This window comes from Oryza sativa, chromosome 8 (genome assembly GCF_034140825.1).
Source record: "Oryza sativa Japonica Group chromosome 8, ASM3414082v1".
NCBI classification, from domain to species: Eukaryota; Viridiplantae; Streptophyta; class Magnoliopsida; order Poales; family Poaceae; genus Oryza; species Oryza sativa.
The window spans coordinates 1,541,007-1,601,954 of record NC_089042.1 but is presented as its reverse complement, the minus strand read 5'-3'; the positions used below and the strand labels follow the sequence as shown (position 1 = coordinate 1,601,954).

Here is a 60,948-nt window from a genome sequence, read left to right as displayed (position 1 = left end):
ACCGAGGAAAAGAATACCATTTAAGGCGAAAAAAAAAGAGAAGCAGCCAGCCAGACAGGTTGGAGCTAGGCAGCTGCTAGCCAACTGCCATTCCCACACCAACCAACCAAAGAAGGAATGCGCAGTCAACCACATAGCGTGAGTCTTACCCGCCAAAACCGCCGAAAGCCATCCCCCGCCTCCTCCTCACGCCACCCCCTCTCGCCATCGCCGCTATAAAGCTCCTCTCCTCCCATGGCGGCGTCTCCTACTTCGATCTACACGCTGCTTTCAACTCTCTGAGAGCTAGCTAGCATGTCTTGCTTTGGCATGGCGAGCGGGAGCAGCGCCGGGTGGCCGCTGTCGCCGTCGCCGTCGTCGACGAGGGGGAGGAGGAGGGTGAGTGTGAAGCCGTGGCGGTTGTGGTGGCGGAGGTGCGCTGGAGTTGCGGCGGTGATCCAGTCCAAGATCCATCGCCGCGCCGTGCGGTGGCCGGGCGGGCATGGTGGTGGGCGCCGGCGCCGCGAGGCCGCCACGGCGTCGACGCGGGAGCGGGAGGGGTGGTGCCATCACCGGAGCTTCGCGCCGGTCTACGTCGACGAGCTCTACAGCCATCCCAAGACCCACCACGTCGCCGTCCACGAGGCGCAGGCGCAGCAGCCGAACACCACCGCTGCCAAGACCAACGCCGGCGCCGCCAGCGGCAAGGCGCGCGCCGTCGCCGCCGCCGCCGCCAACAACAACAACAACGCTGTAGCCGCGACCAACGCTAGCGCCATGTTCGCCGCCAAGAACGCTGCCGCTGATGCTGCGACCAACGCCGCTGCCGGGGCCAGAGGCAAGGGGCGGGTGGGCGGCGGCAAGAAAGCTGCTGCCGCTGGCGCGGCGACCAACGGCGGCGGCGCCAAGGCGGCGCGCGGCGGCGTGAGGAGCTTGCTGATGAGCCCGCTGAGAGGAGGAGGAGCGTGTGGGATGGGGGAGGTGGATGTGAGGGCGGAGGTGTTCATCAGAAAGTTCAGGGAGGAGATGAGGCTGCAGAACCAGAAATCCGCCGAGGAATTCCAAGCCATGCTCGCGAGAGGCCTATGACACATCATCATCTTAGTTTATTATTAGTCATTTGTATAATAATCATAATCTAAGCATGATTATTAAGAGTTATTGATAGGTAGCTATGGTTTGGAGTTTGGAAGATTTTTAGGGGCTTAGGTAGGAGGAGATTATGTCGTGTTCTTAAGATTGCTATAGTTTGAATTTGGAGTCTTTTCGTGTAAATATTAGTTTTATGTAGGATTGTTGCATTCATTGGTTGCATGGATGTATATTGCTGGGTGTTTATCACAATTCACAAGGAAAAAAAGAAACAGGGATTTCCGGCTTGTTTAGATCATCAGTTTGCATACTCTCCAGGGGAAAAAAAATCTTGCATGGGTAACGGTGATCATCCGTCGCAGGAGAAAGTATAAAAAGAGTCTGAATCATGGTAAATACAATCGAGTCACTTACACACAAAAATTAGCACTTCTCCATCCTGCTTTGTACATTACGTATCCATAACTTCGGCATCTCAAATAAGCATATGCAAGTATGCAACTCCTTTTTTCCATATCATTTATAGAAAGATCAGCAATACAAACACAACCATCCGGACAAGAGGATGGTAACATCTGGAAGAGAAGTAGAGAGCTCTTAGCTCTAAATTATCACTCCAGTTAGAGGAAGACATAGCCACAGCTAATACATTACACAAGTGACACTGCAAGGCAGAGTGTTGTGCTCATATATGAGCAACTATGGAGCATACAAGGCCTAATGGAGGAAATCCCTCATAGGATCATCATGGTGAATTCTCTTCATGCGGTAAGCCTCCATGTCTTCCGCGGTGACCTCATCATTCCATTTCACATTGTACTTCCTCTTCCTTTCATCCATCTCCTCTTTCCTCCTCGCACCCTCCTGCAAAAAAAATGGAACTCAGTGTCAGCATCTACATAAATAAATATATTGACAGAACGAAACAGATAATATAAGATGAAAGGTGCTAACCTTCTTTAGGGCTTCATCAAGCAGCTTCTTGTCAAGAACAATATCATTAGGCACATCAGTTCCCCAGGTGGCCAGTCGCTTTTCTTCATGTCGTACAGGCTCATCTGCATTGGCAATTTCAGGTTAACTGAAGTTCATCATCATGGACTAACAGTACTCACACATGGCTTAATGTAAAATAGACCACTTAAGCTAGTTTATATGGAAAGAATTTCAGCTGCACGTTTCCAATTATCCACACAAAACATCATTGAACAAGATAAGCATGAAGCAACTGACATCTGAGGCCTCCCGCTATCATAAATAAGACAACTTTGAGGGGAATACTTTTCTGAAAACACATTGATATGATAGCTATGCAACCCACGAAGACATGTTTTTATCCCACATAAACTAAACTGGCAATATGAATATTAAATCATGTGTAGTGTAAACTGACAAGACATACACAGAAAGCCAAAATATCTCTCAACAGCTTACCTTCTGCAGCTTCCTTGCGGGCCATATTTGCCTTCATCAAATCAGCCGATGCTTCAGCAGCCTCAATTCCAGCTAAGCCAGTGCAGTAGCTATTTCGGATAGTCTGCTTGCAGCATTTGTAGCCCCACTGATGATCTTTCCACCATGAGCCCCATACGGTTGTATGGTTATTAATGAAAACATCCTCTTCATATTTGCTCTTGGGAAGGGCTACATCCTGTATGAAATGAACTTTGAGAATCCATGAACTAATACATGCAAAAGACAATAGATAATGTGAACAACTGAAAAGTATTAAAGTAATGACCCAGAAATGGATAGAGCTAATAGGAAAAACTGGTATAAGAGCTCCACAAAACCTACACTCGTGTGGAGAGTTCTACATTCATGTGCTGTTCCACATTTCTTAAGTTTCTTGCAGTTGTAATGAATGGTCTCTATAACTTGCAACTGCCTAAGTGCTTAGAACAAACCTTAAGCTTCTTGTCATCTGATGCGATATGGAACTAGTTAGCTAAACAGCGTTCTCAGAAACAGATTATTATGTGTAGTTAGCTAAACAGCACATCTTATATGGTGTAGAGTTCTATAGTGACAGGTTACGGAAATAGACTATTAAAGGAAGAACTATGACAACATTACACTGGCAAAGAACAAAAAAAAAACACTTGAGATTTGAAGGATGACAGAAGATTAGGTTGAAACCACTACATCCTAGCATCCTAGGAAGAAATAACTATTGAGCAAGAAGCTATAGAAGTGTAATCGACAGTAACTAGTATTGTATACCAACCTGTCCTTTGATTATTCGACCAGTTCGGTCATATTCAATCTCTTTTTCACTTTGTCCAAGAAGAAGCTCCCGAGGGATTGGTTCTTCAGATGCAGCATTCCCATACTTCTCCATAATCTTATCTTTGTTTTCAGATTTCAATTTCTCCTTTTTGATCTTAAAACTCTTGAATAGAAGTTCAGCTTGAGATGGGGCAGCTTGCATGTGAATATCCTGTCCCTTATCAAAAGCTTCCCACGCATGTATGTTGAGTTGCTTGAACTCCAGAGCTTGTCCGCTAAGTCGATTTTGGTTATCACCCTGTGAAAAACAACACATCAGAATACTGAACCTAGTAGTCTTTGCAAGATAAGAAATCAATATGGGCCATAACACAGTGTAAAGCATTAAACTTGTAGGGTGTCTCATACTTACCACATAGAATTTATCATTGGGGTCTGCATCTGGCAATGGATCTTCACGCATGGAGCGGGTTTTTGGATCATAGTATGCAGAGTTCACATCAAGGTTCAGAAGATACTTTGCAGTGTCTTCCCTAATACGCAAATTCCTCACAGTTCCAGTGCTTCCACCACCTGTTGTACGTACACGCTTCTCTACCTTAGCAAAATCCATTTGAGCACTCTCATCAACTTTAGCCTCATCTATCTTCAAACCATCTTCTTCATCCTCCTCCTCACTAGCCACGTTCTCGTCACCCTCCTCACCATCCTTCTCCTCAAGTTTCTTGAGCTGTTGCTCTTTCAGATACTTTTTCCTAGCCTCTTCTCTAGCTTCATAATCTGCAATAACACGGGTGTACGTCGATGGGTCGTAACCGTTCCAGCGATCACGCTTTCCATCATAATCCAGTTCAAATGACTCCACTTTCTCATCTGGTGCTATATTGATGTTAGTCCATTTAGCTCCCACACTGCGAGGTCGTTCCATGCATGACTTCTTGTCATGAGTCATGGCTCCACAGCTGGAACATACAGATAATTCTCCGTTAGACAATCTGGGCTGGGAATAGAAGTAATAGAGGCCAAAAAAAACTTAAATATGGTAAGGCTATTTGGAATCAAAACAACATTCAAATATATTCTGAATAACAAGACAAATCAAATTCTACATATTGATGCATCCTGACTTAATAAATAGATTGTTAAAACTTTATGATTAAATGCTGATTAGGATTAATGGCATAATGAAATGAACACCGCACTTACTTCTCACAAGCTCCTTTCCTGTACTTGTTAGCCTGAAAAAGCTTAGCACCCCTATCGTACCATGACTTGGTGTAGTTCGGGTCCGATTTCCAATTCCGTTGATGCTTCAAACTCTGAACCCCATCAAAGCAACATGAAGTCAGAACTTCCACTAACCAAAAATCACCTGACTCGTACAGAGTAATTTTTTTTCGTTAGAGCAAGCGTCAACTTACCGGCTTATCAGCGTTAAGATACCATGGGGCTGAGGACATGTACTGGGGGATATGGGGATTGATCTCCTTTCCATCCTCGTCGACCTCGGCGGGCGCGAGCCCAGCCTTCCTCGCCTCCTCGAGCTCGAGCTGCTTCCGGTGATCCTCTCTAGACTTAAACGACACTGCAGCAACGGAGAAATCACCGTAATAAGAGAATCATCCGCGGAAATCTCCCCGCATCAACCAATCGCAACAGCCTCGATCCCCAATTCAGGCAACGCAGAGACCGTACGGATCCCCGCGAAACCCTATTTCCCGTCGAATCGAAGCGGAATCACCCGTTTATCAACGCCCCTAGATCCAAAACCAGCGAAATCTACACCAAATCCACGCGGTTTTTGCGCAGGATCGAGCTAGGGTTACGGAAACCGGTAAAAGGACGCTAGCAAAAAACTTACCCGAAGCGGTCGCCATGGCGCTGCTCTTCGCCTAGGCCCGCTTCTCCGGCAGGAGAGGAGTGGACCTCGGGGGAGCGCGACGCGGCGGCGAAAAGTCGGCGAACTGCGGCGAGGTGGGGATCGCTCGCGAGGAGGACGAAACGGATTGGGGGAGAGATTTCCCCACGCGTGCTGGGCCCCCTACTACGTATACCCCCTCGGCGGCGGCTACCGCCATTAACATGGGCCGAAAGCCCAGTAGGCCCATTATGATGTTGGGCCTAACTCGTTCGGGTCCATGAGGGGTCGCGTGGGGCCCAACCCCACCACCTTCCGCGAGACCTCCCAGAGAGATAGACCTTGCGCTTTGCTCTCCCATGGCGTCGCGTCCGAGGCTTTGAACCCTAGCGCACCAATGGCGACGGCGACGGCGACGGCGGCTGCGGCCGCCCCGGCGGCGGTGCCCGCGCTGGTGTCCCCCTTGTCCCGCCGCGCCTTCTTCCCGCTCCCTCGTCGCGCCGGCCCCAAATCGCTTCGGTAAATTCACCTTGCCGCTTTTCGGACCGGGGTTGTTTTGGTTTGTGGATAAGTTTGAGATTTTTTTTTTTTTGGCATGGAATGAAGGGTCTTCGCGTCGGCGGCGAGGCGACGTGGGTTGGTCGTGGTGGCGGCGGATGCGGCAGCGGCGGCAGGTGGCGCGGAGTTCAGCGACGAGGAGAACCCCTACGAGGTGGAAGCTGAAATGAGCAGTTTCCCCTAAACTTTTATTCGCTCGGTGGACTTGTGTTTTGATTTTTTGCGCTGTTGGATTGTTAGATTCTGGGTATTACCCCGCTTGATAGCTTCGACCACATGAAGCTGGCCTACAAGAGGAAGCACAAGGAAGCGGACGAGAATGGAGATCAGTACTACCTGTCAAAGGTTCTGTATTGTGCAGAGATTGTATTTTTGGGCTTGCAATGTTACTGTTATTTTGTTGCTCGGCGCTGATGATATACTTCTTGTGGTTTCAGTTGGAGAAGGCATACGACACTGTGATGATGCAGCAGCTGCAGTATAGGAAGAAAGGAGTAACATATGGTTCTGTTCAGGTCAGATTTCTATAAATGCAGAGGCACCCAAAACTGCAAGATTTTAGAGTGCTTTCCTACATATCCTATTTGCAAAAGAAACAAGTTTTGTGAGTATTCGGTTTACTAGTGCTTATCACAGGATTATAACACATAAGATGGAGGCAAGTAACTAAACACTAAAACACATGCTATGAATGGCACCATCTCGCACTGGTGTTTATGAAAATTAGGGGACCAGTTACCACTGCATTGAAAATATATAAAGAACTTTGGAAATGGATAGAGGATCAAACAAGGCAACAGTTGTTATTATATCCAGACATAAGTCACCTACTACAGTTAGTTTATCCACAAACATTTTTTGTTCTATTGATAAACTAGTAGCTCAAAAGTCGTCTACATCATTTCCTACAATTACAATTATATTATCCAGTTATGATTTTATTCACCGGTGCCCTGGTTTTTGTTTCCACTGTCAGGTGTCGAAGGATATCAAGTATGCTGATGACCAGCCAATTGTTCCTTGGGGACCTAGGTACCTTTTTAATCAAGTTTATTATTAGAATACTATATTTCATTAGTCCATCGATAATCTCTTTGGGTGTATGTCAATGATTGATGTGATGCATGTTTATGGAAAATAACAAGCTTCTATCTTTCATATAAACACAGCCATGAAGATTTGGTAGAGATCATAAGAAATTTGAATTGCCCTGTTTCTCTTGCGAAGTGGATGAGGCCGCTGAAAGGCAGGCCTGTCCTACAAGCTTTGCCCTATTCAGTTTTGCTTTCCTCAGCTGGTGTTTTGTTTTCATTTCCATCTTATAGGACAAGCATTGTACATGAGCAGTGAAATTTCCAGGCCCCCATCGGATGGCCTATTCAGCCAAAGAAAAAGCCAAAATTTAAATTTTCAAACTTAATTTTGACATTGATTTTGAGATATTTTCAACGTAGTTTCTTTTTCAGCATTGGCTTTTAAGTCACCGAGAACACATATATAAAAGTTTTACCTACAAATTCATTTTTATTCTCTAATAAGCCGTTTTGGCTTATTACGAAAAAAAGCCAAACGATGAGGCCCCCAATGTTCTAGTTCTGCATGGACAGCGAAATTGTTGAGAAGGATATGCACATAGAATGCTTGTTATTTAAATTAAACAGAAACATCCATTTGAATCCAATAACTAGTGGTTGATATATTCTTCTTGCAGATCCTCCAAATCAACAGTAAAGGACATGCGCATCAATTTAGGAATATCAGCAGCCATTGTATGCAGCTCTTCTCTTAATATTTAGCACATGCCTATATCAACTAGTGATATAATTCTGACCTTTTTTTTCCTTTTTTGCAATTTTGTGGCACTGTCTTCCATATCTGCAAGGGCTCTATATCATAATTGTTATAACAAAATCTATCTATTTTTAAAGATATTGATTCTTTGGGGTTTACTTATAAGTTGGGAGCATGCTTCTGTGTGGTATAATGTTCTTGTAATATGTTAGTTTGAATGCATGCACTATTATATAGTTCTATCGTTGTGCTCCAGTCCAAAATAGATGCTGTCATGCTGCTTTAGCCTAAACAAGTTTTTGTTCAGATACTTCTTGTTTTGATTTATCTAGGTAATGTTTCTGCTTGAATGCCCTTATTAAGAGCCCAAAGGTATATAAGTCCTATTGGATTATCTATAACCACGCGGCTAGGTTACTTTTGTTTAAAACCTTCATATGTTTCCGAGGTCAATTAATAAGAGTAAACATGTTGTTTCTTTTTGTAAAGCTAGAATTGGCACTATTTAGACAATGCGAGTAACACTCCTATGTTTTTGTTCTAGACAATAATGCTTTGAGGATACCTCTATCTCAATGGTTACGATTTTCTTGCAAAAGATTTTTATTTGTACTACCCTGCAGGTTGTTTGGATAGCTATCATGGGCAATGCGGACTGGAAGCCATTGCAGTTCCTATGTTTTGCTTTCTTCTACAGAATACTTCAAAAGCTAAGGGCTACTGAACCACCAATAACGCCAATATATAATGTGAGAAAATATTTCTTAGTCACCTCTATTTACCTTTTTATGAATCATGATACTGTAATTTGCACATTTTACTGTGGAGTGCCATGCTGTTGTTTGCTACTTCCATAATTATCAGTTTTTTTTGTCAAATATAATTAATGTATTTTTACTGAACCTGTTTCATCATTTGACTTCGCTTCCATTACCTGATTCTGTTGTAAACTGAAAGGCAATTAAACAAAAGAAGATGCGCAGAATTCCGTCCCCCAAAAGCTTTTGTAACTTTTCAAATGGGGGTGGTTCTTACTGATGATGGGTACCATCATGAATTTATTTTATATTAATCTTATGACCGTTATTTGAAATGATTAGACAATGGTCATATGATCGCATCCTGGTGTTTTCTGCAGGAGTATGGTGAGGTTGAAGGACGTGGAATACGAATGGCAAAACGAGTAGTCCGTGCTTTGGGTTTGATATTTGGATGTGTATTTGCCGCGTCATTGGTAAGCAATGCTGGAATTTTCTTGATCTGCTGCTGCCATGTTATCTACCTATCATAATATTTATCAGTTGCCTTTTGGTTTGGTTTTCTTTGTATGAATCTTTCCAGGGTTATACAGCAGCTGTTAACGTGATTGAGTTTTCATGGCAGTATACTCCACGCATTGTTTATTACTATCAGGTACAAAAGAATATGCACTTTCTTTTTATCAAATGCAAAGATTTGTAGATCTATCAACTCTGTTCAGAACCATTGCCTACTATTATATATAAAAAAGGGAAAAACTAACTACCTGGTGATTTCTTCCAGGAGTTGATTGTTACAGCAGCTACCGCTGCTCTGCTGTACATCACAGCCTCATACTACCGGTAAACAGACAGTGGAATTACAGTCTGGCTAAGAGAACCATGAGATGTTAGGATATGAGCTGAGATTCGGTGAGTGGCACACTTGTGGACTGGTGTTACCTCAGGCATTAATGGAGAGTCAAGAGTTCACAAATTTTGAAGTATAATTGGGCCGGCTTTTGAGTTAGATACTGTTGAATATGCGCTTGTATTGCACAGTTGTGAACCTCCTCACTGGGCGTAAGGCGTCGGCTGATGAAAAAAAAATAGTGTGCATATTTTAACAGAAATGTAATGTATGAGATTATATCAGATTCTGGTATTTTCCTTCCCTTTTTTTTTCCTTTTGAGGGTGAGAGATTCTGATTCTTGTTAAAAACTTGACGAGTAGCCCAACAAAATAACTTGACAAGTACTTTCAGGCTTCAGCGGTATGCTAAGCGTTAAGTTTTGCGCTTATCACACTTCTATGTTAGCTGCATCTGTGATTACCATGTGCCAGAAGCAAAATTCTTTCCATACAAGTACTATTAACTTTCTAAGAAAAATAATTTGATATTATCGAATACCATGTCATTTAGACAAACTTGTAGCATATAGAGATGGCAGCCCCATTGTTTGGCTGTTTGGTGGAATAAGCCAAACGGTATATTCGCAAACGAAAAGTAATTTGTGAAAGGCTAAAAAATAAATTTCGATAAAAAAAACCCTAAAATCAGCTCTAAATTTAAGAGTGAAAATTTAAATTTTGGTTGATAAGCATAAGCATTAGTAAAAAGATGAGGCCGTCTATATTGTCACTGTTCACCGGATCTTATCATTCCTTTCTTTCTTGTATACGCACGAAAGCTGCGTATCATTCCATTAAGAGAGAAGAAAAGGAAAAAAAAATCACGGCAAGGGGAGCTGAAACGCCACCACTCATATCAAACACAATAACACATACAAGCTTTCACCGAGTCTAGGGACTAACCTATCTAACGATTCAATTGGTTTCCACCATTGTCAGTTAAATTACGGAAATTTAGTTAGCAGAATATTAGTGCCTAATGGCTGACAGTACTGACCAGTGACCAAAGATCACCTGGTAATGGTCGATCACCATCAAATTTCACCTCAAGTAGGAGCACTTGTGATTTTGTGAATACAAATAAGCTGATTATTTCTTAGCTACAAAAGAATGACATGAGTTTTCTTTCTCACATGAGATTGGCTTACGAATTCCACAAAAGAAAAAAAAAACTTTACATACTCCTGTACGCGACCCGAAAACGCATAACCGATTTGGATTCTAACACTTCAACAAATTTGGCGTGAAGCTACAAATATCGCCAATCCGGCAGTCAGGGCAATGAACCAGTGTTACCAAGCCCAGCTATCATGCCTGTAAATGTGGCCACTGCAAATCCAAGCACCCCACCAGCAAAAACCTGAGAAATGCATCTTGAAATCATTAATGTGTTTCACATATGTGCTAGAAATCAGAATATCATCTTATGCAATAACATGCACAATTGACTTTCTAAATTGCTAACATATACATTCAAGCAACAGATCAAACCTGAGCTGGTGTGTGTCCAAGGAGTTCTCGGAGTGGTCTTGTTTCAGCCAGTGGATGCTCCGATGGGAGTTCATACACAATTTGATTCAAGACCTAACATGTTAAAGTAGTTAGAACTGGAATGCAATTTAAGCATCCATAGAATTAAAGAAATTATGGAGATATCCAACAGAAAAATCGACAACATCCTTCTCAACATATGATAAATACTAGGAATAACATGGGCTATTAATTCAGACTATCACAAACATAAGCATGTGCATATTTCAAATAGAACCACACCCTTCCTTCTCTCTCCAGCAAATGACTCGTGTCCTTTTGCTTTTAATTAAATGGTAATAGAAACGTGAAATATTCAGGTCATACCTCTGCTTGCTTCCCTGCATGTAGCCTGACACCAAAAGCATCATACATAACCTGCAAGTAATTGCCGAAAAGTTAGCAGCTTCCACCAAGTGAAAAGAACAATATAATCCATGATGAAAATGCAGCATACTGCATTTCTGAAGCAGATGACTGTAAAAATCCATAAGAATCACAATCAATTATGTGAGGATGCTACATTGCCAGGTGCGGGACAGGTAGGGTGAGAGCTAAATCACAGGACACTTGCAATCTTTAAGGAAGAGGCTAGCTGTCAGCTGTTTGTATTATTGCGATGTCCTCGACTGATTTTTGTAGTGCCAATATAAGTAGAACAATCATAGTGCTAACATGCTATTGTCCTTCCTTCCACTAGTTTAATCAACTAAACAAAGAAGGCCTGATCAATTATAATCTCAGGATACATCTTCTCTTCCATATTGCAATAAAGCGAGAAAAAAAAATGCAACCTTGCTGCCATGATTATCAGAGAAAATTGATTGAACCAGTTGAATCGGATCAAGATTTAAAATGGATTGAACCAGTTAAGAGAACTGTAGAAAGAACATAGTAAATTTACTCGTTCCCGACCAATCAACTACTAGTAATATTCCAAAAACCAGTGATCAGATCCACACCCCATTAACAAAAGCCTGAACATTCGGATGAAGAACTAACCACGGACGCGAAGATGGCGGCGGTGGCGAAGAGCGAGCTGCCGAACCCTTCCTGGAGGCCGACGGCGACGGCGAGCGCGACGACGGTGGCCGAGTGCGACGACGGCATCCCGCCGGACCCCACCAGCTGCTTCGCGTCCCACCGATTCTCCTTGTACCTACACCACCCCCCACCCACGCCAAGGTCAGGTCAGGTCAGATCCCGCCACGGGGGGAGCTCGGATCCAGGTCAGTGTGACGTACCATGTGGTCAACACCTTGATGAACTGCGCGATGGCGCCGGCGAGGACGGCGGCGACGAGCGGGCAGTTGCCGAGCGCGGCGAGGTAGGAGAACGACGGCGCGTCACCCTCACCCGCTCCCACCGGCGGCGCCAGCACGGAGGCGGAGGCGGAGGCGTTGTCCCCCATTGGATGGAGCGGGCGGGTTCTAGAAGCTTCTGGAAGATCTGGCGCCCGGCGCGGTGCGGGGAGGGGAGGCGAGCGGCGGCCACTCGTCGGCGTCGTCTGCCGCGTGTGCAGGTGGAGGTGAGGGTTCGTGGGTGTGGCCGCGCGGAAGGTGGAGGCGAGGGCCGAGGGGAAGAGGAATTGGTCGGGTCCGAGCTGGCATGTGGGCCCGGCTAGTTGCTGACACTTTGTGGCTGGCATTTTCTTCTACTCTCAAGTCTGAACAGCTGCGTTTGAGAGCTGAACATGGTGGTTTTAGTTCGCGAAAAAAAAATTTAGGTGTTAAATCAGATGTTGATCGGATATCGGAAGAGGTTTTTGGATACGAATGAAAAAACTAATTTCATAACTCGTCTGGAAACCGCGAGACGAATCTTTTGAGCCTAATTAAGCCGTCATTAGTATATATGAGTTACTGTAGCACTTATGGCTAATCATGGACTAATGAGGATAAAAAGATTCGCCTCGTGATTTCCATGCAAACTGTCCAATTAGTTTTTGTTTTTATTTGATGTGATGTTTTTTTTGGGAAAAATGGGAACTAAACTAGGCCTCTGTATTTGGCTGCCTTTAAGAGTTGAAAGAAGAGTATATTTTCACGCACATATTTCCCGAAATGTTAAACGGCGCATTTTTTTATGAAACATTTTATAGAAAAATTGCTTTAAAAGAAAAATTAATACACTTTTTAAGTTTATTTTTTTTTGAGAAACACGATACAAACGCATGCGTCCACAATACACACCCACTCACCTGTACGGACATCTTCGAAGGACTAGGCCCACGGATGTCTCACTGTTGACGGGTACGTCATCTACCACTGAAAAAATAATTAGCTATAAATGCGAGCACCCGAGTCAAATCTACGGTTGGATTTGAACCTGGATGGACTGGTTTCACCACAAGAAACCTAACCAGTTGAGTTAGTTCACTTCGCAAGTTTAAAATAATTAATTATGCACTAATAGCTTACCTTGTTTTTTATATCTTCTTTATTCCTCTCTTTTCAAACACAGAAAGCTAACCAGATGAGTTAGCTCACTTCGCAAGTTTAAAATAATTAGTACTTAATTAATTACACAGTAATCTAGCTTACCTTGTTTTGTGTATCTTCTCTATTCCTCTCTTTTCAAACACAGCCAATCTTTGCAGTTACAAGGATACCTGATAGATATATGGTGGCATTTGAATTTGATGAAGAGGAAATACTAAGTTGGTGTATGTAAAACGAGAAAGTCATTAGCACATAATAATTAAGTTTAATTATTATAAACTTGGCAAATGGATATATATTTGATATTTTAAAGCAACTTGTATATAAAAGTTTTCGTATGGAACATACCTTTTAAGTAGTTTGAAAAGCGGGCTAAGTAAATAGAGGTAATTAAATCTGAATCTCAATCATAAAAAAACAGGGTAGTAGGTTGAAAAGCGTGCTAACACGGAACTAGTCTCTTTTTCTTTTTTGAAATGTTAAAAATTTCTCAATGAGTTGAAACTGATTACTGAAAAAATAATATGGAAGAAACTCATGTATTTCTCTACCTCTTTTTTTACACGGTATTTCTCCATCTCTAACGCTTTAACAACGCAGTTCCGTCCATATGTCCTCCCGCTCCTACTGAAGCATTCCAGTTCTTTGAAAGAACCATAGGCATGAGGAAACAAAAAAAAATAAACCGGCTTCAGAAAAAAAAATTCGTTTTGCTAACCCATGAGATCATTATGATTCTCCATATGAGAAAACAAGAAAAACACATATGAGAAAACTAGTTCCGGATCAATTTTGGTTACAATGCGCGAGCAATTATCATATCATTAGAAGAACATCTATATATACATGTTGTTCTAGAATTTTCTGTGACATTTGATACCTATTGTGCATCGGAATTTTATGTGTATAGGACATATTTCATACTATGAAATGTTAAACCCGTATACTTGCATGAGCATTTGGTAATGGAGAAACTATAATCACATGAGATATGTGCATTAGTAGACCCAACACTAAAATTTAGTCCGAAAAAGTGCAATGTACTTTTTATTAATGAAATAAAATTTATTATACATGAACTGTATTACAATTATACTTATCAGAATGAATGGTCCTAACTGCAATGCAATATCAACAATTATAATCCTAATTTTCCATGTAATTATATAATTTTACAATTGAAATAATCTTCACAGAATGTGTTCCCTATTTCACAGATGTCGTGCTTGATCATACCCCTTTCCCTTTGTTGCTGTCATTGTAATTGCATTTTGCTTAGGCGGCCAGGACAATCAACAGTTAGGCGTTGCATTTTTCTTAGGCCGTCGAGACAATCAACAATTAGGCATTGCATTTTGCTCAGGCAGTCAGGACAATCAACAATTGGTCTGAAGAAATAAAGTACTAGTTAAACTAGTGGTCATTAGTTAACATCACAAACTTATATTTAGTATTTGCTCTTTTAGTGACCAATATTTTGTTGTTAGGCACTTAGGATCTTTGATTCATTTATGTAGAATCTTTGTTCATTTATGTAGACAAGTTTCAACGAAGCCTTTACTCTCTCCCTTATAGTATCAAACAATTAAACTTCTACCAAACCAAATGGCCAATTAATCACTTGGGCTCACTCCTCGCCCTACGAGTCTCGATTGATTGCGTCCATGACCCAATCAAGTCGGACAAATAACTAATAACAGGGGTAGCGAGATGTGCCTTGCGTCCTTAAGCCAATTGTTGCCATCATCAAGTTGTGGGGGCAAAACCATGGCTTCTTCATTTTCTCGGGAGATTAGGGGTAAAGAAGAAGAGGGAATTATAGCTTCTAAGTTGCTTTTCCGGTCATGTCATACGCCAATGTCATGGCATACCATAGGAGTAAGTATACCTTCGGATATGTGCAAACCTACTTTCAATGAATACATTTTAATGATGCACTAAAATCAATAAAACTCTCAATAAATAAATTATTCATATATACCTCCGGATATATGAAGCTTTTAAAGGTTCTTTTTCCACTAACTAACATCGGACCACTAATTGTTATCCACTTAAAACATGCATTCAGGGCAGGTTTGTTTTGAGGCTTAAATTTGGCTTATTAATATTTGTGAATTTCAATAGTGTTTAGTGTCTATTTGGTTTGAAGCCAAATTTTGATATGCCTAAGAAAATAGGCCATTTCAATAGTTAACTTATGCTATTTTGGCTTCAATCCAAATACAACTTTGCCTTCCCAAAATTAATCATGCCAAAACTTACCAAAATTTGGTATTGTCAAAAAATTAGTAAGGCCAATTTAGGGGCCTGTTCACTTTGATGCTATTTTCAACCTTACCAAATTTTAATAAAGTTGCAAAAAAAGTGACTACATTTAATTTACTGCCAAATTTTGGTAACTATATAAGAAATTCTGCCAAAATAGCATCAAAGTGAATATACCCTAGGTCACAAACCAAACCAGCCCTCAACCTTTTATCATCAAAACCTTGCGGATTAGCATTAGCTTATCCCTGGAGGCCTTTTTTTAATCAGAAAAAAATCTCATCGCAGAAGTTTTTTTTTTTGGGCAATAGGTGCTTCTAACAAATGGTAAAAGCCCTAGCTAGCCCCGAGGACACGCAACCGCCCTTACCACCGTCCACCCGAAAAATCCAACGGCCAGGATGTCCCCCTTCGCAACAAGCCGCGCAGCCCCCGTCCTAGTCACTGCCACGTGGGTCCCACAGCTCAGCGACCGAGCAGACACCTAAAACCGCCGCTTACAAATGGGCCCCCACCCTTGGCGATTCGAGCCCCCAAAGCTCGCGAGGTCGAGGAGCTGAAGCGAGAAGAGAGAGAAAGAAAGAGAGAGATAGCCGAGCGCGGAGACAGAGGAGAGAGAAAGAGAGAGAGAGAGAGAGGAGAAGCCGTAAGCCTAGCCGCCTCCTCCTCCTCCTCTCTCGCCGCCCTACGCCTCCCCCCGCTCGAGGAGGGGGAGAGCTCTAGGGTTTCGCGGGCGGCGCCGGCGCCCGGGGGGGTGCGCGTGGGAAGGCCTCGAGATCTCGCGGCGGCGCCGCCGGGTGTGGGGGTGTGGGGGCGGCGGCGGCGGCGGAGGCGGAGGCGGTCGGTGAGTTCGTTCGTTCGCTCGCTCGCTCGCTCGATCTCTCGCCGCGGGTGGTGGTGCCAATCGAGCTGCTTCGCCCCCCGGATTCGAGGGTTTTGTAAGGGGCCGCCCCTCATCCGTGGCGGCCGTGGAATAATAAGCTGGGCCTCCTCCCCCTCCTTGAGGGGTTAGGGTTAGGTTTTTGAGGAATTGCGGGTGGATTTTCTTTGGTCCGGCCTGACGCGTGAGGGGGGTTTGCGCGCAATGATGGGGAAGACGCAGAAGTTCTCCAAGGGGCACCCGCTCGGCTTCGTGCCGGATTACCGGCACGGCGTGGAGACGGTGGGGGAGTCGAAGGGCTGTATCGGGAGCCCGGAGCGGATCGTATCGGGGAGCTCGTGTGCTGTGCCGAAGAGGAAATGCGGAATCCTGAAGACAGAGGATGGAGGGGAGCTTCCGGGGTTCAATGTGCCGCGGGACGTCTTCATGCTGCCGAGGATGTCGCCTTCGGATAAAAAGGACCTCGAGATGAGGCTCCGCAAGGAGCTTGAGCAGGTTAAGGCCCTACAGAGTAGGCTGTTTTTGAGGCCGGCTGCGGTGAGCATGAATGGCGGGGCGGCGTCAGCTTCTGGAGACGTAGTTGCAAAGAGAAACGATGCGAAGCTTAAACGGAGCAATTCAGTGCAGTCTGGCAGAGGAGTGCCACCATCAGCAGCCACACCTGTGGTCAGGTCTGCAAACTACGCAGAAGCTTTTAAACAATGTGGCAACCTTCTGAAGAACCTCTTCAAGCATCAGTGGGCTGGTCCGTTCCTTGCGCCGGTTGATGTTGTACAGTTGAACATTCCTGATTATTTTGACATAATCAAGAAGCCAATGGATTTGGGTACCATCGAGAAAAAGTTGAATGCAGGCATGTACTCTACACCTTGGGATTTTGCTGCAGATGTGAGGCTTACTTTTGACAATGCCGTGACTTATAACCCAGTCGGTAATGACGTGAATTTAATGGGCAAAACTTTGAAATGTATTTTTGAAACTAGATGGAAGTTTATCGAAAAGAAGCTTCCTTCACTAGATGATAAATTCTCTGTGAGAAGAGAGCCATCACAAAAGGGTGCAGTTAAGAAAGATACCATTGAGAAAGATTACCCTTCTGAGAAAAAGCACTCGACAAAAGGTGTACACAAGAAAGATATGTTTAAAAAAGAGGATGCTTCAACTAAGCCAGCTTTGCAACCAAAGAAGAGAAAAGCTTCTCCCTTGGTTCAGGGTTCTCTTGAAATACCTGTAGTAGAAGCTGATAAGGTCATTGATGATGCTCAAGTGGTACAGCCTTCTAAGGTGATTGATGATGCCCAAGTGGTGCAGGCTTTTAAGGTGATTGATGATGCTCAAGTGGTACAGGCTTCTAAGGAGATTATGACGGACAGACAAAAGTATGAGCTAAGCGTAAGACTTCAATCATATGGTGGGTTGATTCCAAATCATGTAGTTGATTTCATAAGGAGCCACCTTCCTGATGATAATGAGGGTGATGAAGATGAGTTAGAGCTTGACATGAATGTCCTAAGTGATAGTACATTGTTTGAACTTCAGAAGCTTCTTGATGACTATGATAGGGTAAATCAGTCAGGAAACCCTACAAAAGATGAGCATCGTGAGGTTGAGGTGGGTGCTGTTGTATTATAGTTATCTTTTTCATCGGTTAATTAGCTGATTACTGTTTTCCAATCTGTTTGGCAGTTTGAAAGTGAATATGGGCTTAGCAACTCATCGATGCATCATGAAGAAGGTGTACATCTCATTCTTTGATTCTTTATGATAATTATTGCTTTTGTGGTTTTGAACTTTTATATGCATGTTTGTAGGTAATGAGCTCGTTGAAGAAGATGTTGATATTGGTGGGAATGATCTTCCACCTTTGACGTATCCTCCTGCAGTATTTGAAAGTGAAACTGCAGAAAGAAGCAGCAAGCATAGCACTTCTAGCAGTTCTAGTAGTGATTCAGAATCATCCTCCAGTGGTATGTTGTTTATGCAATCTATTATTGTTTTACAGTCGCTAACTTTCTGTCTTCACTTCTCTTCTGATGCTGAGTTCAGTAACATGTTTTCAACAGCCTGGGCTTTATAACCTTCTTAAATTCTATGCCATGTTGCGTGATACAAATTGATGGCCTTGTTGATACTGTCATCCTTATTCTGTGATGCTGTTTTAGTACTTGGTCTGTACATGTATATAGTTTACAAAGTAGATAGAAGTTCAAAGTCTTAACTTTGAGATCTTATTGATATGTCTGGACTGTTTGATTCTTGTTTAGTTCAGACTCATCCCGATGTTTAATATGCCGAGTGTTATTTATTGCAATCCTGTATTAGCTATTGGACTGCACCAAAAAGAACCTAAATTCTCATGCGTATGTGCTGCAAAAGTGGACAAACAAGTCAGCTGAACATTCATGTCAGTGGGCAAGTATTGCAATTTTTATTTGGCAATTGACATTGACTCTTTTGACTGTTTCCTTTAGGTGCAAGTTGGTAATCATCCTTATACAGTATTTAGATTTTTTGAAATTCTGTGTTTCTTTTATAATTTATTTCGCAACTCTATCTCTCAGATTAATATGGTATGTTCATGATCTTTGCTCTATGAGAGTCCTTCAATTCATGTTTCTTTTTGTTCACATCGATGATCACATACCTTGAACATATATTTGCTTGAATCTAGACCATAAGGCCTGGTTATTTCCTCCTTGTTTCCCCTTCTGTTTGCCTGTGCAATTTTGTAAATGCTATCAAACCACACCATTGTGTAAATCATGTTAGTCTTGAACAAGTGATTCTACTCCCTCTGATCTCAAATATAAGTCGTTTTAGCCTTCTCAACTCTTTACTAAATATAAGTCATTTTAGAATTTCTAGATAACTTTCGACTACTTTTCCTTGTTTTCCCTTGGTAAATAAATGATATCTCCCTAACAAAATAAAGCGATTCATCTTTCCCAATGCAATATAAATGGAGAGCAACAACGTCATTTGATTGTTTTCTTAATTCTTGTGCCCATGTCTAAAACATCCATATAGTACAGTTCCCGTGCGTGCAGCTATTCTGAAGTTAAAAAAAAATACAAATATAACTATCCAAAACTTAATAGATTGCACACGTAATATTCAATTAACCGGCTGTCAATATATACACATTTCAATCAATTGAACCCTTATTGTTTCCCCCTTGAAGGGAAATTGTATTTTATTTTATAGTTTCTTGTATATCCTGTCTGTCCTGATGAAATGTATATATAACACTTCATTTTTTGTTCCATTTAAATAGCTAATCTAAATAGTCATTCTTTACCGGACCAACAGATTTATTGATGTCTTTATGACTGATTATTCTGGTGCAAGTTTACTGAATTCAGCTCTGAACCATCAAAATACAAAACTTCGATTAAAATCATATATTATATATATGGAGGTGCCTAAGCGTCCTCTTGTTATGATTCTCCCTCTAGTTACAATATTGATTGTTTGGACATTGACATGGCCTATAAAATGCAACTTCGTCCAGTAGCATCTGTTGGTCAAATCCTAGGATACCATGGTATTACGGAAACACATTTTAAGACAAATCTACGTATATCATCTTTTATAATCCCAGTATATAAATGTCCATATAAATACCGATAGTTGAAAATGTTTGACTGCATGCAATACTAAAAAGACACATGCCTATGATCCCTTGCCCCTTGGCGCATGAGTCATGACATCATTCTTTTTCTCTCTCTTTTCATTTTCCTACCCTGTTTAGACTTTCATGTCCAATGCGTTTATGTTTTCCTTTTCCTTCTTTACCTCTTCAGATTCAGATTCAAGTAGCTCTTCTGGAAGCGATCTGGATGTCAATGTTCCTCCATCAACAAGTGGGGCCAAGGTGCTTATCTCAAAAATCTTGGGGACAGTGAATGTCTTAGAATTTTGGGACATGAGTTGAATTTCTCAATGGTTCCTCTCTTTTTCACATGCAGGACAACACGCAATCTGCGGTTAGGTTGGATCAGGAAAACGGTATGGTGCTTACCCTAGTATTCCCCCCGTCCCAAAATATAATTACCTTTAGCTATGTAGCTAAAGGGGCTATATTTTGGGACTTGAGGGAGTATTTTGGAGCCGAACGCATACACTTGATACAGTTGCACAGTCCATCCTTTAAAAATTAACACCAATAACCTATTTATGTTATTTTGGGCTGAACAGGCAAACGAACCGTTATTTTCTACTATCTCAAGTGATCCTAAGTGCTACATCACTATGCATTTATACTGGATCCATGCTGACCAATAAAATTTGTTGAGACAACATGTCTGTCTTTAGCCAATTTATTCAGACTTGTTTTAACACACCAAATATCAAACTGATGTGGTCAGCTTACATGCTGGGTCCATTATTGTGACCCAAACAAGTCTAACTCCTAAATTCATTTTAACCATCACATGTCAAACAATTAGAAGTAGTAGTTGATAGACTGCATTTCATGTGTTCTATTGTTGGGTGTAGTCGGGTTGGACAGTAATTTAATCTATTTATGTTATTTTGGGCTGAACAGGCAAACGAACCATTATTTTCTACTATCTCAAGTGATCCTAAGTGCTACATCACTATGCATTTATACTGGATCCATGCTGGCCAATAAAATTTGTTGAGAAAACATGTCTGTCTTTAGCCAATTTATTCAGACTTGTTTTAACACACCAAATATCAAACTGATGTGGCCAGCTTACATGCTGGGTACATTATTGTGACCCAAACAAGTCTAACTCCTAAATTCATTTTAACTATCACATGTCAAACAATTAGAAGTAGTAGTTGATATAGACTGCATTTCATGTGTTCTAATGTTGGGTGTAGTCGGGTAGGACAGTAATTTAACCTTTCTTATCCCACCAAATATCACACTTTCTGGGAAATGATTTATCCAGATATCATTACACAGGCTGATCGTTGGATGTATGTGTTACCTTTGGTCAATTCATTTAAATATCTTTTGTAAACCATTTGCACTTTGATGTAACTGTCATAGATATTGGAGCATTTATAGGAACAGCGTGAGATTCAGCAGGCCCCATGTCTGCTTAACTTTTTATGCATAGTTTTCTTTGAACTTCTGCAATTCTAGAATAGCTATTTGTGTCTTGTGTACTTCAACGTCTTCCTCTTATGATTACAGATCCACTGAGCTCGACCAATCTACCACAACAAAGTAGTGATCCTGTACCTATTTCTGCCGAAGATGAGGGTAAGCATGGAATTTCTTAATGGTCTCATTAAATACCCAAAGCCTTATATATATATTCATCTAAATATTTCAGGGGAGAATGTGTCTGAGAAACAGGTCCCCCCTGCAAAGCAATACCGAGCTGCTGTTTTGTTAAACCGCTTTGCTGATACAATTTTTAAGGCTCGTGAGAAAACTCTTGATCAGGTATGCATTGGAAACTTTTGATTGAGAGCACTGTTGCCTGGGCAGCTGATGACATTGTTAGTAATCTTCACATGATATTATTAATATCAGGTCGCGAAAAAGGATCCTGAGAAACTTCAACACGACATGGAGGAGCTTGAAAGGTTACGAAGAGAAGGTGAGAAGGAATTGATAACTTTTTGGCTGATAAGCCAAGTACACTTCTGTGTATTGAGGCGCGGTCTTCCTTACAGAGAGAGCTCGGATACAAGCTGAGGCAAAAGCAGCTGAAGATGCTCGCAAGAGAGCTGAGGCAGCAGCAGCTGCTGAGGCTGCTGCAGAAGCTAAACGCCAAAGAGAACGTGAGAGGGAAGCGGCTCGTAAAGCCTTGCAACAGGTAAATCATGGATGAGATTCTGGCCAGAAGCACTATACTCTGTTAACGTACATACTTAGTGTGAATGCTATTGACCCTGCAGATGGAGAAAACTGTAGACATCAATGAAGGGAACCTCTTTTTGAAAGATCTTGAAATGCTTGGAACTGTTACATCAGGTGAACAGTTTCCCAGCTCGGTTGGTGAGACGAGTCCAACTCATACGCCTGAAGGCCTTGGATTTCAGCTAGGTAGCAACCCTTTAGAACAGCTTGGTTTGTATATGAAAAATGATGATGAAGAGGATGAGGAAGGTGAGTCTGCAGATGAACCAACGATTGATGTTGAGGAGGGCGAAATAGATTGACATCTTATAGACCATTTTTGGATACATAAGGAGGTCAAGCATGACTGGGGCGGATGCTTCTAACGTTTCCTGTCTGCACAGAAATTTGTGAACTGCACTAATTTTGGGAGCCAAATGATAGGTTGGCAAATGTGTGTGGGAAACTAGTCCATCATGCGTTTCACTATCAAATGAAGTGAAAGCTTTCTTGGAATGAGTTTATGGCCAGCCATGAAGTGATGGTCGTCCGCAAGTGCTTTTCTCGATCAAAATAATGGGTTGTTTTGAGGGCGATGGTCTTTTTGATGAGAGAGAGGGAGAGGGGGTGGAGGTTCCATGGCTTCAACACCTTATGTGTGAGCCATTTTTGAGATAGTCTTTTAGTGGCATTTGCTGTTGTGAATGTAATCTTGGAAACTGTACAAAAAGGATGACTGATAGATGGAAAACATTGTCCTGAGCTATCTTGTGCCCATTCTTTGAGAACTTGAATGATTAGTCTGTCTGAACATTGAGGCGTCTGGTAAGAGTGCCCATTATGCATGCACTAGCTTTTATTCATCCGGATGTATGTGCCATCCTACTACTGCCCAAGAGCTTACCCTTGTGTTACTGTGGAAATCAACCTTTTTCTTTTTTTGGATTAGGTTAGAAATATATTTGGAAGGTCTTGTTGGCAGTCAGTGATGTGAGTGGCTAGTTTCTGAGAAACTTTCGGGGTTCAATGTTTGAGAATGGTACGCATTCTCTTCATCCAAATGTTGGTTGGATCCATGTAGAACTTTCAATTTATTTTGTATTACAAACTTAAAACCAAAGGCCCATTCAGCTTTTTTTTAAAAAAACCCAAATTTCATGATAACTAGTTCAACTGTTGGTAAAGGTGATAAGAGTAAAACTGGTGCTAGTTTCAACTGTTGGCACTTGGCAGTATCCGATCGATTACGGTGATAATCCGAAGTTGCGGTTTTAGGGCAGCATGCCAAGATTCAGGGTAAAAAATCGCAGCATGTGGTAAATATGTACACGCAGTAGACTTGAAAGCAAAAGAATCAACCAGTAATTATCCATCCCTTTCATCTTTCTGCACACAGTTTCCATGTCCAGCCTACAATATAATAGTAGATTGAAATATAAAAACACAGTATGATTAACCCAGCGACAATGCACAAACACAACCTCTTTGTTTTTAATTAAGTCACATAATTAACGACTGATGCATGCATGACACGTCTCAAAAGATCATCGTCGTAGTGACAATGTATGAACTTGGTGTTGAACTTTCTTCTTCCTTTGTTGGCTAAAAAAAAAACTTTTGCAGTAACTGGTTTCATCATGTGTGCCTATGAGTAGAACTTGAACTTGCAGCCACATGAGATTACTATGATGAACATGTAATCTACGAGTAGAACTTGTATGTCTTGGCATCTATGATGATCTGCCGGAGTCCTCCGATTGGTGACAGGATCATGAGCATCACTCCAAGAATGATGCAGATCTGAAAGAGAATCAGTTGAAAAAAACAAATCAGATCAGAATGCAAGATCAAGCAGAGGCATTTTCATTTCAGACAAAAACAGGGGAGAAGATTGAAGAAAAACAGAGCATAATTAGTTTGTGTGTTCTTACCCAGTTGGTGAACCATGAGAGACTGAACCTTCTTGGCTTGTAGATTGCTAGCCACATGATGCAGGGAAGCTGCCAAAGAACACAGAAAAAAATAACCGTCAGTTCTGAACTCTGATCATCTCTCAGACTCTCACCCATCAAAACGAAATGATCAATGGAAAACTTACGAAGTAAGTAGTTGGCGCGAAGGCGAATCCACCGAAGAACCCAAGCAATCCACCGAAGAACGGGAAGGTGATCGCGATGAACATGGTGAACGCTGCACAGATTCCAGATCAGTTTCAGCCATGCCAAGATCTAATAAAAAATTCAGTTAAGTTCAGATGATGAACACTTGAACAGTGCTTACCAACGTAGAGTGTTCTTGCGATGAGGCGAAGCGTGAGGCCGGGAGGGAATCTGAGCTTCTTGACGAGCACGGTCTCGATCATGTCGAACACCGGCATGGCGTAGATCTGGTAGCTCCCGATGACATGGATGACGACCATCATGTTTGCGAGCGCGATGAGCCATTTGGGCCTGGAGAGCGTGATGAGGATGTTGTCGTCGACGTGGTTGCCGAACGCCCAGTATCCGACGAGCGCCACGGGGAAGTAGCAGAGCGCGACGATGATGTAGGCGACGACGACGCCCTTCCACATCGGCTTCTTGGACGGCTTCTCCGGCGTCGACGGGATGGTCGCCTGGATCTCCAGCACCACGTTGTGCCCCGCGTACGCGAACGCGACGTCGCCCAGCGCGCTGAAGAAGCCGAACACCTTCCCCGTCGACGTCGTGGCGCGCAGGTGGTAGTCGACGTCGGCCACCTTCCCCTTGTCCACCGACGCGCCCCACGCGATGGTGGAGTAGCTGAGCGACATGACGGCGGCGGCGAGGGACACGCCGGAGATGGAGTTGAAGTTTGGGAGCTGCGAGAGGACGAAGTGGACGGAGGCGAAGATCATGATGAAGTAGGTGAGCTTGATGTTCTTGCAGCCGTGGCCCTCGCAGAGCACGTCGTGGAACTTCTTCAGCGACTTGCCGCCGGTGACCATGTACACGATGTTGACGCCGACCTCGACGACGAGCTGCTGCGGCACCACGATCCAGAGGCCCAGCTTCTCGCCGAACGCGTGCTGCCCGAGCTCGTGGTACCTGTCGAACCGCTTCCCGGGCACCATCTCGTGCATCTCCACCATCTGCCACAGCGTGTAGAGCGTGATGATCCATGACAGGATCAGCACCGCGATGCCAGGTCCCCTGCAAAAATTCAAGAATTCAGTTAGATTAATTTCTTGGTTCGTTCGTGTGTTCTTCGTTCAGATGAAGATGAAGAAGATAGTAGGACTGACCAGCCGAGCTCGGACATGGCGTAGGGGAGGCTGAGGACGCCGGCGCCGACCATGGCGGTGACATTGTGGAAGGCGGAGTACCACCACTTGGCGTTCCTGGACGACGTGATGGGAAGCCAGTCGTCGATCGCCTTCTCCTGCGCGCTCCGGCCATCCTGCCACCATTGTTTCGCCATTGATTAATTCAAGCTTGCTACTTTGCTACAGATGGTTGATCTCAACAGTACTAGTACAGACTACACTCTATGCAAGAAAGGTTTGTTCTTCTTCTTGTTCTGAAGAATTCGGCTCTTCTTTATACATCAATATGTACGCCGAATCGGGAAATTTTTCCCAAATTGTTTCGCATTTTTCACTTTCGGTTTTTAGCAACATGGAAAAGTAGCAAGTTGTCCCATAAACGGAATATCTTTGTTGGGCCAATAATTCGCCATTTCAAAGTTTCTATTCTTACGTTTTTTGAAAATCGAGATTTCGAATCATTCGAGTAATGCTTTTAATACTTTTCAATGTGCTATAACGTCGTCGCCAATTCTGTAAACCTTTAATTCTTGAATGCCTGGCTAAGTTTAGAACGGATAATTATGCGCGTTCATGCTTTCTTTTTCTGTCTGATTTATCAAGCGAGACTTTGCAAATTTATATATTTGTTTTCAAGGAGAACAAAAATGGCTAAGTTTAGAATGGATAATTATGTGTTGATGCTTTACTTATCCTATAGTAGAATTCCTATAGGATAGGTGTTTTGTATAAATATTTGTAGAACAAACATATATATCATTTGATAAATTATGGAGTATGATTTATCAGTTGAGACTTTGCAAATATATTTTTTTATTTTTAAGAAGAACAAAATATCTAAGTTTAGAATAGATAATTATCTGTATTGATGCTTTCTTTTTTTTTTTCAATGATTTATAGGTTGAGACTCTGCACATATATATTTTTAAGGAGAGCAAAATGACTAGGTTTAGAATGGATACTTATGTGTATTGATTCTTTCTTTTATTTTGTCGGATTTATCCATTGAGAGATGCAAATATATTTTGTCAGAATAAAAAACTCACTAATCAAGGGGCATGATTTTCAAAGCTCCACCATGGACTGTGGAGGCAAGTTAGATTATCTTAAAAAAAATCTTCATACAATCACAACACTAATAGACAAGTGACAGATCAGTGGCAGGACTTTTCAATTCAATGACACGCCATGTTTGAAAATTATAATGCAAACATGAGACTGAACTAGTGATTTATTTTCTTATTGGCAGTTGACTTTATCACATGGCCACTTTGCAATAGAGTCAATGCTATGAGCTATCTGATGCTTATCAATGACACCTCAGGAGGATAGAAATTTTTTTTACCTACCACGCCAAGCTCACCTAACGACAGTAATACTTTTATATCAAGTAGAGCACACTTAGAGTGATGCATGATTATCTAATAATGATTTGGGGATACAAAACTAGGCTGAGATTACAAAGTTTTGATTCTTAAGACAGGACTTGAAAACTAGAGCAGAGAACACCAAATTTCTTCAGACTAGTAACAACTTGCTTCTAATATACCCAATCTTTTAACTTTTTATTTTAAGATAACACCCGATCTTTTAACTAACATCTTGCAGCCTTGTTATTGGAGTTTGTGTCCAGCCAATCTGTTTGGGTTAATCAATTTGTCGTGCTCACCATATGGGTAATTATACTAATCCAGCTTGACCCCTCGTTAACTGTAATTTTTATGTTATCAGAAGTTTGCCAGAAACTGATGACTATTCCAATGTACTCCATAGAATAAAATAGTCTTCCAAAATAATGCTTTCCTATACCTTTTTGGGCTATGGAAATTCCTAAAAATGTCTCTCTCCATCATCTGGAGTTAATCCTAAAAATATTATATATATATATATATATATATATATATATATATATATATATATATATATATATATATATATATATATATATATATATATATATATATATATATAAGAATCCGCGTCCCAGATGGGCTACAGTGTCATACAGTATGGCCACGGACAGATCCTAGCATGGGCAGCTGTTATTTATAACAAAAAAGAAAATTCATTGCCAGCCAAACATAACAATTTCTTGGAAAATTTTCCATGTGATAGGTGTTTTTTTTCTGATAGGAATTGCTGGTCTTGGAAGCTAAAGCGAAATATAGAACTGTCAGTGTACTGTGCAGTAACAAGGATTTCTCAATAGGCCAAACAAGACAGCGACCATGTGAAGGAGACACTTTTATTTCCAGTTAGTACCTTTCTATGTAGTGCATTTAATTTCTAAAAGGCTAAGGAAAAGAAATTTCTGCAAGAAAAAATAGTGCAGTTCTGACTTCTGACCATGGTAAGAAATTCAGTGAGAATTCTGACTCTTACAGCTGAACACTGAAGAACAGAGTGGTAGGGATATAGTACAAACAGCCTGTAAACAATATCTTTTCGAAAACAGAGGATTTTTAAAAACAATTCTGCAGTTAAGGCAAAGTACTGAAACCACACCGATCCTATGATATGATAGGTAAATATATATACTGTTCCTCATATGTTTGTGTTCAATGAAGAAGAAGAAAAAGGTGAGAAAAAGGAGTGAGAACGAGCTGCAATCGATCTCCATTTTCACATGAAGAAGATGAACTAGGACAACTAGACAGGTGCTGCCAAGAGGCTGCAAGGTGGGGTCCTCCGATTGGTGTTGCGATGCCGGCAAAGGAGAGAATCCTCCATGAAAAAGGAGTCCAAAACAACACTTTTTGAACTCTACCTTTCTCGTGTGCAAAGGTATCTCAAAAATGTTCCCTTTTCATCAACTGAATCAACGACGGCATGACCAACTCTTTGCTTGTCCATTTCATGCCCTCCCGGCTTCTCGCAGCTCGACATGAAAACTCCTCCAAATTTAATTTGATCTTTAATTCTTTCCGTTTATTTTTGAAAAAGCAAAACAACGCTGCCGATCATCTTTTCATAGAGAAACGGTCCTAGAAAGAAAGAAAAAACCCTTTTGGTTGTTGTTTTTTCTTCTTCTTTTATTTGGATAAATTAACAAGACTACCGACGAAAGATCAAGATGAAGAACACAAACAACAAGTTCAGAAACACACATCGATCTCCAATGGAGACAGACAGAGAGAAACAGAGATGGATGCTGATGAACAAACAAATACCTTGGCCGGTGGGTAGTTATCTGCCACCTGAGTCCCCATGATCACCTGATCTCCTCCTCCTTCGTCTACCTCTTCTTCTTTTGCAGCAATGGAGGATCAGAGGAAGAAGAAGAAGAAGAAGAAGAAGAAGAAGGGTTGCTGCAAGGAGGCCGGCAGATCAGAGTCGCCAAGTCTCTACTTATAGAAGAACAAGAGGAAGAAGATTATTAAGCCCAGACCCCAGTGAGTTGTGAACGTGAAGAAGTTAACGGCAATGGCGACTGGGTTAGTTGACCGTTGACTCCAGCGCAGCAGCTATTTTTGCGTCGTAATTTCACGGATATTGGGGAGGAATTAATGCTCTCAGTCTCAGATGGGGGTTACTATTATTAAATCGGGTGGTGTGTGCCGTCCGTCAGATCCAGGATAGACGGTCCAGATGATGATGGTGATTTTTTTTTTATGTCTCTTGGAGGGACTCTTGTTTTGCTAACTCACAAAAAAAAGAGAAAAAGATAATCAGAATTCATAACGCATGGCACATGGAACCACAGGAGCTCTGGAGTTTATAAACAGTAGTAGCGTGTGCCGAAATTCTCTCGGTTAGGTCCAGCACTTGGCGTGTTTAAATTCTGTTTGGAGGGTTGACTCGTAAGAAATCGTGTTCGAATTCATAGTATATTCGTCAAAACATGTACTACTCTATAAAAAAAAATGCAATCTTAGCTATGAACCTAGACACATGTATCCAGGTTACTTGGTAGGATTAGATTTTTTATGGGACGGAGAGGGTAAGCATTATGAATTTAGGTAAAGCATTTTTGAATATGTATAGGGATAAGAGCTTATCTTTTATCCAGATACATATCTTAAAATGCCTTTTTTTTTGTCTAGATACATTGTAATGTCCATATACATAGTAAAAAAAATATTTTCTTCAATCTTATCCACTGCATATTTGCCTTCTACATAAACACTCATCTTCCGACTAGTAACATGTTTAGACAAACCGTCTGTTTTCTTTCTTTTTTGAGAGGGTCTTGCTTTCTTTTATTTTAGAAACATTGTTTGCTGCAGTTGTTACTGCTCAAACAACTAATATCACAAATTAAATGACATACAAGCTATCCCTCCAATTACAAATATGAGTAATAATTATCGATGTTTTCGAAATTGACAAGGTCTTTGAACAATTTTTTGACTAGAAATTTATATTGATTCTTTTACAAAAGTGGCGTATCCAACATATTTTAAGAATACCTTTAAGACAAATCTACATTATACATATTCATAATGCCATCAAATGCCATATATTCTTTTTATGACCAATACAGAGAGAGACAGAGGATGTGCAGTTGTCAACAGCCGACTGTAGCTAGCACATGCCAACTTTACCCCTATACAGTTCATATATGATGGATCAATCTGCATGGCCTCAATTGCCCATTTCTACATTTGTTTTTCGTTTTATTTTTTTCCAACAAGGTTTGATTGGTCTAGCAGATTATAATGCTGAAAAATAACTTGTTTATCTACCTAAATATAGCTTTCTCTGTATCCACTAATCTAACATTATGTAAAACATCATGTAATCTAGCAATAGGTGACCTTTTCAAACAAATATCTATACAGAATTAACAAGACATTATTGCCACGACAGCATCCGATGGAACCTCACAGCAAATGGGCAGTACTCGGCAAAATCGGCCTATCGACTACAATTCCTTGGGGCTGCCAAATCTACCTTCTATCAGTCAATCTGGAAGGCATGGGTGCCGCCGAATTGCAAGTTCTTCTCTTGGATGGTCACGCAAAATAGAGTATGGACAACAAACAGGCTGGAAAAAAGAGGATGGCAAAACCAAAAGATTTGCCCACTTTGTTATAATGTTGATGAATCGGCCCTGCATCTCCTGGCCAAATGCAGACTCACAAAGAGGATATGGGCAGAAATACAGAGATGGACCGGGACTGACCTTCAGATGGACAACTGGGAAAGCTGTCACTCAGTCGAGCAATGGTGGACACTCGTAACGGAATCTCCAAACACCCCACGCAAACCTCTCAGGACCCTGGTGATTTTAATCTCGTGGGAAATCTGGTGCGAAAGAAACACAAGAATCTTCCGCAACAATGCATCTACGCCATCCTCAATTCTAGCAAAGATCAAGGAGGAAGGGAGAGCATGGGGTCAAAGCAAGGGCTTCAATCCTGCAGGAGTTCAGAATTTTGGGAGATATCACTTAATCCCTGTTTTTTGCCTCTCCTCTTGCGGGTTATTTGTTTCGTTTTTTTTCATCTAACCCTATATATATCTCGCTATATTTTTTTTCTGCTCTATTAATATATTCAAGGCAAAGCTTTTGCCTTCCTTATAAAAAACAATACATTATTGACTTCCCCAAGAAAAAGAATAAGAGAATATCAAGCTATCCTCACGAATGAAAAAGACATGATTGAATTTCACATGAATGGTGGCTTTTATTGTCAGCCGCAACCAAAATTTAAATTTTAAAACTTAAGCTTATATAGTTTATTCTATTTTTTGTTATTGTACTCTATTTTACTGCTTTCGTTTTTAAGCCGTTAAGAACAAATTGATATAAAAGTTTCACCAAAAAATATTTTTGGTTGTTTTGTTTATTTTTTCTATGACTTATTAGCTATAACTCTGACCATAGCCGATACTATTTCTCAACATTCTTTTTAGAGAGAGACAACTGGAATTACATAATCCATAAGTTTATCTTTATGTCGATTTTATGAAAGCTAGGAGTAATGGAGGGATTAATTTTGGTTGAAGAAAACAGCTGGAAGCATATCCCAAGGCAATGGGAGGGGCTCCACTTCTCTTTGAGCTGATTGGCCATCAGATTTTAATGCTTAGCTATGAACATACAAAAGGCTACATAAAGCAAGATTCCTAGTGGGAGATTCTTCTAGCTTATCACCAACCATGGAGCCCTATCTAGATTCCAATTCTCACTCAACCACCGGAATCCAGAAAGGAGAAATGGATATTATTAATTTAGAAATAAATTTTTTGGGTTCCGAAAATGCAGATGAAATAGGGCAATTCCTAGACGTCACTCTAGCATCATGGGGTGTCATGATAATGAAATTGTCTGATCACAAAGTTAAGAGAAATTAATTCTTATCCTTTCTTTGGAACACTTGAGAGAATTTTTCGTGATTTCCATAAATTAAAAATCGGACTAATTAACATTAAAACTATGAAGTTTTTCATAGAATATTCCTATATTCCAATTAATTCAGCAAATAATTGGCATGAATTCATCCTTTTTGTTTGTGGTAGTTTTTAAAGGATTAAGAGGCCCCATCAGGAATCATTGGTTTTCTAATAAATCACTGATAAGGTTGTGTTTGGCTTCACACGGTAATATAATCAGTTAGGTTACCTACGTTGTTTCCTTTATCTGAAAAGGAGTTAATTGGAATAAACTTGTGTTTGACAACTACTTGCAGTTAGTCATGCTAGCAATATAAGAGGACAACTACTTGCAGTTGGTCATGCTAGCAATATAAGAGGACAATCCTTCATCGTTTTGATGTGTTTATTTAATCACATCCCGAATGGTTAAATATTTCATAATTGTTTAAATTTCTGATAAGTTGAGCTGTGGCTGAAAAGCCATAGAAAAAAACTGAGGCAATAACAAAATTATGGTTAAAACTTATCTATATTATTAGTGGTTTAAAACTTAAGGTAAAAATATGCTGCAATGGAAAAAACCAATTGATTCTAAATTAAAGTTCCAAAAAGCAAACTTAAGAAACAATGACAAACCAATAAACGAACGATGAGGGCCTTAGTTTCTGGGATTTCTTTGGTGACCCCTAATAACCTTTTAGCTTTGAGCTAAATAACCAAATACTAAGAATGAGTTAATTAATGAGGAAAACCACCATCAAGAGGAACAAAACTTTTTTTTTTTTGCGGGGAAAGAGGAACAAAACTTAGACGGTTGCAAAATTAATAAGCCATTTGTCACGAACATGTCATACCATCTAATAACAAAAGAGGACAAAAAGATATAACTGAAAGAGTATAAGCATATACATTTCTCCATCACAGAACCGGCCAATTAATCTGGAGTTTGTACACATCAGTAAAAGAATATTTAACATCCCCCTTGTACCAAATTTAGGTGTACATACCTAGACGACGTAGCTGTTTGACAACCCACAATATCTGTCTGAATTATATTACAAAACATCTCCATATTGTCTATCCAATTAACAAGTACTAACCGCCATATCACAGAGAGAGAGAGAGAGAGAGAGAGAGAGAGAGAGAGAGAGAGAGAGAGAGAGAGAGAGAGAGAGAGAGAGAGAGAGATGTGAGTTGAAATTATTTGGAAAATTCGTGTGAATTGTAATGCCAATGATATGTGGCAACTGGCAGGCGTTCATGCAGGCTAGTCGGCATCCTGCTATTGGTGTTATTCTCTCGTCAATTCCGTTAATTATTTGGTCTTTGCGTTGATCGATCATACTATGAGACAATTATTCACTTGACCGATGGTGAATTCTTGATCGTATTTCACAATAGATGTAAAGACGAATTTGTTGCTGCAATCCAAACACAAGTGAACAATACGTTGTAATCACGCAAAAAACTGTAGCAAACAATCTTGAACACCAAAAGTCAAGCAGAAGATGGAACAGAATTGTCCGAAGTGACAAGTAGTGACGCTATGTAGTACGTTGTACCGATTGTGATTAGTGACCAAAGCGTAATTCGTCTAGATTTTCAAGTTTCAACTTTTTTCACATCTCAAATGATACCATGGGCAAAGGACAAGCTGTCACTAACTAGTTCGTTTATTTCACCGCAGATTTGAAGCGTACGGCACCAAAATTTCATGCTGCCTGATCATAAATTATACAGCCCCATCGTTTTCGAGCACTAAGCTAAACAACATATTTACAAACGAAAAATAATGCAATAAGCCAAACAACATATTTACAAACAAAAAATAATTTATGAATAAAAATTTTTATATACGTGTTCTTAATTATATAAAAATAAAGGCTGAAAAATAAACTACGATAAAAAAAACAAAAATCAACTCTAAATTTAAGTTGATCCCACTTTAAGGAAAACGAGCGAATTAAACAAGTCACTGTCATAAACAGCAAGTTGAGTAGAGTTGTACTCCTCCTCCTTGACTCTGAATCTGAATTATCAGGCGTGGCCATCTTTGCTGACTTTTGGGAGGTGCAGACCTCTGACCAAATCGTCACGCGGATTCCTCCTCGTGCGCTCTACTAGTGGGCTACACTGCATAAACTCTCTATATATTTCCTTAATTTCTCTTGCCAGAATATTTGTTAATACGATGAAAATGATTTATATCTCCGATCTCTGTTAGCGCTGGCCACACAGCCAGTTCCCGCTTGCATACGGACGCCGTGTTTAGTTTCGAAATATTTCTTCAAACTTTTAACTTCTTCATCACATCAAAACTTTCCTATATACGTAAACTTCCAACTTTTCCGTTACATCGTTTCAATTTCAACCAAACTTCCAATTTTAACGTGAATTAAACACAGCCGGAGTATTGCTTTATTTTTCGACCGTCACACTCTAGTCCTCTTGTATTGGTACTCCTACTTACCCTTCTCTTTTTTAAAGAAATAGATGATCGGATGAATGAGCAAGCTTTCCAAACTTTTTATGATGAATTTCTTGAAATGCAGGTTTGAATCTATTTGTCAACTTCATAATAAGTTGATTTTATTTGCAAACGCATAATAAGTTAATTTATTCATTGTATCCTTAAATAATTATCACAAGTCATTCAGCTATATTCAATACAAGAGAACACACATGGTGTTTGTTTTGATTAGACTAGTAGTAATGGAAGGTCTTCAGAGTTCAAAGCCAGCAAATACACACCGTACAGAGATATTGTGCATGCATTTCTATTGGCCGACGACGATATGGAACTATATTATATGTGTTTACTTTGCCTGGAATATCGGGGAGAAAATCTTTCATATATATAATTTTCGACCAAGTGGACATATATCTCTGTCATCACATGATCAGCTCATCCATGCAGCCATACTGACATGCTACACTAACGAAATTCAATCTGAAACCAAGATTTTGGTTGATTTTTCTCTCCTTTTGGTAATGATCATACCATTCATGCTTCTGCATTCTTTAAAACAAGGTGCTCAATGCTACCTAGTTTAATGTCATCCAGTCAATGAAGGTTTGTTTTCTTCTTCTCTTCTCAATGCTAAATTGCTACTCCGTTGCTTTCTCAATGGTGTGTGCTTGAGCTATTGGCGCGTTTGATGGTATATTTTCTTTTTTTTTTTAACTATAGTCTCGCAGGGCTGTAGTCTTGTAATTTTTTTTCTATATTGATATGATACCTCGTATCGTCTGGTGTGATTTATTTTAATAAAAAGATGTATAGTCCACCCCATGGACAATTCACGAACCCATGGAAATTCAGGAATTCAACAACTAGCCGAAAACAAGGGACTGACTACTCATAAATATGAGCAGAAACTGGGGCTAACTTAACTACTCTGCTCCCTTCACCAAATTCTATTCAGACTTTCAGACTAATCAGGGTGTATTGTCCGTGTCTGTTAGTTACTCATCCGTACGTAACTTTAGCCACAAAAGAACAACAGTAGGATAAAATGGATAGCAACTGACTGATCAGTATGTTCTTCATCTAACCATATGTTAATTCACCCTGATTGTCCTAATCAACTTAGTGTGATCACACTATTGTTTTTAAGGATTGGTTTAGTGTAAGATATCCATATGTTGCCATCAATTGCAAGCTGGTCAACTTCTAACGTGTGAATCTATAATGCAGCAGCAATTTTGCAAATTAGCAATCAAGAGGTTGCAAGGAATCAGTTGGCTTCTTGCTTAATTAGTTGATATCTTGATAAGTACGTGTTGAACATTTGACCAATCATAATAAGGCAGCGCAAAATCCAAGCATATATGCGCACTAGTATCGTGTTGACATGTCAAATACAATTTTTTTTTTGTAAAAATTGATTTTGAAATTTGCTGACGTTGATCTTGCTTTTTGAACGAGAATTTGCGGCAAGTGATGCTATCAGCGTAGACTTTGGTAAAGATTACGCAATCCAATTGAACGCAGATACCGGGTGAGTCAAGAAATCGGCGGAAATTATAGCTGTTCTGCATATTTTTCAGGCATAAATCTGGCCCATTTGGCCATTAAGTTTCTTCACTTTTGCCTTTTCAGGAAAGAAATTTGCTTATGTAAAAGCATGCTTATTTGATTTTGAATACATTTGTATTTTTCATTTTGGACTGAAGAATTCAGAGGCTCTCAAGGGACCCCAGTTCCATGTGCGCGAAGAATAAAAAGATTTCCTAATCACACTTGTATTAATTTCTAAAACAAACTCAGTCTAATATAATAAAGTGTAACCGTATCTTACTTATCCATCAAATTAAACAAATTTCTATTGCTTGTCAGAGCAGACTAGGATCGCAAAAAATAATCAAGCGGAGATAACTCTGAACCCTGAAGAAGCAATAAGAGAAGTTTCATGCAGGTTTCGCACTGAGAATCTCTCCGTTGAAAACGAACTAGAAATGGCGCGAAATTTCACTCAGCCGTGTTCACATCAGCATGGCAGATAAGTATAGCCTTGTTTAGTTCCCACAAAAATTTTTTTTAACCCTATCACATCGAACGTTCAATTTGAACACCTACATAAAGTATTAAATATAGACTAAAATATAACTAATTGCACGGATTATAACTAATTTATGAGATGAATCTTTTAAGCCTAATTGATCTATGATTTGACAATGTGGTGCTACAGTAAACATTTGCTAATGATGGATTAATTAGGCTTAATACATTTGTCTTGTTGTTTACTTACGGATTCTGTAATTAGTTTTTTATTAATACCTTAACACCCTATGCCACACCCTATAATACCCGCTGTAACACATCAAAACTTTACACCCTAAATCTATACACCACCTATATATCCATCCTTGTCAATCACTAGGAGATTTCCTTGGCCAAGAAATTTCACAAGCAGAGGACGGGTTGCTACTAGGGATAGCAATGGGTCGGGTCGGGCACGGGTAGAGCAAAACCATGTCCGGCCCGAGACCCACGTGCCTGTGCCCGACCCACGCCCGCAAGGCATTTCGGGCAAAATCCTATGCCTATGCCCATGCCCGTCGGGCACGGGTATACCCGACGGGTATCCATTGGGCTTACCTACCATGCGTCGCCGCGCCGCTGGTCGCCGCTCGTGCGCAGCCGCATCGCCGGCCACCGCCATCAGCCGTCGCCTTTACCGTCGAGTTGCCCGTCGCGCCCCTCGCTCGTGTGCCGCCGCCCGCGAGCCTGCTACCGCCCGTGCTCATACGCCACCAGCCGCCGCCCGCGCTCGTGCACAGCCGCGGCGCCGCTAGCAACCGCCTGTGCAGCCGCGCTCGTCCGCCGCTACGTCGCTAGCTCGCGCCACGCCGCCAACCACCGCTGCACCGCGCGTCGCGCCGCCAGCCACCTGCTTTCCCGTGCGCTGCCGCCGCGTAGGGAATAGAGGATTGAGAGGTGGTGGTGGGGAAAAGGATAAGGCTAGGGTTTCATTGAGTGAACACTGTATATACAAATGGGCTAAATGGCTATTGGGCCTCGAGGGGAGGTTAAACTACTGAAGGTATAAAAGATATACATGGGCTAAAAATTTTTGGGTCGGATATGGGTTATCCACGGGTAAAATCTAAAACCTACATATACCCACTAACTTCACGGGCATCGGGTCAAACGTGTCCACGGGTAAAAAAAGGTGCCCACGCCCATGCCCATCGGGCCGGGTATCCACGGATACCCGAACCCATGGACAATACTGCCATCCCTATTTGCTACTACCAGCAAGCAGAGGACGTACGTACTTAACTGGTGAATTTTCAGACTTTCAGGTGAACCGTACATTGAGTGTAACGTCCCCATCATTAATTTACCTTTCAGCTTATAAACAGTAGCTGAAATTTAATATTTAATTTTAGAGATGATTTTAGGGGTTTTATCGTACTTTTTAGGTGTGTTTAGCTCACGCTAAAATTGGAAGTTTGGTTGAAATTAGAACGATGTGACGGAAAAGTTGGAAGTTTGTGTGTGTAGGAAAGTTTTAATGTGATGAAAAAGTTAGAAGTTTGAAGAAAAAGTTTGTAACTAAACTCGGCCTTTTTAGGTTGGTTTTATAATTGCTAATGATACTATATAATTATTATCAAGTTGTTTTATGACTTATTATTAGTTTTAGCTTATCGCCGGTTAAAAATAGTAGCAGAACGCCTTTATCATGTATTGAGGGTCCTTTAAATCAAGAAATTTATAAAAGAATTTTGTATAATTGAAATCCTATAGTAAATTTTCTACGTATATGTCGATTCAGAATCCTATGTATTTTTTTATATTTTTTTGTTTTTTTATTTTTACGATTCAAATGAGCCCTAATTGATAGGGAATAGCACATGGAGTTACCAATCGTTTGTAGGATTGGAATTTAGGAGGCCAGCTAGCTGCACGCGTAGCCTCGCATGCTTAGAGAAGAAGACGACTCCGACGACGACGAGAAGATACGATGGAAGAAGCTACGTCTTGAGAGCTTATCCGATAAATTCAGACTTTCAGAGATGGTAAAAATGGAGTATCTTAATTAATTTGGCGCAAAAATTTCAAGATGATGGTGAATAACTGAGACGATTTTAGCTCCTACTACTAGTCAAGATTCAAGAGCCATCTTCTCGCTCTTGTCCTTCTCAGAAGGAGACCATCAAAATCGCTAGTAATAGTCTTGCATACACCAATCGAATTATGGCCAGGACTACTACTCCAGATGCTGCTGTCAATCGGTGATAGCTGATTAGCAGCATAATTGTACTCCATTACACATCATAATTAACTGGGAAACGCGTGGACGTACGATTCAAGCTAGCAATGGCCTTGAAAGTCTGATACTACACATGTAAGAACATGCCATGAACGGCACACGGTTGAGATGCTGATATATATGGGATGAAACTGACATTACAGTGACATGCACAGCTCCAGTGCAGACGGTCAGTCGCCCAGCCGTTGACGCTGCAGCTTCCCGGCAACTTCCAATTTTTTTTTTCAATATTAGGCCGTGTTTAGGTCCAAAATAATTCTTCCACTTCCAATTTTTCCATCACATCAAAATTTTCCTACACACACAAACTTCTAACTTTTTCGTCACATTGTTTCAATTTTAAACCAAACTTCCAATTTTGGTGTGAACTAAATTTTGTCAATTTAGTACTACATATAGGCGTAATGATATAGTTTTTAATATTTAATATTTCCTGTTGTTGGTCAATTTGGTGTTGCTGTAATGATATAGTTTTTAAGCGTAAAAAAATGCCTAACATCATGCAGGTTATCTTCGTCTGTTCCAATTGGCTCCACTCTTGGTGTATGATGCTTTCAAAGGAACAACAGGATACTATGCGCAATGGTGCTACACGTTTGGAATTGGTAGCCAAGAAACTTTTATTTCAGTTTGGATGGCGTAGTACCTACAGAATTTCGTGATAGAATCTACGTGATTTTAAAAAATATTATTTTAGTAAATCATATTATCGGCAGAAGTTGGGAGTTTGTTCCATCTCGTCTTTTTAAAGCTTTTTTCTGTTCATTTCTGAACTTTTTTTGCTGTGTGCCTACGGAAAGAGACCGGAGATGTAACCTATTTCTATTATCTATAAAAAGTACTACAAATAGGCTGCGGCTGTGTTTGGATTCCAACTTTTTTCTTCGAACTTTCAACTTTTCCGTCACATCAAATATTTGGACACATGCATGGAGCATTAGATGTGGAAGAAAAAAAAAACCAATTGCACAGTTTGCATGTAAATCGCGAGACGAATGTTTTGAGCCTAATTACGCCATGATTTGATAATGTGGTGCTACAGTAAACATTTGCTAATGACGAATTAATTAGGCTTAATAGATTCGTCTCGTAGTTTACAGCCGTAATATGTAATTTGTTTGTTATTAGTTTACGTTTAATATTTCAAATGTGTGTCCGTATACTTTAAAAAAAATTGAAATGTAACTAAACACGGCCTAAGAGGCTGTTTAGTTCCCCAAACACTTTTTCCAAAAACATCACACTGAATCTTTGGACACATATATGGAGCATTAAGTATAGATAAAAAGAAAAACTAATTGCATAGTTTGCATGTAAATCGCGAAACGAATCTTTTGAGCCTAATTAGTCTATAATTAGCCATAAGTGTTACAGTAACCCATATGTGCTAATGACGGATTAATTAGGCTCAAAAGATTCACCTCGTGATTTCCAGGTGAGTTATGAAAATTTTCATTCGTATCCGAAAACCCCTTCCGACATCCGATTAAACGTCCGATATGGCACCAAAAAATTTTTATTTCACCAACTAAACAGGCCCTAACTCATGTTCTATCGAAATTAAAAAAAAAACGCATGTTGCCCGTCCCTATCGCGACACCATCGTGGTGGCTGGTGTCTGTCCAATGGGAAGACATGTATATTTATGCAACTTTTATTAAAAAAAAATTGTTCCTCTGTTTTTAATATATGATGCTAACTTTTTATATGACATGTGATCGTTCATCCTATTAAAATATTTATATAAATGTTATTTATTTGTTTTGATATGTTTTACCGTTAAATAAACTTTAACCATGGCTTATATTCTAGTATATTGAAAAAGAAAATAACATTTACATATAATGATTCGGCAACTTCCATGGATGTAACTTTTACATAAGCACGCGAGATGATCGATCACTCGCTACGCTCAAGGCTAGGCTAGAGCCCAATGACGAGGACACGCACAAGAACGCGATCTTTTCACTAGCTCAGCTCTCGCCCAGTGAATGGGAGATGTTTCTCCAAATTATCGGGATGGATATAAGAAATTGTGATCGAGCTCCTATCTTCAATTCTTCATGCGTATAGCCATAAAGTTCTACGAGGAAGAAATTAATGTGCTTATGTAAAAGCATCTTGTTACTTTCGTTAAGTCTACTCTGCCTTTTGGACCGAAGAATTCAGAGGCAGCCAGGTTCGTGTATCAGGGATCAGATTTTTGACAGTAAGATGCAGAAGTGTTTTCCAGAAGATGATAGCAAAGTGCATAATCCGTATGTCGTGTTCGTTAATTGTCTGCCAAATTCAGCTGGCAGGTTGTGCACTTGTGCGGAAATTAACCGAAGAACTGTTGAAAATATAGGCATATAATGATTTAATATATTCCATAAATAAATCATGACATTACAGATGTATACTAGTATTAACGCATCATTAGATTTACACATGTAAACTAAGCAGTAAAACATGAACAGATCAAATATGCGCAATATGTCGAACACGTACCGAGTTGGCGGAAAGACCGGTTGCTCGGCAGGAACTACTCGCGGTTGCGAGCGTCGACAAAGGCGCGCAGCACGTGAGCGGAGAGGAAGGCGAGCCGTCACGGATGAACAGGTAGCAGTCGCGCGAAACGCTTCCCAAAAACCTTATTGCCGTCTTCTCCCGATGCAGGACGTCGAAGACAGAGGTTCCGGAGACCTGCTCTCCCGATCGCCGGTGCACGCTGGCGAGCGGGATGGAGTAGTCTACGAGCGACGACACAACACAGAGGAGGAGGCAAACCCTAGATTAATTTCGCGTGTGTTGCGTGAAGGCGGCGGCACGGTTTATATAGAGATAGGTCGCTTGATCAGGGCGCCCGCACGATCTCCACTCTGCGTAACCGAGCCAGATAAGTCACGCATAACTTATCCGGACTCCACGCCGTTTTCATGCACCGGATTTTTCGGAATGTTTCCAACAACAAAACAAATCCGAATTTTCGTGCGTAACTTATCCGGACTCCACGCCGTTTTCACGCACCGGATTTTAAACAAAATTGCAAAAGGAGGCTGCATCTGCTCAAGGGTGAGGAGCCAATTTTGCGGACCATTCGACGCGTACGTCATGCGCGCGCCGCCTGCCCTGCTAGGCGAGCGAGCGCGCGTGTTCCCCCTCTTCTCTCCACCATACATGCTTCAAGTGGCTAGGAGGGCATCCTTCCTTTTAAGGAGGTCCCCCTCTTCTAGAATAAGTAAGGTGGTACTAAACTAAACTCCACATGTATGTCATCCCATGAGGTAGGCTTTTGTGATTTTCCAAATAATTAATTTTCGAATGGGCCTTAGCCCATCTATTAATTCCACCAAGCACAAGAAGAGAATTTCAGGCACTGGTGTTCGCGCCATCAGATCGTCATCGCGGCGCTTACCGATTTGATTTCGATAGGCGGTGCAATCGAATTGGAAATTTCGTACAATCTTTTTGCGCGTTCGCGAAGAATTAGAAATTTCGTAATGGCACACGCTAACTATATGAGGGAATGACATGCATGGAAGAAGAATTAATCCAGCATTACTTTCTCCGTATAAACACTCCGTAATATCAAATTTTACACCCAAAATATTTGGTATAGAAACTACTTCATCCGTTTCAGGTAAAAATCAAAATATTTTAATTTTGACTAAGTTTATAGATAAATATAGTAATATTTATAATACTAAATTATTTTTATCAAATCAATAATTGAATATATTTTCACAATAAGTTTGTCTTGGGTTGAAAATGTTATTATTTTTTCTACAAACTTGATCAAACTTAAAACAGTTTGACTTTAACTAAAATCAAAACGTCTTATAACCTGAAAAGGATGGAGTATATTACATATAAATATATGTCATATAAACTTTTTTAAGTAGAAACATTTGGTATAGAAACTTCGTATCTACTACTACTTAAAAAACAAGAGGTGCTTCCATCGTCCGTCAAAAAAACCGGGTGAAAAAAAACCGGGCAGAAAAAACCAAGTTTGTCCGATAAAAAAACCGGACGAAAAAAAAAGTCCGATCCAAAAAAAAAGTGAAAAAAAAAACCGGACTACTTAAAAAATAAGAGGTGCTTCCATCGTCCGTCAAAAAAACCGGGTGAAAAAAAACCGGGCAGAAAAAACCAAGTTTGTCCGATAAAAAAACCGGACGAAAAAAAAGTCCGATCCAAAAAAAAAGTGAAAAAAAAACCGGGCAAAAAAAACACCCGTCCCTGGCAAAAAAACACCCGATCCCTTAAAAAGGGAAAAAAAGTCCGAGAGACAAACCGTTTAATGAATAAAAAAAGCGAAAAAAAAAGAGTCCGATTCCCTGGAGAAAAAAAATCTGATTTCCCTGGAAGAGATCCGATCTGTATTGGATTGGAGAAAAGAAAAAAAACACTTCTCTAGGTGCTTCTGTCGTCCGTCAAAAAACGGGAGAAAAAAACCGAGCGAAAAAAAAAGAAAAGTCCGATAAAAAAACCTGGCGAAAAAAAACCGGGCGGAAAAAAAACAAATATGTCCGACAAAAAAAAAAGGAAAAAAAAGGAAAAAATACCGAAACGAATCCGACTACATCGACGCGGTAAAAAGAGTTTAAAAAAATAAAAAGAAAACTGTCCTATTCCAAAGAAAAATGAATTATATGTATCGTGGAGAAAAAAAAAAAAGAAAAGTCCGATAAAAAAACCTGGGCGGAAAAAAACCGGGTGGAAAAAAAACAAATCTGTCCGACAAAAAAGAAAGCAAAAAAAGGAAAAAAATCGAAACGAATCCGACTACATCGACGCGGTAAAAAGAGTTTAAAAAAATAAAAAGAAAACTGTCCTATTCCAAAGAAAAAGGAATTATATATATCGTGGTAAAAAAATCGACCAGGCGAAAAAAGAAAAAAATAGTCCGATCCGAAAAAAACAGGAGAAAAAAAAATGGGCGAAAAAAAAATTTGTCCGATAAAAGAAAAGGAAAAAGCTGAAAAGAATCTGACTCCATCGACGCGGTAAAAAAAGGCGAAAAAAAACTTTCCGATAAAGAAAAAGGAATTATATGTGATGCGGTAAAAAAAATAAAAAAACCAGGCGAAAAAAAAGATAAAAGTCCGATAAAAAAACGGGGCGAAAAAAAAAAAATCTGTCCTATCCAAAAAAAGCCAAAAAGGGGAAAAATCAAAACGAATCCGACTCCGTCGACGTGGTGAAAACAGGGCGAAAAAATTCCAAAGCAAAGGGAGAAAAAAAATCAAAACGAATCCGACTCCGTCGACGCGGTAAAAAAAGGGCGAAAAAAATCCAAAGTAAAAGGAATTATATGTGACGCGGTAAAAAAAATCGATCGGGCGAAATAAACCGGGCAAAAAAAAAATCTGTCCGATCCAAAAAAAGGGGAAAAAATCAAAACGATTCCGACTCCGTTGACGCGATAAAAAAGGGCGAAAAAATTGTCTATTTCTAAAGAAAAAGGAATTATACGTGATGCGGTAAAAAAAATCGAATCCTATTATATCTAGAAAGGTTTGACACTATGTGAAAGTGGTGAAAAAAACCCTTCGTAAAAGAAATGCACGAGAAAAAAAATTAAAAGGACGGAAAAAAGCGCGGAGGAAAAAAGTCAAATTTATATTCGTCGTTTTTTAGTCCATTTATATATCTTCTTTATCTCTAATCTAATCTAATCTAACTATAAAAAGAGAAGTTTCTATAGTATATTAAAAAAGGAAAAAATGAGCGAGAAAATAAAAACGGTTTAAAAAAACACGTGAGGGAAAAATGTCAGAAAAAAGCACAAAAGAAAACGCGCTAGAAAATAAAGTTTCGTAGTTCTAATTTTCTGATTGTTATCGACATGGTTATGCATGAAAAACGTATATTATCATTACGTTTTTTCACCCGTTGCAACGCACGGGCATATTTGCTAGTATAGTACTAATGTATAAATTAAATAAAAAAGAAAAAAAAGAAGAAGACAAAAACACTCGATTGGGCTACGTATCCAGCCCAAATTGGATTTGCACATGCGAGAGAGAGAAAACAGCCCGAGTTCATGAAGGAGACCTCCATGCAGTCACAAAGGAGACCCATGTGAAGCATCTCAAATTGCAAATAAATAAATAAAGCAACGCCGCAAAATCATCAGATGGTAAAAGAATATTTTACTTAATGGAAAAGGGGGGAGCAATGCTCTCCTAGTTCAAAAAAAAAAGAGAATATTTTACTTCCCTGAATTATTTCACTAGATCATTTAACTCCCTAAATAATTTCTCGGTTCATTTTACACCTCGAGCGGTATTTTTCTTATTTCTCTCTCTATATGTCGTAATTTGCAATGAAATTTGGTATTATCAATTTTTTATCTAGTCTTTCTCACAAAATGTCTTTTCTTTCTCAGATTTATAGAAACATTAAAAGATAACTGATTGAGCAATAATTTACCATATTTCATGATAGGTAATTCTGTGATAATGCGATCAATATCTGGATGGTAACTTATCTCAATCTCAGTAAATATATAATTCGTCTCGAAAGCCTTCCACGAGAGCTGGATCGCTCGAGCAGCTCGAGCATGTCGTGCTCGCGTGGGTGGTGGAACGACCTCCCGTCGGATCTCCTCGCGCTCGTCGCCGGCTGCCTCACGTTCCAGGCCTACACCCGCGCCCGCGCCGCCTGCGCCGCCAGGCGCGCCGCCCTCCCCGCGATCTCCTCGCCGTCGCTCCTCGTCCTCCACGACGACCACCGCGAACGCTCCAGCTTCTCCGCATGGTTCTTGTCCCCCAGGATCTCCATCGCTAGCTTGGCCACCAACCTGATCTCTACGGGGAGGGCGCAGCGCTGCGTCGGCTCCGGCCATGGCTGGGTCGCCTTCGGCGACTTCAATGCCTCCCTCGTGAACGCGTTCACCGGCGACGAGATCCCCTTCCATTCGTTCCCGGAGAAGCACGGCGTGGTGATGTCGAAGGTCGTCTTCGCGCCGAACCCGACGCCGGCGGAGTTCACGGCGGCGGCGATCACCGGCCACCTCCGCGTCACCTACACCACTCGCGGGAACAGCGGATGGACCGACGTCGAGCTCCCGCGTCTCGGCGCTATCGGCGGCGGGGACTACATCGCCGACGTGGTGTACCACGAGAAAGAATTCGGCGGCGGCAAGAAGAAGAAGGTGGTGTACTGCCTCACCGGAGGCGGCGACGTGCTCGTCCTCCGCCTCCCCGCCGGCCGCCGCCGCCGCCAGCGAAGGCCGGCGTCGTTCGAGCCACTGTTCGACAAGGCGAGCGCCGTGTTCTACCCGGCGGCCGCGTTCGCGCCACCGCACAGCACGGGCGACAAGTACCTGGTGGTCTGCGATGACGGCCATCTCTACCAGATCTGGATGGACGAAAAGATCTCCTATGGCAGTGGCGCCATAGCATCCGTTCTCAGGTACTACCCTCGCCGCCGGCCGTGCTGGCTGCCGGCGAAGGATCTCGGCGGGCGCTCGTTCTTCGTCGGGGTGAACAACGCGGTGGCGCTGCGCGTGGATGGTGGCGGCGGCGGCGCGTCGGGGCTGAGAGGCAACTGCGTGTACTGGAGTGCCAGGTGTAGTAGCCGGGCCAAGGTGTTCGACGTGGAGTCCGGCAAGTCGGCGACATGCTTTCCGGTGGTCGACTTGGAGACGGGCAAGTCGGCGCCGGGCTTTCCCGGCGGCGCGGAAGCTCATAGAGCCCTCTGCTGGTTCTTCTTGGCTGATATGCGTAGCAGCAGCAGCAATACGAGAGTGGGAACGTCGGCTCATCAGCTTCAGAAAAGGGCTCGTCATGCATGAATTATCGGACCGAGTTTTATAAGACTACTCTCGCTCCGCTTCAGATTACAAACCCTTGTTCATTTTGAAGGATTCCTAAAGTAAATCTCAATTCCTTTGGAATAAGCACTATTTATACATTCCGTCTGTAGAAACACTATGCCAATCCTCCAAAATATGCTAATTCCATAGAAATGAAAACATCCACGCCATCCTCTTTTCTTTAGCTCAGTGTAGGTCTATAGGAAAAATTTATGTGTTCCAATCTTTTTTTTCACGTGCATTTCTACATTATTTCTACGTTTTTATTATTACTGTGATTTGATCAAAGTCAAACCCCACTCTAAATTTGATCAAGTTTGTAGATAAGTATAGTAATATTTACAATACCAAATTAGTTTCACTAAATCTATAATTGAATATATATTCATAATATATTTGTGTTGTGTTGAAAATGTTATTAGTTTTTTCTATAAACTTAGTCAAATTTGAAGCAGTTTAACATTATAACTTGAAATGGATAGAGTAAATGATATCCCGTACGTTGCTAAGAAATGACGATATCCCGTACTTTGCTACGAAATGACTATGTATATATAGATAGCTCGACAACATATGCAAGCTAGATAGATAGCTCGACAGCATATGCAAGTTATACTAAAAATAAGAAGGAATGAACAAAAGAAAATTAAAGAACTTAGAACTTTTCGATTAGTTTGGTTGTGAAGATCAATTGTGTTCTCAATAGAAGGAAACACACATGAATAAAGAAAAATTCAAAAGGTTTTTAACTTCAGTTTGAAATGAGCTGAGGCTGAGCTGAGATATTCTTCTAGCTATTCAATGGTCAAAACTTTTATGGTGATGTGGCTCAATGCATGTTGAACTTGTGGTTCCAACTATACCGTATTTGTAGCTAATTAGTAGATTAGTTCTAATGCAACAAAAGTTCATAATTTTAACTTTGATCCTCTTTGACATAGCTTCAGGTCTAAAAATTTCATATACCTCTAGGTATTACTAACTTCACAAATCCATATATTTATATATGCGATTATGTTAATAACATTTGGATAAATAAATTTTATTCTCATTTTAAATAAAATTTATTTTTAAAAATCACTATAATTTAATATACAAACTCCAAATCTAACGTGGATTTGATATCTAGAGCTGCGCTTGTATGATCTAATAACATTAGTTTTACTTGTGCTTAGAGAATAAATAAATTTCCTTAAACCATGATACGTTTTTCATGAGCGCGTAAAAAACGAATCTTTAGATCTAGTTGATGGTATCTAGTTGGTGCTTTATTAATAATTAACAAAGGCACACATATGACCAGGAATGTTTCCCGTCGCGCGGCCGATTCCATCTGACGCTTTCCATCATTTCCTCTGCAATTACAAATATATAGCTATCAATCTACATTGTTATAATACTTACCACACCGATAAAGAAAATCTTTTCTTTCTCGGATTAATTAATTGATTACTACCTCCATATTTTAATGTACGACGCCATTAACTTTTTGTCCAACGTTTGACTATTCGTCTTATTAAAAAAAATTATGTAATTATCATTTATTTTATTGTGATTTGATTCATCATCGAATGTTCTTTAAGCATGACATAAATATTTTTATATTTGTATAAAAATTTTAAATAAAACGAATAGTCAAACGTTGGTCGAAAAGTCAACGGCGCCAAATACGGAGGGAGTAATTTTTAAGATTATACAGAATAATAGTTTACCCTTTTGCCCTCTCTTATACTTACTACGGTAGTTTTGAGATAATCCGATGAATATCTTTAACTAACTTAATCACCCAGATTTTTTTCTTCTGGATGATCCCAATCTCAATCTCATAATAGTTAATTTTATCCGAATATTTTGACGAGAGAGCAAGCGGCGGTCGAGTCGATCGAGCTTGGCCGCCATGGCGCGTGGGTGGGAGGACCTGCCGCCGGACCTCCTCGTGCACATCGCCGGTGGCTTCTCCATCCAAGCCTACACCCGACTCCGCGGCGTCTGCGCCGCCTGGCGCGACGCCCTCCGGCCGCCCTCGCCGTCGCTCCTCGTCCTCCGCGACCGCCACGCCGGGCAGCGCTTCGCCGCCTGGTGCGTGTCCCCGAGGATGGTCTCCACCGCGCTCCACGAGACGCTCGCCGCGAGGCTCTCCCCGGCGAGCCGCTGCGTCGGCTCCGGCGACGGCTGGGTCGCCGCCCACGTGCCCGGCGGCGCCGTCCTCGTGAACCCTCACACCGGCGACGAGATCCCGCTCCACTCTTTCCCCGGCGGCGGGGGGAATAATGTGGTGGTGTTCAAGGTCGTCTTCGCGCCGAACCCGACGCCGAGCGAGTTCACCGCGGCGGCGATCACCGGCGGCGGCCGCGTCGTCTACACGACGAACGGGAACAGCGGATGGACCGACTTCAAGTGCCCCCGCCTCGGCGCTCACGGCGACGGGGGCAGCATCGCCGACGTGGTGTACCACGACCACGGCGGCGGCAAGAAGGTGGTGTACTGCCTCACGGCCGGCGGCGACGTGCACGTCCTCCGCCTCCCCGCCGGCGGCCAGCGAAGGACGACGGCGTCGCTGGTGCCACTGTTCGACAAGCCCGCCGCGACGTTCTACCCGGCGGCCGCGTTCGCGCCGCCGTACGACACGGTCCGCACCTTCGCCGACTCCAAGAACCTGGCCGTCTGCGGCGACGGCCAACTCTACCAGATCTGGAGGGACGACGACGCGAACGCCACCATGTTCGTCCTCAGGTACCACCCTCGCCGCCGCCCGTGCTGGCTGCCGGCGAAGGACCTCGGCGGACACGCGGTGTTCATCGGGAAGAACAACGCGGTGGCGCTGCGCGGGGACGACGGCGGCGGCGCGACGCCGGCGCCGAGAGCCAACTGCGTGTACTGGACCGACGTCTGGACCGATCGGGCCAAGGTGTTCGACGTGGTGACCGGCGAGTCGACGTTGTGCTTTCCTGGCGCAGAAGGTCACAGTGTCGTCTGCTGGTACCACCTGGGTGACGTGCGCAGCAGCAGCCGTACGAGTGTGGCAACGTCATCAGCTCATCAGCTTCATAAAAGGGCTCGCCATGCATGAATCAGCCCAAGCTTTTTTATAATGGTTTTGCTATTTCACTCGCGATAGATTTTTGAATTTCTATGTTTCAATTTTTAGTCTGTAGGATTTTTCATCAAGATTCGTATTCCTGTGTATTCAATTTGCAGTTACATTCTGTTAACATTTACGCTTAGTTATATAGCACTTACACTAAGTTAAAGTGCACAAAAATTAGATTTTTACAATAGTTTATTTCCTCTAGATTTACAATTTTGACTTTTCTTTTTATGTTGTAGTTTCATTTAATACGGGATATATTTTACAGTGCTTTAAAATTGTTTTCGACCATCCAATTAATGTTGATCCAATGTTCATTGGAGGTAATGGGATTGGATATGATCTGTGATCCATGCTTGACTTTCTTTTTCCGGTGCTTGCATAGAATTATCTTAGTACTATTTCATTTAAGTCTACTCTGCTTTTGGACCCAAGAATTTTTTTGAGGTGAAAGCTTTTGGACCCAAGAATTCAGACTCCACACCCGCGTATTATGCAAATCTATTAATTTCAACACTGGTTTCAACTGTACATGATTCAAATGTTACTTATCTGCCAAATGAATTTAATCTTTGTCACGTCAGAAACCTAGCTGTATGCCTGTATCTCTGAAGCATAACTTGATAAGTTTCAGCCAAAGTTATGCAAACGAATCTTAGAAATTAAGCAAATGGTGACTTATCTGTTGACTTTTCCACTATCAACTCGAAAAAAACCCAAGAAACACAGCAAAATCTGATGCACCGTAGGGGAGTACTTGGTTTGGTGAAAATGCGATCTAATGATGCACTCAAAGTTTTTATCTGTTACTCTTGCAAAATATCAATGCAATCAAAACAAGACAAATCATTTACAGAAAGCAGGAAATAAACATCGAAGGCAATTTTCTCCATTACTGATGATAAGTACAAATGGGCACGCTCTGCTCATCTTGTCAATAGGAATATCAGCAAAGGTTCTGCTTTTTTTTTTCACCCTTGTAAAGGTAAAGGCCAGTAGGCCATTATACCCTAAAAAAAAGAAGATAACACTAAATATGTAAATAATAACATGCCTTATTCTAGGACAGTATAATTAGCATATCACATTGTCCCCTATTCCTTAATTATAGTCAAACTGCACATCTATATCTCAAGTTTCCACCATTGTAATTCTTTTGTAACTGTCCTTACCTCTTGCAAGCTAGCTACTGCACCATGTGAGATTCTTTTGTAAGCTGTTGTTTCTGTCCTCTTCTAAAGTATAAAATGAACACCATGTGTTTATGTGCCTCCTAATTATTTTTTTTCAAAAAAGATGTGCCTCCTAATTATGACCAGTGAGATTTTCTTCTGCCTTCCTTCTCTATCTACAACAAAAATATTGTTGCTTTTTGTTGTCTCCTCCTGTGTGTGTATACTTATGTTACTCTTGGACCAAATTACCATCAAATGCCTAAAGGGGCACCTGAATTCCGAACCCAAGGCCCAAAAGTCTCTTTGTAATTTTTTTCCTCCTATATAATTGTGGATATGCTGTTTCCAGCAGGCGCTGATGCGGCGAATGGACTCTCAGGCAGCAGTTCAATCTGGTTACTGCAGTTAGAAATCAAATGAAGCAATCCAGTGAACAAAGAGGAACTAGCTCAATGTCAGGTAGCAACATATATGCAAGAAATTGGCTGCAAATATGTTTGTACCTCTCATGGTCATCATAAATGTTGCCTGCCTGTGTAGGAGGAGCTTGGCTGTTTGAAACGATCTCCAGTGGATCAGGGGATGCAAGGGATGGATTCATAAGGTCGAGTTGTTTCGAATCTGTTCACAGGAAAAAAACGCCGCATAAAACCATCAGGATATTTGGCCGTGCACTATTCAGTATTCACTATACTATTAAAACATTTCTCCACGCTTCAAAAAATATGTTTTGGTAAGAAACACCGTTCTTCTACTGCACTTATTAACCTAATCATTAAGTTCATTACTTAAATTATTTAATTTATCACTATAATCAAGTAGATAATCCTTGAGCCACTAAACAAACTTCAACCAGGGAGAAATGGAACAACTAGAGGTATAATTCTGGCAATGACCAATGAATGACACAACACACAGACCATCCTGGAGAGAATGGAGGGGACTGGCGTCCTCAATGCTGCAATCGAAGTATGCAAACTGTGGCGGCATGGATTCAAGCCTCCGAACTGTGGCGCGCCGCCTCTCCATCTCCAAGAGCATCTCGCGCTTCTCTGCCAACTGCTTCCTCATCAACCTCGAAGCATCATACTCTGCTGTTGCACAAAATTGAAGCAAGATGAAGGTTGAGAATTAATCGGTGCCCATTGTGATGATGTGTGCATGCAAATGCTATTATACCTGTGTAGAGCTCTTGATCAAACTCAAAGAAGCGTGGAGGACAGTAGGGAACCATCGATTTGATGTTGTCCACGCACGTCCTGCACGTGAAAATTGCAATATTTATAAAAACTTTAATTAATTTAATTTGCTCGTCACAAACACAAAAAAGTAGTAACAGCTAGAAGTACTAACAAGTCCATGGGAAACACCATTTTTAATAATTTGAAAACTCTACTGTGAATTGAACTATCTGTTGGCAAGAACCAAGAAGGGTAATGGTTACCTGTCGACGCATTTGGATTTCTCCCTGTAGGGCTTGACGAGAACCCGCGATCCGCAGATGAAATGCGGGTTGCGCCGCATCAGGATGGTGCTCACCGTCTCCGGGCTCTGGAAGCTGACGAACCCGAACATGCGCCGCTCTTGGCAGGGGATCCTCACGTCGCGCACCGGCCCGTACTGCCTGTCAAACGCAATCAAACAAGCGAAAATGGCCATGTCATTTAAGATTTGGAAAGAAGCAAACAAGTTGCGGTTTATACATGCCGAATTGCAGACCCGAAGTAGTTGGCGACGTCGTCCTCGGCGAAGGTACTCTCGGCTGGGAAGGTGAGGTATATCTGGTGCGAGCTCGCCGGAACTGAGCCCGTGTCGCCGCCACCACCGCCGCCGCCACCTCTGAAATCCATGTACTTGGCAGCGTCCTCCGCGAGAACCACCGAATGCTGCCCGTGCGGCCTGTTCGTCAGACAGTAAATCAATCAATCAATCAAATTGAGAAGAAACAATCAACAAGATTGATAGAGAAGAAATGGAAGATTATTTTGGCATTACCTTTCGATGACCCGTATCTTGTTGAGGCGAGAGAGCAGCCTGGTGAGGCTGTATCCGGCCTTGCCATGGCGCTGGCTCTCGGTGAGGTAGCCGTCGGCTTGGAGTCCCTTGCCGTACTTCTCGCCGTAGAGCGTCGGCAGCGAGGCGATGGACACCGGCTGCCCGCGCCGCGAGTTGAGCAGCTCGGTGATCTCCATCTCCAGCGTCTCGAGCGAGCCCGGCGTCACGCCGCCTGGCTGGTGGTTGTACACGTCGCCGTTGATGGCGGCGCCGGCGAGCGCGTCCTGGTACACCTGGTGGTGCGAGTAGTGGCAGTTCTGGCCGTTCTTGCAGATGCCTTTGGAGAAGTAGTGGCAGGGACGTCGAGTGGACAGCCCGTTCGAACGCCGCGCCCTCGCCGGCGACCCCCCGCCGCCACCCCCGCCATTGGGGAAGGCGTCCTCGCCGGCCGGGTAGTAGTACCCGCCGCCAAAGTTGTTGTCGTCGAGGACGTGTTGGCCGCCGCGCAGCGGGTACGGGCCCTCCGCGGAGGCGTCGACGACGAGCCCGGGAGGCGCGAACTCCTGCTGCGCCGCCTTAGTCGGTGGCGCCGGCGGCGAGTCCGGCCAGTACTGCGGCGACTGGACCTGGTATCCAAAGGCAGCCGCGGCGGCGGCGGCGGGAGAGTAGTGATGGCGAACGCCGCCGCAAGCAGGTACCGGGGGGCGGGAGAAGAGCTGCTGCGGCTGCTGGTGATAGCCTCCGCCGCCGCCGACGCCGACGCCGCCGCCACCGGGAGGTCCGTGCGCGGCGGCGGCGGAGCAGCGGGCATAGATGACGGTGAGCGCGGCTTTAGTATCCTCGATCTTGGCGAGGAGCGTGGCCTCGGGACCATATGCGAGCTGCACCAACTCGTCCTCGTCGGGCTCCCTCAGCAGCATTACGCCGAATATCTTGCCGACATGCTCCGGCTCCACCCTCTGCACCCTCGCGAACGCCAGCTTCACTAACTCCGGCACCTCCATTGCCACCCACCACCACCACTGGTGGACATGAAACCTAAACCTAGCCTACCTCGATCGATCACTAGACGCCCGCAATGGAAGAATGGAATTGAAACAGGAGGAACACGAAGAACAAACCTGGGCCTCCTTTTATAACAACAAAGGAGGAATAAAATTCGAGATCGATCGAGAGCGCGCGATTCGATCGGGTGGATAGTATCGCGCGCGCATCGATCGCATCGCATCGCATGCGGGGGGATCGAGCGGAGGGCTCGCTCGCCGATCGAAGCCTAGTCGTCGCCTTGGCCCAGTTCAAACGGGGCGCGCGACTGCCTGCGTGCGTGCGTGCGAGCGAGAGAGAAGAAGGCGGAGAGGTTTGATGAGATGGAGTGGAGTACGTCGGTCGATTTTTTGTCATTTGCATGATATATTTGTTGATAGGGGAAAACGGCGATCTGATCGCTCGCTGATCCATATCCATATTGCCGGTTCCTGATTGGCCCGCTTATCACTATTAGAATTTAAGATAACTCTTGGAATTATAAATGGTAAAAAAAATGAGAGAGAAAACGAGAAATGCTGCAAATAGGACAAACCTCGTCACTGTCATATGCATGCCAAACTGTTTCTTCTCCTTCTTTTTTTTCTCTCTTTAAATTTTTTTCTCCTAAACTACTTATCCGATCTATAATCCGATCACACTGTTGTATTTTTTGTAATTAAATATTTACAACAAGATATCATATAATTATATTATGTCAAAAGAAAAACATATATTTTAAACCATTAAAACTCAATGTTTCATACGTAATAGTTATATGTTTCGATGTATGTTTTCAGTGTGTTTCAAAAAATCTTAAAACTACCTGCCACCACTCTCTCTTCTCTCTCCACCTCATCTATGCATGCATACATTTGAGAGCTTCAAAATGATTTTTCTCCTAAACTAATTATTCAATCTACGATCTAATTACACCATTATAATTAAATCTTTACAACAAGATATTGCATAATTAAATTTTGATGAAAGAAAAACGTGTGTCAATCCGTTAACATTAGTTATTTCATATGTAATAGCGATATGTTTCAACGTGTATTTTATTATGTTTCATAAAAATTTTAAATGTCTGGAACATGTTTCACACGTGATGGGAAGATTCTTCCGAAAGAAAAAACTCCCAGCGCTGCGCTGCTCTACTTCTTCAATTCCCCTCTTTCTTGCTACGCACACACATTAGTCTTTGACGTGCGGAATGAAAGCAGGTTCCCGGTCCTTCCAATGGAATCAAAGAAATAAAATCTAGAGCTTTCCAAAGTACTACTCCCGATAAGAAATCACAGGATAACATTAAAAGGACCAATGAAAAGTATTGCAAATCTGAAAGAAAAATAGATAAGAAAAATATAAACAGATCTGAAAAAAAATAAAGTACACGTTCAGTTTTAAAACTTGTTTGTTTGTGTCCTCCAAGTCTCTAAATTTTTAAAATATGGCTCCCATCGGATGGCCTATTCAGCCAAAAAAAAGCCAAAATTTAAATTTTCAAACTTAATTTTGACATTGATTTTGAGATATTTTCAACGCAGTTTCTTTTTCAGCATTGCCTTTTAAGTCACCGAGAACACATATATAAAAGTTTTACCTACCAATTCATTTTTATTCTCTAATAAGCCAAAATAAAAAAACCAAACGATGAGGCCCTATACTTTTAGGTCCCTTAATTTGCTAAAGTGTATCATTCTGATCCTAAATTGCCATGACCTGAGTGATCGTTGGACTATTTTTCCTTTTTTCTTTTTTCTCGCCTTTCTATTCTCTTTCTTCCTTTCCGCTCGTGTGAGAAAAAATACAAAAGAGAAGAACTAATCCAAGAGAAGAACTAATCCTCCACATGTGCAAAACAAAGGAGAGGGGAAGAAAAATATTGGGACAGGAATGTCCGTGTAGCATGCCACGTCAGTGCCACATCAGTGTATGTTAGGAACTAATCCTCCACATATGCAAAACAGAGCATAATATTAGCGTTTGATAAGTAAGTATTAGCTTAATAGATTTGAAAAATAGATTAATATAATTTTTAAGGTAACTTTTTAATATAAGGTATTTTTTTTAGAAAACGTATTATTTAGCAATTTGATAAGCGTGCGCGTGAAAAAGAGAAAATAGAAGTTAGAAAAGGACATAAAAGAACACACCCTAACCATGAAAAAAAAAAGATGATGAGAGTGATAACTAAGCAGAAAAAGGTATATATGCAACAAAGGACTAATGGAAAAAAAATACAATTCTAAATTCATGCAAAACTGATCGGTATAAAAGAAATGGGATAGAATTAGGAAAGAGAAGATGGGAGAAAAAACTAGGGGGTTAAATACAAATAGATTTGTGTCTTGATTTTGTTAGATTTTTGTTTTCATTTTTTCTAACATTCATCTGACTGAAACTATGTATTGCTAATACTCGATGTTACAAGGGCTAAATAGCAAGCGCACCAATGTGCGCTCTGATTTTCTAGTTTACTTTAATTGGCGCGGTGATGGTGGAGAGGACGATCCCGTATTGTTCGTATGTGTGAACACACAAAAAATAAGTGCAAAAAAATTGTTTTTTTTTGGGGGGGAGGGGGGAGGATGAGTGATCCGCTCGACTCCCTACATGCAAGCAAGTGATTTGTCCTCCTTACATTGTTAGTACTGTTTGGTGTAACTATTTTTTTATAACAAAATCTCATATGAACATATGACTCTATTATGATTAAAGGAATAATATGTGGTAATCGTTAAAACTTGATGTTTGGTACGTAAAAATATTGAATGGTTTCACTAGAATTCGGCTGTCTTTATATATTCTGGTTTATTTTATGTACTAGTCATTGTTACTTAATGTTCATATAGTTTTATTAACGATGTTGCAACTAATATTTTTGAAGGAAAAATTCCAATTAACCCCCTAAACTTTAGATGGAAGTCTGTTTAGCACCCTAAACTTTGAAACCGGGCATTCAACCCCATAAATTTTACGGTACCTTTATATAACCCCTAAGATGATTTTTCATAATGGTTATATGAACTAGAAGGAGATGGCAGCTGAGTTGGGCTTATAACAACTGGCAAGCCAAGGAAATAATCTGTCTTCTATTCTTCGTGTTCCTTTTTTGAAAGGAGTGAAGGGATTCTTTAACTGTCAACGAGTGCCTATCTTCAATCAGCTATACCTATGTATACCTATGTGCACAGTACACTATAAGAAATGTCAATTGAATTTCTCGAAAACACGATCGACAATCTTTCCAATGGTATATAACACGATCATCATAAAATTCTATATACGAATTTATATTAAACTGAAATTGTTGGATGATCGAAATGGAATTTTCAGTTTCAGACGAGATTCCGGAGACCCTCTTGTCCACGAGGTTGACAATTCGACGCCCCACGTATGGCCCACTTGCAGGCCAGCCAAAGCTGGGACCCACCACCTGACGGCCTGACCCCACCATTCTTCTTCTCCAAGCAACCGTCGACGAAACCCCTTCTCTCCCTATCCATTCGACGAGAGATTGATCGAGCAGAGCACCATGGCTGCCATGGCGAGCTCGCGTGGGTGGGGCGATCTCCCGCCGGATCTCCTCGCGCTCATCGCCGACGGCCTCACCATCAAGGCCTACACCCGCGTCCGCGCCGTCTGCACCGCCTGGCGCGCCGCCATACCGGCGGCCTCGCCGTCGCTCCTCGTCCGCCTCGACTGGAACCGCCACGACGCGTGGTTCCTGTCCCCGAGGATCTCCACCGCGCTCCACGAGAGGCTGGCCACGCTCCTCCCTGACAGGAGCGTCTGCCTCGGCTCCGGCCACGGCTGGGTCGCCGTCCACGACCCCATCTTCTACGAGCTGCAGTTCGGCCTCGTCGATCCCCTCACCGGCGTCGACATCCCCTTCAGTTCGTTCCCGCATTTCGCCGAACACAAGCTGCGGGTGTCCAAGGTGGTGTTCGCGCCCCACCCGACGCCGACCGACTTCACCGCGGCGGCCATCACCGGCCACGACGAGGGCCGCGTCATCACCTACACGGCTCAGGGGAGCAGCGGGTGGGCCGACGCCGGGTGCCCCCGTCTCGGCGACCGGGACAGCATCGCCGACGTGGTGTACCACGAGGAACGCGGCGGCGGCGGCGAGAGGGCGGTGTACTGCCTCGCGACGAGCGGCGACGTGCACGTCCTCCGCCTCCACGACGCCGGCGGCGCGTTCGAGCCGCTGTTCGACAGGGGCAACGCGGCGTTCGACGCCGCCGCCGCGTTCGCGCCGCCGTACGACACGATCCGCCACTGCACCAATGCCAAGAACCTGGTGGTCTGCGACGACGGCGACATGTACCAGATCTGGCGGAACAACACCTGCACCAGGATGGGGCCATTGCCCGGCGGGGGAGAGTACCGCGTGGAGTACAACCAGATGTTCGTTCTGAGATACCACCCTCGCCGCCGGCCGTGCTGGGTGCCAGTGGAGGATCTCGGCGGACGCTCGGTGTTCGTCGGGAAGAACAATTCGGTGGCGCTGCGCGTGGACGGCGGCGGCGGCGGCGGCGGCGTGCCGGGGCTGAGAGCTAACTGCGTGTACTGGACTGACATCTGTCCAGCTCGGGCCAAGGTATTCGACATGGTTTCCGGCAAGTCGACGCTGTGCTTTCATGGCGTAGAAGACCACCGCGCCATCTGCTGGTACTTCTTGGCGTAGCAGCAGCAAGAAGCCCAACTCTAGGTTCAGCTTGTCAGCTTCCGGAATCGGATTGAGAAAGTTTGATTGAATTGGTTATGTGGTATTGGAAGTTTAGGCTGAATTCTGTGATAAGAGACAGAAGTTTTGGCTGTCTTCGTTGCTGTCATTCCGATGGTAAAAAAAAAATGAGATGCGGAAGTAAATTTTCAGTGCTGTGAAAATTAAACCTGTTTTTCATTGTTTCAGATTAAAATAGTTTCCCTGTTTTTGAGTGTATCTGATTGTTGCTTCTGTGATACAATAATGTAGCTGATCGAAGTTTCTGAGGCCAAAAGCATGGCCATATGGTTTCTGATGAATTCTGGTGGTGTAGCTAGCAGGTAGACTTGTGGATAAACTTTTCTTTTCTCCAACAAAAGTTGGATAAACTTTTGGATACTTGTGGCATGCTTTTCAAACTGCTAAATTGTGTATTTCGTGCGAAAACTTTATATATGAAAGTTATTATAAAATATCAAATTAATCAATTTTTCAAGTTTGTAATAATTAAAACTCAATTAATTACACGTTATTACTATTTCGTTTTGCGTGAAACACTTAATCTTTATCTTCATCTTCATCTTCAGGATATTCAAACACCACCTAACAGTGATATATTACAGTAGAGTTAGATGAACTGCAAAGAGATGTGCTGATCAGGGCAAAGCCAAGGAAATAATTCTGTCATCCATTCTTAGAGGCATCAATCTTTATTGTAGATGAAAAATGCAGTGTCCATATTCAGGCAGATGTATCTTTGTGCGGATTGATTTTCTGAAAATTTGATCGACTATATGTAGCATTACCACGAGAGCATTCATGTATGAATTTATCATAAGCTGAAAGGTTGGATGATGGACAAGGATTTTTCAGACGGGATAAGATTGATTGTTAAAGAAGGTGTCGTGCAACAACGAAATGCAGAGACCAGTGGATGGATGGGTTAGTTGTACTCTCTGAAGATTGAAAATTTTCAGTGCAAGCCGCTGGCAAATCTTTGTGCGTGAATTAGGAAACGGAGGGGGAACAAAATTTCATGCACCGTGTTCACATCATCATCACCCTGTCATCTCCGGCATCCTTTGAGCCACTGTTCGACAAGGCCAGCCGCAGGGTGTTCCACCCCGCCGTCGCGTTTGCGCCGCCGCACGACATGATCCGCGCCTCCTCCACCAATTCCAAGAACCTCGTGGTCTGCGGCGACGGCCATCTATACCAGACATGGAGGTGCGACGGCGTCCACATACTCGTTCTCCGGTACCACCCTCGCCGCCGGCCGTGCTGGCTGCCGGCGAAGGATCTCGGGGGATACTCGGTGTTCGTCGGGAAGAACAACAATGCGGTGGCGCTGCGCGTGGACGACGGCGGCGGCGCACCGGGGCTGAGAGGTAACTGCGTGTACTGGATAGACCATTGCAGTGATGAGGCCAAGGTGTTCGACATGGAGACTGGCAAGTCGGCGCCATGCTTTCCCGGCGTTGGCGCTATCTGCTGGTGTCATATGCAGAGCAGCAGCCGTAATACAACTAGTGTGGCAGCTTCAGCTTATCAGCTTCAGAAAGGGCTCGTCATGCGTGAATCGGCCTGAGTTCTCCGAGACTCTCTCTACACCTAGCAGCTTCCAGTTCGCTTTATATAGGATTACATAGTACTCCCTCCGTCGAATAAAAAACCAACTATTAAATGTTAACACATTCTATTACAACAAATCTAAACATACCATATATGTTCATATCCTGTGCTAGGTTAGAGTTTTTTTAAAAAAAAAAACAGAGAGAGTAGCTATTAATTAGGGGTGTTAGGATATCCTTAATGCATTTTCAGTGAGTGGATAATAAGGTGGGACCTACTCCCTCCGTTTCAAAATATAAATATTTTTGAACTTCGACATAGTATTTGAGATATTACTTTGACCAACAATATCTATAATAATAATAATAAGATGTTTTAAATAAAAATAGTTGCATATTTAAGATAGTTTGTTTAATTATAAATCTAGTAATATCAATTTTAGATTGTTTTTATTTATTTGCTATTAATAGTCAAAATTTAAAATGTTTGACTTGACACTATGCTAAAAATGATTATATTTTGGGACGGAGGGAGTATAAAATTAAGTTATACTCTCTTCATCCCAATGTAATCTCATCAAATCCTAAGTTATTATGGGATGGTTTGGTTTGTGGCATAAATATGTATTACCAAATTTTGTCAATGCCAAATTTTAGCAAGTTTTGACATGGCTAATTTTGGTAAGGCAAAGTTTTGTTTGGATTGAAGCCAAAATAGCCTAAGTTCACTATTGAAATGGCCTATTTTCTTAGACATGCCAAAATTTGGCTTCAAACCAAATAGACACAGAATACTATTGAAATTGCCAAATATTGGTAAGTCTAATTTAGACCTCAAACCAAACCAGCCCTATATTTTAGGATAGATGATGTGTTCATTTAATTCTAAGTTCATCTTATAGACACTCCTCCCCAACCAACGTAGCGTGCCACACCCCCAATCCTCTCCCCAACCAACGTATACATTGTAATAGTCTATTTAAAGGATTGCCAGATTACAAAAGTTCTGACTCGAACTTCACCTATTCAATTTCTAAGTCCAACCTTAACCAGATTATTTGAAATGTGTTTGGATTATTACACTACCAAATTTAG

The 60,948-nt window shown here is 42.0% G+C and overlaps 10 protein-coding genes across 18 annotated transcripts; 6 read left to right on the top strand and 4 right to left on the bottom strand.

The window, feature by feature from the left end:
- The first annotated feature begins 249 nt into the window (after positions 1-249).
- LOC4344573 (uncharacterized) lies at positions 250-1,276 on the top strand. The gene has a single exon (NM_001403390.1). The coding sequence runs from the start codon at positions 295-297 to the stop codon at positions 1,066-1,068; it is 774 nt and encodes a 257-aa protein (NP_001390319.1). The 5' UTR covers positions 250-294; the 3' UTR covers positions 1,069-1,276.
- A 172-nt stretch (positions 1,277-1,448) lies between these two features.
- Positions 1,449-5,324, bottom strand: LOC4344572 (pre-mRNA-splicing factor SLU7-like). Its single transcript, NM_001403385.1, has 8 exons — positions 5,162-5,324; positions 4,722-4,885; positions 4,507-4,619; positions 3,713-4,262; positions 3,299-3,598; positions 2,506-2,722; positions 2,026-2,129; positions 1,449-1,935 (listed from the first exon to the last, which is right to left on the bottom strand). The coding sequence occupies exons 1-8, from the start codon at positions 5,175-5,177 to the stop codon at positions 1,789-1,791; spliced, it is 1,611 nt and encodes a 536-aa protein (NP_001390314.1). The 5' UTR covers positions 5,178-5,324; the 3' UTR covers positions 1,449-1,788.
- A 143-nt stretch (positions 5,325-5,467) lies between these two features.
- LOC4344571 (uncharacterized) lies at positions 5,468-9,580 on the top strand. The gene is made up of 10 exons (NM_001403384.1): positions 5,468-5,677; positions 5,765-5,870; positions 5,957-6,061; positions 6,154-6,231; positions 6,693-6,748; positions 7,428-7,485; positions 8,131-8,256; positions 8,646-8,741; positions 8,849-8,920; positions 9,050-9,580. The coding sequence occupies exons 1-10, from the start codon at positions 5,556-5,558 to the stop codon at positions 9,110-9,112; spliced, it is 882 nt and encodes a 293-aa protein (NP_001390313.1). The 5' UTR covers positions 5,468-5,555; the 3' UTR covers positions 9,113-9,580.
- A 577-nt stretch (positions 9,581-10,157) lies between these two features.
- LOC4344570 (uncharacterized membrane protein YuiD) lies at positions 10,158-12,189 on the bottom strand. Its single transcript, NM_001403383.1, has 5 exons — positions 11,932-12,189; positions 11,690-11,846; positions 11,015-11,065; positions 10,649-10,741; positions 10,158-10,517 (listed from the first exon to the last, which is right to left on the bottom strand). Exons 1-5 carry the CDS (start codon positions 12,096-12,098, stop codon positions 10,431-10,433), a joined length of 555 nt encoding a protein of 184 aa, NP_001390312.1. The 5' UTR covers positions 12,099-12,189; the 3' UTR covers positions 10,158-10,430.
- A 3,739-nt stretch (positions 12,190-15,928) lies between these two features.
- Positions 15,929-22,917, top strand: LOC4344569 (transcription factor GTE9). The gene is made up of 10 exons (XM_015794267.3): positions 15,929-17,884; positions 17,960-18,008; positions 18,085-18,240; positions 20,077-20,147; positions 20,242-20,281; positions 21,441-21,509; positions 21,583-21,695; positions 21,786-21,852; positions 21,929-22,071; positions 22,154-22,917. The coding sequence occupies exons 1-10, from the start codon at positions 16,478-16,480 to the stop codon at positions 22,415-22,417; spliced, it is 2,379 nt and encodes a 792-aa protein (XP_015649753.1). The 5' UTR covers positions 15,929-16,477; the 3' UTR covers positions 22,418-22,917.
- A 516-nt stretch (positions 22,918-23,433) lies between these two features.
- On the bottom strand, positions 23,434-28,689 carry LOC4344567 (lysine histidine transporter 1). Its single transcript, XM_015794268.2, has 6 exons — positions 28,548-28,689; positions 25,357-25,511; positions 24,375-25,264; positions 24,193-24,284; positions 24,026-24,094; positions 23,434-23,894 (listed from the first exon to the last, which is right to left on the bottom strand). The coding sequence occupies exons 1-6, from the start codon at positions 28,584-28,586 to the stop codon at positions 23,796-23,798; spliced, it is 1,344 nt and encodes a 447-aa protein (XP_015649754.1). The 5' UTR covers positions 28,587-28,689; the 3' UTR covers positions 23,434-23,795.
- Positions 28,690-45,014: 16,325 nt separating this feature from the next.
- LOC107277934 (uncharacterized) lies at positions 45,015-46,662 on the top strand. Its single transcript, XM_026027575.2, has one exon. It carries the CDS (start codon positions 45,031-45,033, stop codon positions 46,264-46,266), a length of 1,236 nt encoding a protein of 411 aa, XP_025883360.2. The 5' UTR covers positions 45,015-45,030; the 3' UTR covers positions 46,267-46,662.
- Positions 46,663-48,146: 1,484 nt separating this feature from the next.
- LOC9271325 (uncharacterized) lies at positions 48,147-49,724 on the top strand. The gene is made up of 2 exons (XM_015793680.3): positions 48,147-49,247; positions 49,615-49,724. The coding sequence occupies exons 1-2, from the start codon at positions 48,185-48,187 to the stop codon at positions 49,722-49,724; spliced, it is 1,173 nt and encodes a 390-aa protein (XP_015649166.3). The 5' UTR covers positions 48,147-48,184.
- A 415-nt stretch (positions 49,725-50,139) lies between these two features.
- On the bottom strand, positions 50,140-53,948 carry LOC4344566 (zinc finger CCCH domain-containing protein 54-like). Of its 9 annotated transcripts, none has more exons than NM_001422891.1 (8): positions 53,667-53,948; positions 52,546-53,594; positions 52,270-52,449; positions 51,995-52,174; positions 51,730-51,809; positions 51,471-51,644; positions 51,054-51,171; positions 50,140-50,949 (listed from the first exon to the last, which is right to left on the bottom strand). In NM_001422891.1, the coding sequence occupies exons 2-8, from the start codon at positions 53,547-53,549 to the stop codon at positions 50,871-50,873; spliced, it is 1,815 nt and encodes a 604-aa protein (NP_001409820.1). In that variant the 5' UTR covers positions 53,550-53,594; positions 53,667-53,948; the 3' UTR covers positions 50,140-50,870. The 9 variants fall into 9 exon arrangements, 7 of the variants coding, with proteins under 7 accessions (NP_001409820.1, XP_066168938.1, XP_015648182.1 ...); XR_001547878.3 differs by having other exon boundaries at positions 50,243-50,949; positions 52,254-52,449; positions 52,546-53,589; positions 53,667-53,929; XR_001547879.3 differs by having other exon boundaries at positions 50,243-50,949; positions 51,471-51,641; positions 52,254-52,449; positions 52,546-53,589; positions 53,667-53,929.
- Positions 53,949-57,071: 3,123 nt separating this feature from the next.
- On the top strand, positions 57,072-58,519 carry LOC4344565 (uncharacterized). The gene has a single exon (XM_015794105.3). It carries the CDS (start codon positions 57,107-57,109, stop codon positions 58,259-58,261), a length of 1,155 nt encoding a protein of 384 aa, XP_015649591.1. The 5' UTR covers positions 57,072-57,106; the 3' UTR covers positions 58,262-58,519.
- The last annotated feature ends 2,429 nt before the right edge of the window (positions 58,520-60,948 follow it).

Coding starts and splice junctions, on each gene's coding strand:
- LOC9271325 (XM_015793680.3), top strand. CDS start 48,185: ATGGCGCGTGGGTGGGAGGACCTGCCGCCGGACCTCCTCGTGCACATC. Junction 49,248..49,614: donor GTGCTTTCCTGGCGCAGAAG/GTCACAGTGTCG, acceptor TTTATGTTGTAG/TTTCATTTAATACGGGATAT.
- LOC4344566 (XM_015792696.3), bottom strand. CDS start 53,773: ATGCGATGCGATCGATGCGCGCGCGATACTATCCACCCGATCGAATCG. Junction 51,645..51,729: donor TGATCAAGAGCTCTACACAG/GTATAATAGCAT, acceptor TTTGTGCAACAG/CAGAGTATGATGCTTCGAGG. Junction 51,172..51,470: donor CCTCCATTCTCTCCAGGATG/GTCTGTGTGTTG, acceptor TCCTGTGAACAG/ATTCGAAACAACTCGACCTT.
- LOC4344573 (NM_001403390.1), top strand. CDS start 295: ATGTCTTGCTTTGGCATGGCGAGCGGGAGCAGCGCCGGGTGGCCGCTG.
- LOC107277934 (XM_026027575.2), top strand. CDS start 45,031: ATGTCGTGCTCGCGTGGGTGGTGGAACGACCTCCCGTCGGATCTCCTC.
- LOC4344570 (NM_001403383.1), bottom strand. CDS start 12,098: ATGGGGGACAACGCCTCCGCCTCCGCCTCCGTGCTGGCGCCGCCGGTG. Junction 11,066..11,689: donor CCGCCATCTTCGCGTCCGTG/GTTAGTTCTTCA, acceptor AATTACTTGCAG/GTTATGTATGATGCTTTTGG. Junction 10,742..11,014: donor ATGCAGGGAAGCAAGCAGAG/GTATGACCTGAA, acceptor TTAACATGTTAG/GTCTTGAATCAAATTGTGTA.
- LOC4344567 (XM_015794268.2), bottom strand. CDS start 28,586: ATGGGGACTCAGGTGGCAGATAACTACCCACCGGCCAAG. Junction 24,285..24,374: donor CGCAAGAACACTCTACGTTG/GTAAGCACTGTT, acceptor GAATCTGTGCAG/CGTTCACCATGTTCATCGCG. Junction 24,095..24,192: donor TCGCGCCAACTACTTACTTC/GTAAGTTTTCCA, acceptor GTTCTTTGGCAG/CTTCCCTGCATCATGTGGCT.
- LOC4344571 (NM_001403384.1), top strand. CDS start 5,556: ATGGCGACGGCGACGGCGACGGCGGCTGCGGCCGCCCCGGCGGCGGTG. Junction 6,062..6,153: donor ATCAGTACTACCTGTCAAAG/GTTCTGTATTGT, acceptor TTGTGGTTTCAG/TTGGAGAAGGCATACGACAC. Junction 7,486..8,130: donor TAGGAATATCAGCAGCCATT/GTATGCAGCTCT, acceptor ACTACCCTGCAG/GTTGTTTGGATAGCTATCAT.
- LOC4344572 (NM_001403385.1), bottom strand. Junction 4,620..4,721: donor ATCTTAACGCTGATAAGCCG/GTAAGTTGACGC, acceptor GATGGGGTTCAG/AGTTTGAAGCATCAACGGAA. Junction 2,130..2,505: donor CCGCAAGGAAGCTGCAGAAG/GTAAGCTGTTGA, acceptor TTGCCAATGCAG/ATGAGCCTGTACGACATGAA.
- LOC4344569 (XM_015794267.3), top strand. CDS start 16,478: ATGATGGGGAAGACGCAGAAGTTCTCCAAGGGGCACCCGCTCGGCTTC. Junction 20,148..20,241: donor CATCAACAAGTGGGGCCAAG/GTGCTTATCTCA, acceptor TTTCACATGCAG/GACAACACGCAATCTGCGGT. Junction 20,282..21,440: donor TAGGTTGGATCAGGAAAACG/GTATGGTGCTTA, acceptor TTATGATTACAG/ATCCACTGAGCTCGACCAAT.
- LOC4344565 (XM_015794105.3), top strand. CDS start 57,107: ATGGCTGCCATGGCGAGCTCGCGTGGGTGGGGCGATCTCCCGCCGGAT.